The 61,487-nt window shown below is 41.0% G+C and overlaps 1 protein-coding gene across 1 annotated transcript; it reads right to left on the bottom strand.

Moving 5' to 3' along the window:
- Positions 1–9,619: 9,619 nt before the first annotated feature.
- On the bottom strand, positions 9,620–47,722 carry SPATA6 (spermatogenesis associated 6). The gene is made up of 13 exons (XM_056844311.1): positions 47,647–47,722; positions 43,924–44,061; positions 41,294–41,342; positions 39,645–39,686; positions 36,915–37,039; positions 35,577–35,657; positions 34,624–34,899; positions 33,775–33,862; positions 31,187–31,227; positions 29,696–29,868; positions 16,616–16,715; positions 12,665–12,789; positions 9,620–9,907 (listed from the first exon to the last, which is right to left on the bottom strand). Exons 1-13 carry the CDS (start codon positions 47,695–47,697, stop codon positions 9,736–9,738), a joined length of 1,461 nt encoding a protein of 486 aa, XP_056700289.1. The 5' UTR covers positions 47,698–47,722; the 3' UTR covers positions 9,620–9,735.
- Positions 47,723–61,487: the final 13,765 nt, after the last annotated feature.

The following is a 61,487-nucleotide window of genomic DNA, read 5'->3' as shown; positions in this document are numbered from 1 at the left end:
CTTGCCCCAGAAGGTCAAACCAGAACCAACAGGTTGAAATTAAATCAAAAGAGTTCACAGCTAAACATTAAGAAGGACTTTCTGAGAGTTAAAGTGGTTCCTCAGTGGAACAGGCTTCCTCGGAAGGTGGTTGCCTCTCCTTCTTTGGAGGCTTTTAAGCAGAGGTTGGATAACCACGTGTCAGCAATGATGATTCTGTGAACTTAGGCAGTTTATGAGAGGGAGGGCATGAAGGGTTGCCTCAGAGTGTTTGGCTCTTATTGTCCTTTCTTACATGCCCAGAGATATGCCAATTGCCACTTTGGTGTCAGGAAGCAATTTTCCTCCAGGCCAGATTGGCCAGGGATCCTGGAGGGATGTTTTGGGCATCTTCTGGGCATGGAGTGGGGGGCCAGGTAGTTGTGGGGGGAAGGTAGTTGTGAATTTCCTGCATTGTGCAATGTGCAGGGGGTTGAACTAGATGAACCTGGTGGCCCCTTCCAACTCTATGATTCTAAGATCTGAAAAGAGAAGCTGGATTGCTGATGCTGCTACCTGGCAGAAAAGAATCTGGACGGGCAGAAAGGCCATGGCAGTGGCCACAACAAGGAAGAGGCAATGCAGCTTTCTCCTTCCTCTCACAGGGAGAGAAGGCAGGCAAACAACGGCAGCTGGAAGAAGACAGGAAGGAAGTGGTATTGCTGCTTTTTATTTGCCCAATGCAAGTGCCTGGGCAGGAGAAGAGGGTGGTTGGGAGGGGAAGAGGAGTTGCAGCTCACCCCCACTGCTGGACAGAGAGGGGAGGAGCAGAAGTTGTGGCTCCCCACCCCCATGATGACGAGGCAGCAACAAAAGCATCACTCACTCCAAATCCTCTGGCTGTAGCAGTGAGGGAGGCATACTTCAAAACACTCCTCCCCTCACATAAACAAAGTGACTATGATCCCACCCTGACTTGTGCTCAAGAGAAACAAGCAAGCCTTAATAAATGAGAAAATGCAAAGACTGGCTCCAAGCTTTACTGCCTTTGCTTGTCCTCCTGCTAAAATCAACAGCCCACTGCTAAAATCAAGAACCCACTGCTATTTGCAAAAAATGTATATATAGAAATTGTATTAAAAATAGGTATCCATATACAGTATGATGGGTACCATTTTATGTTGTTTATCCTTGATCTGTCTGGCACCCATATTACTCATTCTTTATATTTTTGCTTGCCTTTCTGTCATAGGGCTCTCGCAGGACTGCCTCTTTCCTCCAGCCACAGCAGCTGGGAACAGTTTAAAGAAAAGAATCTATGTCTCCCCTCCTCCCCTCCGATCTGATTGGATTAGCAGCAAAAATAAAAACTAAACACAGCAATAACCCTTGATAAACTGGTATACACTCCTGTCAGGACTGTAAAACGTGATGCCTAAAGAAGCACTGAAAAGAGCCCAAGACCCCCCCCCATTATAGTACTAATGAAAACTCACCACAACAGAATCCACTATATTTTGTTGCAGATCCCCATTTGTCTCTATGCTATTCTTGGAAGTATCCAAAATGTATCCAATAATGCACTCAAATTAATAAATTTCATATCTCCTGTACTGAGCCTGGGCAGGTTAGATACAGCAATCAGTTCCAGCAATAGTATTCCTATGCATAGTTGGATATACTGATACTTTCTGGGAAGTCTAGTTGCTGACCACTAGCTTATGAAGCTTCTGCATGAAAAATGAATATCTCAATGAATACAGATGACTACTCAAGTAGAAACTTATAAATTAACATGGCCAATGACAAGAATTTTACCATTCCTTTGCTTCTCTGGATGCTGACATGCAATAAAAGTCTTATCATCTGGATGCACACCATGGGGATTTTTATTTGATCAATGGTCATCTCTTTTAACCCTGTACTGCAATTATACCAAAACGTCAACCAAGTGGTCAACTTGTTCAGCACAGAAACCCATCTAGGATTGGAAACCCACATTGCATTTGGGCTTCTTTTGCACGTCTTTTGATTTCTGAGCTCATTGGGCACACTGTCAGCATTTCTCAGTTGCATACAGCTCACAAGTTGTTGTTTTTTGGCTCAACTGCCTTAATGCTGATTACATTTTTTGTTTGTTTGCATAAGAAAATATGTCCATCTGACATTCTCATAGGCTGCCAAGGAATTTATTTTAGGACACTAAATTTAAATTCTCACTTCATTTATCCATTTATTTTCCCTTCACTGGGCTAGGCAAAATTATGCTGATGGAATTATGCCATCCCCCGCCACTGACACACCACTTTGTGGATAGAAAAGATAAGGAACATGCACAGAAAATGCTATTTAAAGCTCTACTTGGGAACTTAGGAATTTACATTTGATAGAAGGGATTTAAATTGTATTAGAAGGCAAGGTGCACTAAACAATTACCATTTGTTACAGTGTTGGTTCGTTGCCTGAAATGTTACTTATCACACAGAGGAGATGCAGTCTGGCCTATGCACAAGCTGTTTGCCAACCAACAGAAGGTTAGCCAACCACACCAAAGAATAGTGACTTGGGGATTATACACGGGCTAAGGCAAGGCATTTCTACCTGCACTTCACACCTAAAATAGTCATTAGCATACATAAAACTTGGAAGAAAGCTTTAAAAATATAATCAACAAGACTAGACAAGATTCCTAAAAAACAAGTGAGGTCTTAAAGGCTTGATCCTTTGAATTTAAGAGATGGTCAGGAAACTTCAAATGGCTGATGCAACCTCAACTCTGAATTGGCACCAGCTGTTGGTAGTATTACCAGGACAGCATAGGAAGAAGCAGGATGATCATCAGCCTCACAGCTGAGGAGCTGTTAGTCTGCAACAATTTTGAGCTGTTGCTTAAGCATGTAAAAATAGGTCATGCAGCTTCTTTTCTGTGTTGACTGCAACAAGCACCAAAGCACTTGTAGTGACTCTTTGTGGCCTTTGGCCACTAAAACCATGACTCTTCCCTAAAAATGTCCTGTGCTTCCACATGAGTCTGTTCCCTTTACTCCTTTTCAAGTGCTTTGCTTGTATGCCTGTGTGACGAACAAAGAGAGAAGCTCAGAGAAAGGGAGTGGGCAGAGCTAAGGAGCTCACTCTCTCTGTTCTGAAGAAAGGAACTGATTGATTGTGGTAACCTGCATGTTCAGAAGCTGTGTTTGACTCTGGGAACCTGAGGTTTGCCTGAACTGGTATAAAACAAATCCTGTTGAGTGACAGGCAGAGCTTGGGAGGAAAGGGGCCCTTTCTCAGGTCACTGGAAAGGAATAGGCTCTGGGAAGGAGATATTCCAAATACAGGGTGGTGTTTAGGGATTACTGCCACAAAAGTGGGGTATATCTATAGTGATAACTGGAAGAGATTTGAGGAGAAATTGCCATACTTCTGTGTTTCTCTGGGGAAGAGAGAGTGTATGGTCTCCAACTTCCCTGATAGCTGGGCAGCAGAGTCTGAACAGAAACATCTATAAGATGTTCTGGGAACGAAAAAGGTTAAATTGAAGCAGAAAAAGAAAAGGCTAAGATTGAAGCAGAAAAAGAAAGGGAAAAATGGCACAACAAGGAAGACAAAGGGAGAAAGAAGCAGACAGGGAACATGAGAAAGAAATGTTGATTTTAAAATGAGGAAAATACAGCTGAGAGAAGTTACCAGTTCCACATGTGTGTGTAAAGTGCCGTCAAGTCGCAGCCGACTTATGGCGACCCCTTTTGGGGTTTTCATGGCAAGAGACTAACAGAGGTGGTTTGCCAATGCCTTCCTCTGCACAGCAACCCTGGTATTCCCTGGAGGTCTCCCATCCAAATACTAACCAGGGCTGACCCTGCTTAGCTTCTGAGATCTGACGAGATCAGGCTAGCCTGGGCCATCCAGGTCAGGGCACCAGTTCCACATAGAGGAGGGGAAATCACTTCAGGGGAACAAAAGAAATTTCCACGATATCAGAAAGGAGATGATATGGAAGCTTTTCTGTTTAGGTTTGAGAGAACTTCCAGTAGAGGATTTATGATCCAAAAACACATGGCATGGAAAAAACAACAGTTACAATCAACTAACAGTATACTTTGGGATTTACAAAAATTAGAACAAGTCCATCTTATTGAATCTCAAGAAATCCAAAGAAATACTATTTTACAGAAAATAAATGTCCTTAAACACGAGCTAAATATGGTAGTTTCAGAAGATATGAACAAGTCATTGAAATGTGCAAAGCAAAAATATTTTGAGCATGAAACCGTCCAGGTAAATTTTTGGCAACCCAGCTAAGAGACTCGTTTCAAAAAAATATCATAGCCAAAATCCAAACACAAAAAGGACCAATTTATACTACGACAGATATTCAGAAAAAAATTGTATTTTTCTATTCTAAACTATATCATAAGGATGAGATCTCGAATAAGATGATGGAAAACTTCCTTCAATCTATTAATCTTAAGAAGTTATCATCAGCTCAAAAGGATTCCTTGGAAGCACCAATCTCTTTGGAAGAGTTAGAAGACGTTCTGGTTAAGCAAAAAACAGATAAAACCCCTGGTCCAGATGGAATAACAGCCTTGTTTTACCGAACATTTAAATTACATCTGTTGAATCCATTGTTGATGGTTTGCAATACAATACTGGATACTGGCTTGATTCCTGAAACATGGACACATGCTTTTATCTCATTGATTCATAAAGTTGGAAGAGATCCTGAGAAGGTTACAAATTACAGACCTCTCTTTTAAATGTGGATTACAAGATATATACCTGTTTTGTCAACTAGAATTAAACAACTGATTAAAGACTTGATTCATGAAGACCAAGCAGGCTTTGTTCCGGGAAGACAAATTAAAGATAACCTTAAAGTACTTTTAGATGCTTTAGAGTACTATGAACATAATATTGAGCATAAAGCTGCTTTTATCTTTTTGGATGCAGAAAAGGCTTTTGATATGGTCTCTTGGGACTTTATGAAAAAGGTTTTGGACAATATGAATTTTGGTGAAAAATTTAAAAGAGGTATAAATGCAATATATACAAAACAACAAGCGAAAATATTAGTAAATGAATCAATGTCAGAAAATTGCAATATACCAAAAGGGACAAGACAAGGATGCCCACTTTCATCTTTGCTTTTTATTCTGGTCTTGGAAACATTATGCTGTAAAATAAGAGAATCAGAAGACATCCATGGTCTAAAGATAAAGAAACATGAGTTTAAACTGAGAGCATTTGCGGATGATCTTCTATTGATTTTGGATGATCCTACTCACTCTGCTAATACTTTGAAAGATATATTGGACTCTTACAGTGAGGTTTCAGGATTTAAAATTAATCAAGAGAAAACGCAAACAATCTTTAAAAATCTTATTATAGCAGAACAACATGATTTTATTGACAAGACAGGATGGGAAAAAGCAAAAAAAATAAAATACTTGGGAATTTGGATTTCTATCAAAAATAAGGATTTGTTTACAAACAATTATGTCAAGTTATGGGAAACAATAAAAAAGATATGCTGATATGGTCAAATAAAAAACGTTCTTTGCTTGGACGTATTTCGACCATACAAATGAACATTTTACCGAGATTATTGTTTGTGTTTCAAAATCTACCTATAATATCCCAAGTAAAACACTTCGATGCTTGGAAAAAAGATTGAATAAACTTCATCTGGCAAGGGAAAAAACCAATTGCCTACAAGTACTTGGTAGACTCCAAAGAGAGGGGTGGTTTTGCACTTCCTAATTTTAAACTATATGCTGAAGCAGCTGCCTTGGTATGGCTTAAAGATTGGATGGAATTGTCCAATACACGTTTATTAGACTTAGAGGGTTTTGACAATAGAAGTGGATGGCATGGATATTTATGGTATGGTAAAATTAAGACTCACGCATCATTTCAGCAACACATGGTTAAATCATCTTTATTTAAAACATGGTCCAGATATAAACATTTGCTGGAAACAAAAACCCCATTATGGTTTTCTTCACAGGAAATGTTGACGTTGAAACCATTAAGACCAGCCCAATTTATTACTTATCAAGATCTTTTAAAGTTGGAAGGAGTACACTGCTCAGTTAAAGAACATGAAGAAGTTAAAGACAATCTAACTTGGTTCCAATATTATCAAATAAAATCGGTTTTCTTCAAGATCAAAAAGTGGGATTTTCAAAAAATAAATCGACCTTTCAAAAACTTATATTGGATACAAATAAACACTTAGTATCGAAAATCTACAAGTTATTGTTGGAACTTTATTGTGAGCAAGAAAGAATTAAACCCACTATGATTAATTGGGCACAAATGTTGGGTCACGATATACAACTTCATAAATGGGAAAGACTTTGGTCTCGAGATATGAAATCCTCAATCATGAAGAGAAAATATTTACAAAATGATGTACTGTTGGTATCTGACACCGAAAAAACTGGCAAAGACTTACAAAACAATGTCCCCACAATGTTGGAAGTATAAAAAAGAAATTGGTTCATTTCATCACATGTGGTGGACTTGTGAAAAAGCTAAAAAATTCTGGGACATGATATATAATGAAATGAGGCTGATTTTACTGAATAATATCCCAAAGATACCTGAAATGATGCTATTAAGTATGATACCAGACACTATAATTACCCAAAGATCATTTTTGATGTATGCCACAACTGCAGCAAGATTGACATATGCAGCTAAATGGAAACTGACTGAAATACCAGATAAAAAAGACTGGATACAGAAAATGATGGACCTGATGGAAATGGCAAAACTTACAGCTCTAATGAATCAAAAAGATAATACACAATTTTCGGAAGAATGGGGGGCATGGAAAACTTATTGTGAAACTGAATTTCAAATGGGGTAGTTTAGAGGGTATTCATTAAACTAATCTTTTTATACATATAAATAAAAATAGCTTTTCATCATGTTATAATTTATAATAAGGGTAAAATGTTATGTTATAATTGGTTTATTAAGTAATCAAGATATTAGTGACTGTAATGATATGTAAGATTAGTAACCATTTACAAAAGATAAATAATTTTATTTCTAGATGGAAGGAGGTAGAGGGAGGTCAAACGCAATTTAAATTTAATGTTATTATATATCAACAAAGTTTTGTCTTTCTCAGTGGGTAGCCGTGTTAGTCTGTTTGCAGTAGTCAAAAAGGGCAAGAGTCCAGTAGCACCTTAAAGACTAACAAAAATATTTTCTGGTAGGGTATGAGCTTTTGTGAGCCACAGCTTTTGTCTTTCTGTTATTGTAATTTTGATGACAATGGACTTTTAAACTTGTTGAACAGTCGAGTTAAGATTTTGGAGAAAATAATTAAAAAAATTTTTTTTTAAAAAAGAGAGAACTTGTAAAGATTTAGATGTTCCAGATGAAGCCAGAAAGTTGTATTTGTGCCCACAGATTTGTGGAAGTCTCAGTGAGGTCTATGCCTACATGAGAGGGGAGGAAACCTCAGATTATTTGCTCTTTAAGGAAAGAGTGAGAGTGTGCTTTGGGCTGACTGCTAAAAAGAGCAGGAAAACTTTTATCAACAACAACAAAAAAAACGCCTAGTGAAACTTATGCCCAATTGGGATGCTGTTTAGATAAAGCCTTGAATAAGTGCATTGAGGGAAGTAAAGTTCAGACATATGAAGATTTTATAAACCTAGTCGGCTTGGAACAGTTTTATGAGCACATTCCCTCACAGTTCAATTGGTTCCTGAGGGACAAAAAGCTGAAAACACACCTCACCCTCACCTCAGGTCCATCTGCACCCAAAGATTGCCAAGCTTTGCAGGCCTGGAAGAAGTAACATGGTCATACAAAAATGAGCAACCATCAGTTCAGCTCTCAATACACTTTTCCCTCCACTTGGCATGCATATTTCTAGCCTACTGATAATCTGTCACTGAGATTTTTCTATGTACCGCTATGTCTGGAATCCACTACAACATTCAAACCTAGATGGCATGTATTGTGTAGCATGAGTGGAACACGATGAGAGAGACTAAGTCAGAACCATAAAGAAGAAACGGGCAGTAATGGAATCTACTTTTCTATAACTTCAAACACCAGAATTATGACTGTTTCACCATCTGATCAAATGCAGAACTAATCCTTACAGTTTTTATGGAGATAGGGGGTTCCTTCACTGTTCTCTTGGTTAGATAAAACAGTATAAAATGGCAGTAATATCACAAATATTACATATCCCCCAGGGCAGATCCCAGGTCCCTGGGTAATAGATACACATGAAATCACCCAAGTGAACCTATTAATTCTGTGCTCTTAGAAAGCAAATGTTCCAAGAGCAGTATGTTTGTTTCTTCCACCCTGAAAGAAAGCAGGAGACAGACACTTCTGCCTTTATACAATTCTTAATGCTTGAAGAGAGTGGGCAGCCTGCTTTGATTTGTTAACGAAAGAGATGTTCAGTGGAAGGCTGAAAAGGTTTCTTCTCAGGGGAAGTTTCAAAACTGCTAGTGAACATTTGGTGGCCTTTAGTAAAAAGATGCCAGCTCTGCCAACGCAGTTCTGCCAATACTTCTCTTGGGCATGTAAAGAAAGACTCCAAATATGATCAGATTGCAGAACAAAAAACTCATAATGCTGGTATTTGGGTTGATATTCTCCAGTTGATATTCTCCAGTTTTGGGTATTCTATAATTACCAATGCACTGATACATCACTGATGCAATATGAAAAGAACACTGGAAACTATTTAGATCGGCAAGTTGAACAGTAAAAATGGGGATAGTTAAAAGGGGGATTACAAATAGTGGAATCATTATTAGAAAGAATAGAATAGAATAGAATAGAATAGAATAGAATAGAATAGAATAGAATAGAATCTCTAAGGCACAGCAGACTTCAAACTGGTCAAATTTCTACACGTTACCTTATGCCTAGCAAAATCAGAAAAAAGCAGACAGACACCCCAAACCAAACTCATAATTCTTTGTGTACAACAGAACATAAACAAATGGCAACATTTCAAATATTCCAGAACAATTCTACACATTGATACAATATTAGAAGCCTCAAGCTGTCTCTCATGACACTTTGGAACCCGAACATGGCCTCAATATCCAAGGCAATTTCCATTTTCCTACAGTAGGTTTATTTATTACAACATGTGACATTTGTTTTGATAATGGAAGAGAGTTCTGCTCCGGATAACCACTTCATTGTTATTCATAAAGATTGAATCCACACATCCATATGAATTCCCATAGTGGTGGTGGTTGTTTTGTTTGTTGATTTTGCAACATGGCTCCTTCCATCACACCACCTACATGCACATATGTATAAATCATGATTTTTGAACAACACACGTACTAATGTACCACCACTGTAAGTACTCCTTATAAGAAAACCTGTTTCTGGAAGTTCCAGAAAATGAAATATTCCCAATTGTGTTTGCATTGGTACTAGAAATGCACAATGCATATGGAAAACTATGGACTGGCGTGTATTGGGTAAGTGTGAAAATCCACCCTAATTTAAAGCTGTATAGTGGAGAACAGCAGAAACCAAATGTTGACAAATCTATAAATCCCCAAAGCAAAAAAACACACAACCTTATGTAAAATTCCCCCAATTTTATTTATTTCCCTGGTAGGGGGAATCCCAGCCTCAGAATATCATAAAAACCACGTAAAAACATTTCAGGTAAAAAAAATACAAAAAATTGTTAGACAAACAAAATTTTCATTAAAAATATACTGATCTTGTATACTGTTCAGTTTCACCTGTGTCATTATTAGGAATTTATTTATTCTTTGAATTTGTGGCAGAAGCTTTTCTGTACATGTTTCTATAGATTTTCTCCAGACTGTCTTCAAAGATTGCTCTGTGGGGTTTGTTTTTGTACTCAGCAGCTCTACTGGTCCAATATTCACCATTATCTAGATGAACCATGATGCTCTGCCGTATAGACGAGCTAGAAACAGAACCCACAAAAAATCACATTAAAATGTGGTATTTGTAAACCCAGAGAAGTACATTTATATTACAATTGCCTGAACATTTTTACTTTTAAAAAAACTGTTTGTAAAATGATAGACAATTATGCACATACACAAAATTGCTATGCCTGCAACTTCTGAATATTGTGTACAGTCACAGTTATCATTTCAGAAATCAATAGTATCCTTTTATAGATTGCTAAACTATATGCACATTAATTTGAACACATTACAGCTTCTGATCAAATTATTGTACTTATCTTTTCAGTACACAAATCTGTATCTGCAGGGTTTGGCATATACCCTTAGCTATCTGTCAGTGCACGCGTGTAAAAGACAGAGAGGAAAAAAGACAACCTGAATCACAGGATGATACTGATAGTACTCTGAGTAAAGAAAAGAAGGTGCAGAGTTCAAATTACACTTTATTGAGCAGAACTCAAACACTCTCCTAACACCTGTTCTCACAGAGGGAGATGATGAGGAATCAGCATTTCCTGGGTAGCTTTCACCAGTCAAGATAGGCATAAATACAGCTTGCAGCTCATACCATAAGTACTTCTCAAAATTTGATGGCATTGACAAATGAAGGGTTCAAATAAATGCATAAGGACTGAATCTCCCATGCCTTTGTCCCTGGCCCCACATTAGGTTTGCCAACTCCAGGATGGGAAATGACTGAAGGTTTTAGGGATGGACCATAGGGAAGGTGGGGTATGGGGAGGGGATGGACCTCAGCAGGACATAATTTCCTAGAAGCCATCCTCCAAAGCAGCCATCTCCTCCAAGGCAACTAATCTCTGTCGTTTGGAGATCAGTTGCAATTCTGGGAGATCTCCAGGCCCCACCTGGAGGCTGGCAACCCTACCTCACATCCAAACAAACATTTTGAAGTCAATCGAGCTGCCTGAACAGGATAAAACCTCTAAATAATATCGTAAGATTTGCAAGCATCACTGAAAAGAACTTAACTGGCTAAGCCCTTTAAGAAAGTGCCACAGCATATAAACTTTCTTAAAATGATGTGAACCAAATTTGTTGCCTTTGGCTTTCTCGATAGAGGGCAGCATAGCTGAGTATATATGACCTCTTTAACTGTCCTACTGAACAGAACGGGGGCTGAACAGGTGCACTGGGTGGAGAATAGCACCCACAAGTCTGTTTCCAAGAAACCTTAGCTCTTTTCACTTTAAGCACAACTTCCATGACAAGCTGAGATACAAGTGGCAGCATTTCCTGACAATTTCACATCACTGGCCACAGTGCTCCAGGGAATTGATTATTTTTGGTGTGCCAACATTGGTCATCCCTTCCTCATAAGAAATTCGCATACTAGATTAGACACAGCTCCATCCATGTTCAAATCACATCTACCTGCGATCTTAACCAGAAACCAACCTGACAAGCTGAGATGAGGTGATCTGAAGATTATGTGCACAGATCATATTAAGAGCAGGATAAGCTGCACTCAGCACCACTTTCAGATGTGCCTGTCACAAACCTGTCACATGCTTTTGTTCCATCTCCTTTGGAGTCCCATAAGTTCTTTTCAAAGTCACTCACGCACTAAATATTTCATCATCATGGACCTTCTGTGCAGTCCCAATGGTTTTCAATCATTTACTTTAGTGTTAACATTTTGGTCAGCAAAATGACATTCTCCTCTGAACTCTGCCTTGGTACTCTATTTCTGAGAAGACTGTCAGACTTTGAGCTGTCAGGATGACATTGAGTCTCTCTGTCTTCCTCCCACAATTCTCAGTACCGCTACAGAATGTGCTGAGCCCCAGAGCCCAACCCCTACTGAGTATGACATTTCAAAGCCAATCATTTTCAATGATGCTGTAGCTATTACATTTTTTAAAAAAAATCATGGCCTGCAGGTCCCCAAATGATCCCTGTGGGCCAGACTGTCTCAGAACACATCCACATGGCTTTCATTGAAGAAGAGTTGGTTTTTATATGCTGATTTTCTCTACCTTTTAAGGAGAATCAAACCAGCTTACAATCTCCTTCACTTCCTCTCCCCACAGGTAGGTAAGGCTGAGAGAGTTCAGAGAGAACTGTGACTAGCCCAAGGTCACCCAGCAGGCTTCATGTGTAGGAGTGGGGGAACCAACCCAGTTCACCAGATTAGAGTCCGCTGCTCCTAACCACTACACCATGCTGGCTCTCAGCTGCCACAATGTGGGCTAGAACAGGATAAACATGCTCAGAATATAGGAGTAGATGACAATAACAGGATTTTGGATTAGACCTCCTTCCTAAGCTTTATTGGTATGATGGGAACTGTTACAGGGTGCCTCTATCCCTCACTGCTGAGATGTGTGAGGAACACACAAGACAAACTCATACTGCAGCTCTTCCTCACAGCATCATTATTGCTGTTTCTAGGAGTAGTGCTGTGATGTGTGAAGATGAGTTTTGGTGTGGGTGCCTTCTATAGGCTTCTTATGTTACCCTGATGACAATGGAAGGAGCTGAGCTGCTGCAGCTTCCAAGCCACCAGTATAATGTAAAAAGGGGACCAAAGTTAGCTGTACTGATGCCCACTGCAATCGCTAGGCTTATCAGCACCATCCTAAATTGAGTTACACCCTTCTAAATTGTAGAAGCATGATACTCCAAGCTACAAGCAATATTCTGGATCATATTATTAAAGAAATAATAACAACAATAATCTCAAACTCATCAAGGAATCCATCACACACACACAAATCTGCATTATTTACCTGCTCTGAAGATCACTGCTGCTTGAAGTGTCTGTATGCATAATATCTTCTTTCTTGTTGGAATTCACTGTCTTACTGGAGTCTCTTGTCTTAGCAGAATCTTCTTTTGACAAATAACTCTCATCCTAAGAAATCAAGATCAAAATTTCATCCGTCCAAGAATAACGATTCCTTTTTTAAAAAATGGTAGAACTTTTAAAATGCTAGGATAGCTTAAGAAGGAAATGTATTGATCATATTGAACCAGATAGGTAAAGCAGATTGCAAGACCTGAACAAGGCTGTTAACGATAGGGTGTTTCGGAGGTTATTATTTCATAAGGTCACCACCATAAATCAGAAGCAACTTGATGGTACTTAACAGATGCACAGGCACAATACAGTATGACATTTGTCTTATGGCGCATGTGTAAAGTGCTGTCAAGCCACAGCCAAATTATGGTGACCCCAGCAAGGGGCTTTCAAGGCAAGTGAGAAGCTGAGGTACTTGGCCTTCCTCCGCATAGTCTTCCGTGGTGGTCTCCCATATAAGTACCACCCCTGCTTAGCTTCCAAGATCTGATGAGATCAGCCCCTCCCTCTCTCTCAGCTGAGCTGCCGGCCGCAGCTCAGCTGTTTGTTGGGGCCCCGACTGTCTTCAGTTTGGACAGGGAGGCTGTGGCCGAGCACCTTGCCACGCCCCCCTCCTCTCAACTGAGCTGCAGCTCAGCTGTTTGTTGGCCCCCGTCTTCCATTTGGGGCCCCCGCCTGTCTTTACTCTGGACCGGGGAGGCTGTGGAGCACCTTGCCATGTACCCCCTCAGCTGAGCCGCGGGGCCCCGCCCATCTTCAGTTTGGAGGCCCCACCTGTCTTCAGTTTCTTCCATTCTGCTTTCCTAGGTAGGTATTACCACATTGATTGCTCTGCCTTTTTTCTTTTTATTCCTGCTTACTCTGTCAGCTTCTCATCATCCCTTACCATCCAACTGACTCTCTTCACCCCATTCCAACTGCCTTTTCAAACATCAACATTGTTCCCCCCCCCTTACAGAATGTTAAGCGCTGTGCTGACTCACCTATATATCTAATTCTGAACTTGGTCCCAGGGTGCAGCTGTTTTAAAAAGGCCCTTTACAGAGACAACAAGGTACTAACTTCTCAGCTGAACCCTCCCCTCCACACCAGGTACAATTATCTCCTAGCAAGGAAAGAAGACAGAAAAAGATTTGTCTACCAGGAACAATAGCCACCCAGTTGGGGAGGACATTTTTAATTGGGAAAATGAAGAAAGTTAATATCCTCCCAGCCCAGTGTGGTCTGTCTCTATGGCTGCATTTTAGGGTGAAAAAACCATGTGGAGATCTAGTAATGGATCTTCAACCTAATGTGTGGTTTGGCCTTTAGTCCTCTTGGTTTCAGTCTGAGAACTAAACAGAAGAAAATACTTTTCTCCCCTTGAAATCTATGGAATTCAGAAGTACTTGAGGAGCTGGGGGTGGGGGACATGGTTCAATGGTAGAACACCTGCTTTGCAGTGAGTAGACAGTACTGACCTTGATAGACAAAGGTCCATGAAGCTTCAGGTGTCCCATGTGGCTGGTACTACAGTGGCTTTGTTCTCAGACGTGGGCCATATCTTTGACCCTCCTGTCATGCCAGGATGTATCTCTGTCTGTCTACCTAGCTTCCCCTAAGCCTCATTTCTAAAAGAAATTTCCAACTCTTTCTAGCACAAATCATCTGACAGCTGCCAGTTTTCAAATTTCACTGTGCATAGCAAAACATGGTAAGCCTCTCTCTGATGGGGAGATTATCAAAACAGCCATGTTGTCTGGGAGTAATTCCCTTTTTCATGATTTCCCAAACAAGGATAAAATTATTCAACGCATCTCTGAGATGCACTTAGCAAAAATACTGTTAAAGATCGAGTCCAGCGCAGGGCAAGTGATGTTAGTCAGCAGTTCACCACTGACTTACAAAAGGCAGCCTGTTTCTCCATGTGCTTGGATAAAAGCACAGATATAAATAATCATGCAAGGCTAGCAGTAATTTTGTGTTATGCTGTTGGTGACATCATGAGAGAAGAGCTGGTGAAACTGGTGTCTTTGCCTAAAAGAACACAAGGGATAGATATCTACAATGCTGTGATGGAGGCTTTTTTGTCACAAGACATAAGATCAGAAAAAGTGGTTTCAATTACTAGTGATGGGGCACCTTCTATGGTGGGGGCAACATCTGGTTTCATAGAATTCTTTGTTAAAGAAACAAAACATCAAGTCATTCAATTCCATTGCATTATACATCAAGAAGCTCTTTGTGCCAGGGACAGCAGCAAAAAATTTGATGATGTCCTCAAAGATGTCACAAAAATGGTGAATTACATCATGGCTCGTGCTCTGAATTGTCGACAGTTTCAAGCACTTCTTGAGGAGGTTCAGGCACAGTATAATTGTCTACTTATGTACAATAATGTCCGGTGGCTGAGCAGAAGGCGAGTCCTGAAGAGATTTGTAGCCTGCTTGGACGAAATTAGGCTGTTTATGAATGAAAAAGGGCAGGAATATCCACAGCTCACTGATATGGCCTGGCTTACCAACCTCATGTTTTTTACAGATTTTACACAACACTTCAATGTACTGAACAAACAACTACAAGGCATAGGGAAAACAGCAGAAAGGATGTTTTGTGATGTCAAAATATGTGAGAGAAAACTGCAGGTTTTTGAAAGAGGGCAGCTGAAGTATTTTCCAAAACTAAAAATGCATTTAGAAAATTCTACAACATTTGCAGACAATCCTACAAGCCATCAGGAAATCAACAAGGAATTTTCTAGTATTGTAGCAGCTGCACAGGTGAATTTTAGCAACAGATTTTTACAGTTCCGTACGATGGAGACAACCCTGTATTTTCTTACTTCTCCAGATAAAGCCACATTTGAAGAACTTGATCTTTCCTGCCTACACTGGTTAGATTTAGAAAATCTGGAAATGGAGGTAATAGAATTTCAAGAAAGCTCTATCTGGAAAAATAAATTCATGACCTGCGTGAAACACTTGAGAAGATAGAAGGGATGACAAAGGATAGCACAGTTAGTTCTGAAAATGAAATCCTTAAAAGTGTGGAATTCTCTGCCAAATAATTTTAAGTCAATGAAAGCACTTGGGATTGCTTTCCTTACTTTGTTTGGATCATCTTATGTTTGTGAGCAGCGTTTTTCAGCTTTGAATTATATCAAATCTGACACCAGAAACAGACTAACAGATGACCTGAGTGCTGCATGTGTTGCTCTCAAACTTACAAAGTATGAGCCAAGGGTAGACAAATTATCAGCATGCACACAACAGCAAAAATCACATTAATTGTTCAAAAGCTTGCCAAATGCAAACTTTTACCTTTTAATAAAAAGTTGTTTGTATCATTGAAAGCTCTGTTATTGTGTTTTTCTTTTAAGGCAAAAGATGTTAACGTATGAGTTGTTTTTTCTAAACCAAAACCTCAGTATTCAGGTTAAATTGCCGCATTGGCACTCGGGGATAAATAAGTGGGTTTTGGGTTGCAGTTTGGGCACTCGGTCTCTAAAAGGTTCACCCTAGTATTATCATAAGTTAGGTTAAAAGTTAGTTAGCCAGAAAAACAAGGCATATTCAACTGACACTGATTTCTGAATAAAGACACTATAGTTTGCTCTGCACTTTGTTATTGTTTCTCAAGCAAAACATATGTAGTGTAGTGGCTCCAAGAATGCGCCAGGCACAAGACACCAACCCTGCACTGTAGGAAATTTAGTGGAGGGATGAAAGAATTTATGCCTAACATTGGAGAAACTCTGAAGTTGCAAGAGAATCACACGCTTCTGGCTCTTTACAAAGTAACACTCCAAACTCTCTGTATGCTAACCACCCCCATCAAATATAATCTAGTCATTTTTCTGGAATTTATTTTGGGGGGGAACACATATGAATATTCAACTTACAAATGTTAGCTTTTGCCGTGCACTATGCGTTCTTAAAATATTTTTCACTCGCTTATGGATTTCTTCGCCATTAATTGGTGTGAGCCAGTCAGAATGAAACCTAGAATAGAAAGAAGTTTTAAAAGGCATCACTTGGTGTGAATATATATATATATATATATTTAATTATGAATACTATCTAGTATCTGGAAAGGGACACAAAGTTATCTTCTTCTGTCTTTCATATATGCTTACATAGTAACTCATTATACAACTCATAGGACACATTTCTCATTGAAGTAGAGCAGTTATATCTGTTACCATAACTGGAGTTAGCCAAATTTCCCAACCCATTCTATCCTCCCCTCTCCCTGCAATTGGTACCATCATCATTAGGAAATTAAAATCCATTTAGGCATTTCAGCCCAAGCAATAATACAATAGCTCTTTGTTATGAATACAGATTTAGTAATGTTTTGTTGATAAAAACTGCTACATATATTTTTTAGCACTTTTGGTATAATTGTGATGTCATTGGCATTCATTTGGATGACTGTACAGTAAATTTTTACAGGATAAATTATTGTGGCTTCACGAATAATGTGCATGTCAAAATGGGGGGGGATGAGTGGCACCCTACAGGAAGAGTACAGTATTCATATATATGGAGTACAGGACCTTTTCTTAGTTTTAAAAATTGTAAAAATAAGTAAAGAGAATTACTGGATAATGACAAAATGTGATGAGCAGCACATTTGTATGCATCTTTGCTTAGTACTAAGTTCCATAAGTTCCATATTAGTTTTTGAATTATACAAGTGGGGAACCCACAAGGACTTGCATTAGGTATCTCATTTCCCCTTCCCCATTGTTTTATCTTTTCCTTCCATGAAAGTCCCCATAGCCTTGCCTTTTCCTGCTTCCTTCTCTCTTCCCACCCACCAGCCAATCTACCTTAAAATGCCTGCCTTGTCTTCAGCTCTCCCCTGCAGCAGCCTCTACCTAAGTAAACTATGGCCCAGGGATGCGGCCCAGTTGTATGGTACAGAACTTAGAGGGGGGACCTCACTTTCCTCTGAATCCTGCTCCGCGCTCTTATTTCTGCCCACCTAGCAACCTCCATATCCTCATCCTTTCCTTCCTCCTTCTTGTCCACTAATCATTTTAAGTGCCTCCATCTTCAGCTATTATTTATTTACTTCTTTTATACTCTGCCTTATTCTGCAATGGGGACCCAAAGCAGCTTACATCATTCTCCTCTCCTCCATTTTATCCTCACAACAATCTAGTGAGTTAAGAATGTGTGACTGGCCCAAGTTCACCAAGTGAACTTCCACGGCAGAGTAAGGATTCAAAATGGGGTCTCCCAGACTCTAACCTCTGCACAACACTGGCTTTTGTGGGGTGGTTGCTGTGAACAGTAGCATGCAGCAGGGCCAGGTTAAGTTGTGTGGTAGCAAGTAGCCCAGTGGTTGCTAGTGGACCTGGCCTCAATGAGTCCTCCTTCAAAGGCCAAACCAGCCATGGAAAGGGCCCTGCACACACACACACACGTACGCACAGACACAGCCTTTTACTGACAGAAACGAAGCCTTGAAGACTAGTAATACTGTTTTGATTGACTAGCAATGCCCTCTGAGGGCACTGGTTTCTTAAAGCCTCAGGAACTCTTTTATCATTTATCATTTGGGGGATTTTAACCCCCCCCTCTATTTCCCCCCCCCTAATTTTTTCTCCAAACTTGAGGTGTTTTTCAGGTTTGTAGAAAGATCCTTCTTGTCTGTCTATGGAACCAGTCTCTGGATTTAAAAATCCACAGAAAGGGCACATTGAGAATTAGCTACATTGAGAATACATTTTGCATTTTTTACAAGCCAGTTTCCTGTACTGTTCTGTATCCCAACATTTATCACAGTGTTGTACAAAACTAGGATCAAAATCCTAATATACAACCTCTTCCCTGCAAACTATGTGCATTCCTTTAACGAAATAACTGAGTGTTCCACTAGTGTGCGCTGTGGCATTAGAAATGCTTACGGATCATATGGCCCTTAACTTAAATTCAAAAACATATTAATAAAAACTGTATCGGCTCCTTTTTAATCGTCTAATTTTAGTCATAACTATGAAACCTAATCTTCACTTTAAGTCATTATGTTAATATTTACAGCACTCAAAAGTCACCACACAACAAAGCGAAACCTGAAATTTAACACTGGTAATTTAAATTGAAACCATTTTATGATGTGCTAACTGACTGGAGACATTCTGTGAAGCTCATTTTCAAAAAAGTAATTTCTTAAAACTATAAATAAAATTTCAGTAGTGAAAATACTCAACAACTGCCTATATAAAACCACTAGCTCCTTAGATGTGGGATTAAGGTGTCAGTAGTTTACTGCAATGTTGCTCATATTATTTTACTTGACTATATTCTGACAAAACAGAATAAACCTCTACTGTGGTATTCTTTGTCATATTTCCAATTTTCCTTAGGACTAGCAAACGTTCTGAAGTTACATCAGTTTAAATTGTTTATTGATTACAATAGATTGTATAAGCACTTTGGATATATAGCTTGGTGACCTAGAATAAGCCAGATCAATAGAGAACTACACATAATTCATTTCAAAGATGTTCTGTCGAGAGCAATCAACACTACAAACTATTTTCTCTTGCAATGTAGCTAAAAGCATTTATTTTTCCTTTTATGAGATACGGATTTTTTCCCCAAAAAGTCATACAGGCTGCCGCTTTTATTTTCCACCAAAAGAATCAAGAAATATGGCTAAATATAACTTTTGCATATTCACTAGGATAAAACAGGCGATTAGATTGACAAAGATAAGATTTGTCTGCATAGGCTATTTAAATAGGAGCTTATAACTATGTTTTCATGGAGATGACATTTAGATCACTCACTTGCATATAGCAAGAAATGTTAGCATTGCCTATCAGCAGTAAATGCTAATGCATCTCCTATCAGCAGAGTTATTACAAACACATTCTGCAAAAACACATTTGTGGCTTTTCATGTATCCCTTCCCCAGCCATAGTGCCTTACAACAACATGTGCACCTGTACTTCTGTGGCTTCCATGAAGAACTAATCAGATTTAAAGGCAGAAGAGTTATGCAGGACAAAAATCAATAAAGCACTATAGGAACAAATGCACACTGAAAGACCAGGCAGCTACTATAGAACACATCGCAGGAAAAGCTAAAATGAATCTGAGAGCTTTCTAGCACAACAATGCTCATTAATAAATCTAGGTTTAATTTCTAAACAAGCCAGCAAGAGTAGATAATAGTAACTGCCATGTGAAATCAGTAACAGTGGAACAAAACGCTAATGATATTGCTTACTGATTCAATAAACTGAGGTAGCTCATGATTTTTTCCAGTTCAGATACGCCCATTTAATGAAGGAACACAGGTAACAAAAACACCCTGTGCCAGCTCAATGGAAATACAGGTGCCTTCCATCCCTCCCCATGTTCCTATTCCCAGCAAGGGGAGAGTCCCATCTGCCACCCCTCACCCATCCTCGCAGAAGCAACTAGCTCTTCCTTGTCAAAAGAAAGAAGGAAATCACTGCAGTGGCTGTTTTTCTTTCAACAGGGCTGCTTTTGTCTGCTGTTAGAAGTGGGAAGAGCAGCCACTAAACAGAAAATTAAGAGGAAATGAGAGTTTTCTCTCCCCCCACAACAGAATTCTATAGCCCTCCAAGCAAGTACAAAAGACTTATCAGCCTCAACACCTGAATCTGTGAGGCACAGGGGGTTTAAACAGTGGGTTTCAGCAGCTGCTCGCTCTCAAGGAAATGCCACTCACTCTGGGTGGATGCCTAATGTCAAGCGAATCTTTTTTATAGCAAATCCACTGATAAAATTAAAGCACATGCACATGTAGCTAACCCTGGCACCCTCACGTATTTGGGACCAAGAAAGAAAACAACTAGGTTTTGGCTTAACTGTTTTACTCTTTTCAATCCCTTTTTAGATGCAACAGACAGACTCACTAAGGAAGACCATACATCCCTTAACTTCCCAAGTAATTTTGCTCTGCTCTAAATATCAAAACAGTTTCTCCAAAAAAGTTTTAACTCAGTCTTCTCTAAAGAAACATTTGGAAACAACTGATCATCAACCAGTGGCTGATATATGCAGAAATTTAAAAAAAACCAAACACTGGTTGGTTCTTAAGAAAATTAGGTATAACCCTTTATTGTATTTTTTTAACATTAATATCCTGGCTTTCCTTGTGGTTCAAGGTGGCTTATAATAGTAGTTAAAAGCAAACCCCATCTACCTCAGAAATTCTACTAACTAGGTGAGAAGCTATGTTAGACTTTCAAACAGACAGAATTCTGAGGACATTTTTTTCATAAGTTATTAGTCTCAGTCATAGCTCAATGAGATCTTTCAAGTCTTAGACATGGAGAATGGATTTAGCAGGTTGCAGTGACACAGATGTAAGGCTCCATAACAGAGGCAGAACTGGGAGCCATAAAGTTTCCATACTCCCTCCCGAAGCACCAGAACAGGACAAAGAAAAAAAATTAGCATGGTTTTGCATGTGATAATTGTGAAAGGATAATTATCTAACATATTAGATGCAATGTCCACTAAGCTTCCTTTGTTATTTTGTTTGTCCCGTTTTTAGTATAGTGAAACCATACCTCCTCAAATCATACCTGCTTGCATCTCTGAGTATCAAATAACTTCAGAAGTTAAACAAAGAAGCCTTTTTGAAATGTAATTTTTCTGATCAAAACACCTCTGGTAAGCCTGTTTCTTGCCTAATCATCCAATGTTCCCCTGTATTTCTATGACTTGTTTATGCAAACCTGTACTATCTGCGCTGGCATTCTTCTTCAATACATTCTGGAAATTCACATTTGCTTTAATTGCTTACAGCCCAGCAAAATTTCTAATTAACTTACTGTAGTCAAATATAATTGGGCAGGAGAGAACTTTAAAGGACTAGAAAGTCTGGGCTAAACAATGAACAAAGATCAGTTCCTCCTCAAAATACAGATTTCTTCTGGTTTCACATTATCAGGAATTATTACCTGCTAGATTAAAAAGTAAGTGGGCGTGTGATGCCAGTGTTTTAACATTTGATTTGGGTCCAGTACTAACACTAGGCAGCCAGAGTTTTACAATCTTCTGGAGCAAAAGCAATAGATTGTTTTTGAGAATATATATGTTTATAAGTATGTTAATCTGATGCTACCCAAATTTCCAGGGTAGGAGGGGGATGCTTTGGGAAGGCTGGCTGGTAGTATGGCAGACTAACCAAGAACAGGAGATGGAGAAGCTAAGATGCGGGAGCAGCTAGAAAGATGTAGTTAAGTCTGAGAACGGAAGCAGAACAGGAGAAGGGAAAACATATACTGCCTATCTTGATGTGTCCGGTTGCAGATGATTGAGTCAAATGGGAGGAGGCATGACCCAGACTTGTTGGTTGGTGTATGTGTTAAGGGGCCTTACTGGATCCTTGATTAGGTTTCACCCAAGAGCTCTACAATGTGAGGGAGACTCTGAGAATCTTAGTTGTTATCCAGCAAAAGTGGTCCATTATTCATGGCTACAGGTGGGAGAAGCTTTGGAAAATCACACACAAACACCCCCCACTTGATTAATGTGGCCCTGATGCTCTCAGATGGCTGGGTTACTCCTTCTTGAAAGCACCTGGAGAAACACATGCCTTAATCAAGGGACCCTGGCTTGATATCAATGGGTCTCATTGGGCAGGCCACGGGGTAGCAGTGATGGAAAGAGCTCTCTTTACAATAGGACTGAGCTTTGAATCAATCCTGACTGTGCTACCCTTGACACATAGCTGCCTATTATACTCATCAGATGGCAAAACTTGATCACATGGACCCTTGCACAACAGCATAATTAGCCCATATGGAACTTTGGTTTTGATGTGGAACTTGCTACACAATCAACCTCCATCCCATATGAATGTCATCACAGGGAAGTGGCCACTATGGTGTGTAACTTATGACTCATTCCTCAGTAATGGGTACAATTTGGGAATACCTAACAAATCCTGTTGCAGAGTATACATTTGTCAAACAAGTAAGCATTACGGACTATACTAAGGACATTTAAAGATTTATCTCATAAGGTGACATGCAAGGACAGAATATGTGCTAAGATCATCTTTCCCTGCTCTCACCCCTGAGGAAAGTGATAGTGAAGTACGAACTCATTCCCACTGCTAGGGGAAAATAGCTGTATTTACCTTATTGGCATTTTTGTCTAAGTGAAATGCCAGACAGAGGACTGTCACAGATATGGCTAGGAATATAGGGGAACAGTTGCTGATCTTGGCCAAAAAGATCATGGATGATATTTCTGCAGATCAAGAACAGAGCTGGCCTAGTCTCTCAGCTAAATATGGTAAATAGGAAGTCTACAGACCGAGAATAGAACAGCTTTGGAGAGGGTTAAGAAACAAAAGAGTAATACAGCAATATGGTCTTTTGGAAGTGATAAACAGTCTAATCCATATCAAGAGATAATATGTTTTGGGATTCAAGTGCAAGGAAAGTGTGAGAATGGCAAGAAAGTCCAGCTTCACAGAAGTTAAAATACAGTTAAAAGATGGGGTGCATTGGCTGAGGGCCAACAAATAGTCACATGTATGAGAAACCTGTAATCACTATTGTTAAATAAACATAATAAAAAGCAGCAAAAATGAATGGACGTATTTTTAAAAAATATTCTAGTAAGAAATTTAAGTACAGATAACTTTTGTATGGTGTTGCAAGTTATTATATAACCAGTTAGGCAAGAATGGGCGCCTTTATCAAATGAGACAGCTAGATATTGTTGAAAGTTGATTTAAAAATCCTTTAAATATGGGAGTCTGAGTTGATTAGGAGCTTCTTCTTGGAAGGGGTTCCTTGATTATGATCTGCTTATCTTTGGATAAGATATTTTAATGGACTCATGTAATTGCTCTCCTTTAGTTATCTATGTAGCAGTAATGGATGGTATAATTTTCTGCTGAGTCAGTCAGTGTTAGAGATGCAAATAGCTCTGTTGGACTGAAACGTTAAAATAGAAGCAAAGATTCTCTTATAGTATCACTTCTGTACTATACCCATAACAAACCAAACACATTGCTGGAGTGCATCACTTGCTAGGAATTAAATCACTTGCTAGGATCTGTTGTAGGAAAGCTAACCAGACACCTATGGTTTCTTAAGACCAAGTCTATATTTGAATCAGGCCTGACTAGAGTCATCCACAGCTATGCATTATAACTACAGGCAAGTTTCTTAAATTTGACAGTGCTCATAGAGGGCCAGCTCCACCCCATCAATTCACATGTTTATTATTGTTGTTTATTTTATTTAAAATACTTATTAGCTGCCTTTCTTCCTTATGGAGCTCAAGGCGGCTTGTGTGTGTGTTAAGTACTGTCAAGTCACTTCTGGCTTATGACAACCCTATGAATTAATGACCACCAAAATGTCCTATCATTAACAGCCTTGCTCAGGTATTGTAAACTCAGAGCTGTTGCTTCCTTCATTGAGTCAATCCATCTAATGTTGGGTCTTCCTCTTTACCTGCTGCCTTCAACTTTTCCAAGCATTATGGTCTTTTCCAAAGACTCTTGTCTTCTCATAATGTGACCTAAAGTACAATAACCTCAGTTTAGTCATATTAGCTTGTAGAGAGTGTTCAGGCTTGATTTGATCTAGAGGCCATTTATTTGTCTTTTTGGCAGTCCATGGTATCCATAAAACTCTCCTTCAACACCACATTTCAAATGAATCAACTTTCTTCCTGACAGCTTTATTGTCCAACTGTTATACCCATACAAAGTAATGGGGAATACTATCAAATGAATTAACTTGATCTTGGTCACCAGCAAAACATCCTTACACTTAAAAATCTTTCCTAGCTCCTTCATGGCTGCCTTTCCCCGTCTCATTCTCCTGACTTCTTGGTTGCAGTCTCTCTTTTGGTTGATGATTGAGACAAAGAATAGAAAATATTTAACAATTTCAATCTCTTCATCATCAACCTTAAAGCTATGACATTCCCCAGTACTCATTACTTCTGTCTTCTTGATGTTCAGCTTTAGCACTTTCTGCATTAACCTTTGTCAGTAGACATTTCAAATCTTCAGGTTTTTGCCAGTAATGTGGTGTCATCTGTATATCTCAAATTGTTATGTTTCTTCCACCAATTTTCACTTCACTTTCATCTAAATCGAATCCAGCATTCTGAAGCCAGGCGAGACTTCCCATACCACGGCAGAGGGCAGGGAGCTTGGGCAGGCAAAGAGGGTATTATCCCATGAACAGGGATCTCGCATCAGCTATTAATACATAGCTTTGATCACTTCATTGATGCCCCAGAAGTTATCCATCCTGGTTTTTTATTTCTTAAAGTTGGCCTCTGCGAAAGTTGGAAATAATAAACTAGAGTGTATACTGTGATCTGGGGGCCCGAAGAGGAAAACCCGCACAGCACTTCCCCATTCTTGGGGAAAAGACAAATGTGAGTTCAACCCACACCCATTCAGAATCTGCCTTATCTTAGATCAAGTACATCAACTCTGAAATCTCTGAGTTTGATACATTTATTTCCCTCATGGTGTCTCCTCCAGAATTAAGACCCAAACAAATGGACACATATAACTAAGCTTGTATTTCCAAGTGGCCCACAAAATTTGTCAAAGGAGTAATCAGTACTCCAACTTCCTCCCCTTCTTGTTATCTTACTGATCAACCAATTAGCTCTTGAAATTTTTACTGCAACCCAATCTGCTTTGAGAAGAATCTTATTTCTCCTTCTATCTTTATACTTTTGGTGGTATAAAGTTAGCCCCAAGAATCTCAGTTTTGTTCCAGCTGTTGGGTCACCAACTCTGCAAAGGACTCCCACTACTGGCTTTCTTTCATCCAGGAGTAATGTCTTGGGGAGTGTGTGTATGTCTTTGCATCAGCTCTGCCATCCCAACACAGGCAGCTTTGTAAAGATTGTACTCAGCTCTTCCATCCCACTTTTCACCAATCTGGCTTCCGCCTCCCCCATTTTCATTGACGGAAATCTCACTGAACTTCAACCTCACTGGATCAGACTTGTATGCTTCTCTTACATGTTCTCTTCATCCCCCCCTTCTTTTATGTTAATACCGTGTGCTTAGGTTAGGACTTAGCAGAATTTAGGATCTGTAGTACATTTTTTTAGTGTTGTGTGTGTGTGTGTGTGCTTTCAAACTCTGTATTCAATTTGCTAATTCCCTCTGACATTATTATTTTATTTCCTTAATAAACCTTTAACTGTAAACCATTGCTTTGTTTATTCTAAGAATCTGCACACCCTTATGAGACATCAAAAGCCTGGACCTTGGTATACATCAGACGAAACAATCCCAATAATTGCCCTAAGCACAGGTGTGTATAGGCTTCTGACCTCTTACAGGGAGGACACTCCTATGGTCAAGGTACATGCACATCTGGGCCATTTGGGTAACAGGGTGCCTCACACAATCAGATCTTGTGGCACACTCATTTCTTTTAAAATCAACTATAGCTTTTCATTATCCACACATTATCCCAACTAGAAGCCTAGCCGCAGTGTCTTGCATACTCTTCAAGGGTAGCCACAAGTAGAGTGGATTACAATAGTACAGTCCAGATGTAACTAAGGCATGGATCACTGTGGCTGGATCTGACTGAACCAGGAATGGATGCAGTTACTACACCAGTTGAAGCTGGGCAAAAACACTCTGTACCACAGCAGCTACCTGACTTTCTAAGGTGATCTGTGTGTCAATTAGTACTCCTGGGGTATGAATCTGGATTTTCAAGGGGATTATAACCCCATCCAAGATAGGAGAGATCTCAAGTCTCAGGTCTGCCTTTCAACTAACCCAGAGAACCTCCGTCTTGTCAGGATCAAGTTTCAGTTTGTTCATCCTAATCCAGCCCATTACTGACTCCAAGCACTGGTTCTGAACATTAATAGCATCTGTGGAATTATTGTCTTTCAGCTCTTACCCTGAGGGTCAGAGTCTAGAAGTGGACAGAAGATCAGCTAGTAAAGAGAAGAGACATGCTTGGTAATTGGAAGCCTCCCTGTCTTTCTTGTTTGTTCTGTTGTACTTTTTTTCTCTGTATTATATACCACATTGTGTCCTTATTCATACTAAATAAATAACTATATAAATAAATATTATGATATCATAATTTGAAGTGGGGTGATACTCTCTCGCGCTACTCACAGATTAAAGAGGCATCATCATGGCCAGACAGGCAGCACAACCCTACCAAGGTATTTATTCATTTTGTTTGTTTTATACCCTGCCCTACCCCGGCCGGAGCCGGGCTCAGGGCGGCTCACAGCATCATTTCAAAAAATAGGTACAATAAAATCAACATCAATTAAAAACAATAAATTCCAGTCTCATAACACATCAATAAATAAAATCAACAGGTGGTGCTCATTTTCAGAATATAGGGCACTGTAAGGCCTGGGAGCAGCCAGGGTCCCCACAACACCATATTGAAAGTCGGTATGACATACAGGTGGGGAAAGATAGGGAGGCCAGAACAGATGGAAAAGTCGTGGTTGTCCTCAACCATAGGCCCAGTGGAACAATTAGCAACATGATGCTTTCCACATATGGAAAAAAATACAAGGCACTACACAGGAATAAGCCCTCAGAGAACAACTTTACAGATATCTATGCACAACAGACAGTGGCGGTAAGAACAGGAGATAAACGTTCAACTATTTGCTGAGCGGATGGCTGATTTTTTTCCAGATCTTATCAAAAACATTTTACAGTTCACCCTGAATAAACTAGCATCTGTCAGGTACAGAGATTAGAGGTATCCCTTTCCCGGAAGGTTGTAAGAAAGAATACCTCTAAACGGCACTAAATATTGAAATGGGGACTACCATGGTCACAGTGATTTTAAGTAAGAAGATTCCCTCTGTTTAGACACATTTGATGGTACTCTTGAATATAAAACCAAGTAGGGTAGAGCATTTGGCATACAAAGGATGTTGTGATAAACATTACAATAAGCAAGAAATATTTTGAAAATGTATTGTTTTGACCTATAGTAGACAAGATCAAGTCCTGATGAACCATATCAGACAAGTAACAGAGGTCAAAAGGAACTGTTCGTGATGAGCAGCACCTTTGTTATTCTACAGGCCAGCTAGGCATTTTTCATACCTGTCAACTTCTGAACAGACAAGGGCACGTCATGCAGAGTGAATCAAACCCCCAAGTATGCTGTCGCCTATCATAACAGAAAAAGTAAGCATCTCTCTAGGGCAATGTAGCCTCTTAGAATAATTGGCATCCTTTAAAAAAAGTTTGCAGCTCAATCTAAATGGGCTCAAGATCTCAGAGTTCAATTTATATTTCCTTGTATATTGCCTGTGTAAGATGGATACCTGTAACAGCCTGGCTTTTCGAATCAGACTTGGTAGTTGTTTGCCTTTTAAGGAATATCTACACCCGATATGCTGCATTCAAAAGCATGAAAAGGGAAGAAAATCATCATTCCTCACAGTGCAACAGCTCACCACAGCAAAATCCTGAGGTGACATTTCAGGTACAAATGGGACAAAGTTCTGCTTCAACTGAAATTCCAGGTAGACTACCAAATGCAGAGGAAGTTTCTGCAGGATATGCCCAGCTCTTTGCAGTGGGTTCCAAGCCTTTTTTGAAATGGCATATGAGGCAGACCTCACATAGCCATGCCATACTACATTCCTTTGTTAACCATGGTACTGACCTCTTGGACTTAATACCACATTTCCTGACCGGCAGTATACAATCTAGCTGAGCCTCTAGTACAGTCATTAACCTGCTGAAAGTAGCAAACCATTGTAAACCTTGATAGTGAAGTGTACTATACGTAATAGCAGTGAAATCTGTTTTTGTAATTCAGGTGATATGAAATTCTTCAACTAGATATTACTAATGTGTATGTTAGAATATGGCCATGTGGAGATCCAGGGGGTCAGCATCCACCTTGCCACCATGGTTTAGAGGTTAAGAGCAGTGGTTAAGAGTGGTGGATTCTAATCTGGAGAACTGGGTTCGATTCCCCACTCCTCCACATGAATGGCAGACTCTAATCCGGTGAACCAGGTTGGTTTCCCCACTCCTACATGTGAAGCCAGCTGGGTGACCTTGGGCTCGTCAAACTCTCTCAGCCCTACCTACCTCACAAGGTATCTGTTGTGGCGAGAGGAGGGAAAGGTGAATGTAAGCCGTTATGTGGTAGAGAAAGTCAGCATATAAAAACCAACTCTTCTTCTTCTTGCATTCCACCTCCGTGGTCCCAGTTGGGGCCCCCAGAGCCTGCAAAAGGACTCAGCTACTAGAAGGGAAGGAGGTTGACTCCACCTTGTTCTTCTTCCTCTCTTCCCAAGCCTCACCCTCCACAGCCTGGAGAGAACCTGAAGCCTGTTCCCTGGCTTGCCATGTGGTCCCTTATATGGCCCCTATTTAATTGCACACAAGCCCAATAGCCCCACCTCACGTTCCTGCATCTGTCCCTCTTTGCATGATGGCCTGGCCCAGCCTCAATTAAAGGGACTGCTCAGCAATGAGACGGTGCCATACTTCAACCAGTCGATTGGCAGCGGCTATGAGTGTCACTGTCAAAGATAGGACGTTTTGGAGGACTTTCATTCATAGGGTCGCCATGAGTCGGAAGTGACTTGTCGGCACTTAACACACACATATGAGTGCGATTGTCAACCCAAATGTTGGAGCCAGGGGCATGTTTCCCCATGACAACCTGGGCAAGCCTAGGGGCGCGGAGAAGGTCTCTATAGTATCTGCCTTTAATGCCAGAGTAACAACTGTTCAAATGTAGCATCATGGCTTTCATCAATGCTCAAAATATGGTGCTAAGCACATTCCATCCTAAGCATTTATTGTTCACCATAACAGATTTTATGCTCTAACAACCCTTTGGCTGCTGCTCGCCCGAAGTGGGCAATGTAGCTACTCACCTGAAATACTGAAAATAATATCAATACTGAAAAGATTTAACTGCTGCACACTGTGTAATCTGAAACAGATGAGACATTACCTTTCTCTGAGTGATGAACGATTTAATACAGGAGTTGAAGAATACTTTTGCAATGATGGCGGTGCTGAATGCCAAGTTGAACAGAGATGCCTACCGGCTATGTATGAGACCAAATGTTCATCAGCACTGTCACAAAAACCATCAAAGTCTTTCCCATGATGTGCCCTGATAATCTGTCAGAAACACACAGATGATAGCATGACATTTAAAGAAGATATACATCATGTTCAGTTCCCTGCTTATGCCTGAATATTAACTACAGGACAGTGGAAATTAATACTAATACAGACCACATTTTGCTTATCACATCACTGGCAGAAATAACAAAACTACTAATCCAGAGATGTCCACTTTCTCTTCCCACTTCAAGCTGAATAACTTCGCAGTGGACCTGTCCACATTCAATGTTGTCCCAAGCAGTGAAAAGAGGGGCTTTCCAAACAACACCAGCACATGCTGTGGGAGAGAATGGTGGAAGTAAAAAGCTTCTCTGAGAAGGTGATGATTCAGGGTGATGTACCGTTTGTGGCCAATGGGATATTAAGTTGCCTATCACAGCCACAGTTTTAATTTACAAAGCAACCACCAATTTCTGTCTGGTATAACTGATGAACTATAACTGACAAACATGGAGTGTATTCTATCAGGAAAAGAGTCTCTGCTAAGAAGCATTCAAGAATATTATTCAAATACCACATGATGATCCCTGGAATCAAACCAATTTCGCCATCAATTTACCCAGGTCTACCAAAGCAGAAAAACAGAGAGAAGCTTGCATCAAATTCTGAAAATAAAATTGATGCTTGAAACATGCATATGTAGCTAAACACTGTTTATGTTACCATCACTCTGAGATATGGCACAAACATTTCCGACAACACTGGCTTCCGGGGATGTGGTATAAACAGCCCATTCCTGAAGGGGAAGTGAAGGTCCTTACAAGTCGGCGTGACCACGTGCTGACATAGGTGCCACTTTATAATGGAATAAGGTGGCACCCACGCTGGTGCGGGGGCAAACACTCCAGCGTTTGGGAGCTGGTGGCCACTGCCACCAGCACAGCCACGCTGGCAGGGATTTCCCAGAAGGGAAAGCTTTTGCCAGTGTGTGTGTGTGTGTGGGGGGGGGTTTCTAGGGGCAGAGCTGCCTTTGGGCAGCTTCTTTTCCCTCTTAGCCCTGGGAATGCCCCCTCGAGCAGCCTCACTTTGCACAATAGGGTATTTTTTCCGTTTTTCAATTTTTAATTTTTTAAAAGTCTTTTTTGTTTGTCTCCAGAGCGGCCGGGAACAGTGCAGCTGTGTTTCCTCTGCAGATCTACCCCCTCTTTAAGAATGGGCTTAAAATATCCCCATCTCTTTAGGTGGTACAACAATGCAAAATATATCAGAAAGCAGACTATGGTAAGCAATGAAAGTACACAATATGAAGCTCCATGTCCAGATTTACTCAGTTTCACCTACTTAATCATGCAGTTTCCTTTTCAGCACTTACTTTAGCATTCTTAGGTCTGTAACTGCCAAGAAGGGTAGGATCTGTAAAAAAAATTAAAAATTAACAAAAAGGATTTTTATTGCAAGTTCTGGCCAGGAAGAATTATTTCTGTTATATTTATTATACTCACTCATAAAACCTTCTTTCATATAAATCCCAAAGCAGTTTACAAAGGAGTGCCATTATCATTAGCGGCAACCACCGAGAACGGTGACATCTTTGATTAAAATCTAATGTTAATAGGTGAGAACGTAAACTGATATTTAAGTAGTCAGCTAAGCTATAAATTATGATACAATTATTCAGAAAATGCAGCCCTCTTTGGATATGCAAACAGTTCTGCTAAGCAAGAGGCTTTGGGATAAAATAGGATTTTTCCATTGAAATACCACTCATCTTGTTTGTTGGTTGCCTTCCATGCTTGAAAGACAGCTCTGCTTTTAAACTTTTATTAAATGCTGTCCTGCAAGGGAGCATCATATAGGAAATGACCAGTATAATTTCTAAGAAACCTAGAGAGAGAGATCACTGTCATAATGCTAAAATCTAGACAGCCAACATGGTATAGTGGTTAAGAGCAATGGACTCTAATCTGGAGAACAGGGTTCAATTCCCCACTTCTCCACATGAAGCCTGCTGGGTGACCTTGGGCTAGTGACAGTTCTCTCAGAACTCTCTCAGTCCCATCTACCTCACAAAGTGCCTGTTGTGGGGGTAAGGGAGGAAGGGAAGGTGACTGTAAGCTGCTTTGAGACGCCTTTCAGCAGAGAAAAGCGGGGTATAAAAACTAACTCTTCTTCTTTTAGAATTTGGGCAGAAGTAACCCAGAGCTGATTCTAATTACCAATGAATAAAGCTATGCTTAACTTGTATTATAATTGTTTACTCATATTCCTATCCCACTTCCTGGCCAAAGCAACATCTTCAGAAGCAGCTTGCAAAATAAAAACAGATATAAAAACATAAAACCAACATGAGCATTTAAAAACAAACATCAATTTTTAATTATCATTCCACACAGTCTTGCACAGAGCTAAAGCCCTCAGTTCACAACAGACAGCATTCTACAAAGTCGGTTTACCAAAAACTGTAATAGATATACTGGAACACACAGACAATAATCAGAGTTCTGAAGAATCCAATTAGAGGCTCTGTTTCATGTTAATTATAGCAGTGTAGGGGCCAAACAACACATTACATGTACGGTAACACACGTAATGATCACCTCGGGGAACATGCAGCCATCACAGCAGCTGTTTGCGAGAACTCCCAGCTGCAAATTCCTATGGTGATCACATTATACATAACATGTAGTCTGAGCCTTGGAACCACAGCAGCATGGCTTTGTCCCCTGCTACTAAGTAACATCATGTGAACAGGTGAGAGAAGTCCATGCCCCAGCTCTTTCCTACATCAATGTGGTCCAGAGCAGAGCTGCCACAGGAAAGAGCAAAGACTCCTCCCATCTATCTTCAGGCTTGCACTGTTACCAATCAGCATGGTAAGGAGCCACAGTCCCCATGCTACTGAAGATCACAAGGAAAGTGTCTGTAGGAGCTAAAAAGGAGAATGGTTCAGAGTGCCCCAAATGATAAAACACTAAAATTGTGATATGGACAATTTGTTTTTTTACGCAGAAAGGTTCCCTCAATCAGAGCAATTCACTGAGTGAAACTGACTCTCCCACAGATGGTCTGCAGAAAAGTGTTATGTTATCTGATGCTCTACCCTAAGATCATTGTAGTAGAAAAATAACTGAGACCTCATTCTTGATCAATCCATAGGGACTATGATTTTAAAAATCATATTAAATTATGCATAAATGCCAAAGATTTCCAAATGTTACAGAGCCTTCATTATACAAGAATGAAATATTCACTGCAAGAGAACACTGAATAGAAGTGTAACTGCTTTCAACACAGCTTTCCACTAACAGGGTCTAGCTTTAATCCATGGATTACTGGAAGCAACAGAGCAGATAATCCAAGGGGTGTAAATGGGAAATAAGAGATCATAAGCTCAGTAAGAGTTCCTGAAAGCACAGCCAGCAGTACAAACTGATTTCATAGAGGAATGGAGTTGCATTTTTATGTCAAGTAAAAGACATGAGAGACAGATTTCTATATTGTTAAGGAACAGGACAAAATATTCCTCCTCCAAGTTATTCTAGTCTTATGTATTAAAAAGTGTGTTGTGTTGCATCTGAGACTGCCATAAATTAGTCCATAGCCTGATTTTGTCAGATCTCAGAAGCTAAGCAGGGTCAGCCCTGGTTAGTATTTGGATGGGAAACCACCAAGGAATACCAGGGTTGCTGTGCAGAGGAAGGCATTGGCAAACCACCTCTGTTAGTCTCTTGCCAAAAAAACCCCAAATCGGCTGCGATTTGATGGCACTTTACACACACACTTGGCATCCTGACCCCAAAGCATTTTCTCTACAGTATCTGCCTTTAATGCCAGAGTTTCTAAATAAAAGGCATTTCATAAACTAAATGAAGCAGAAACATAATTCTGAACCTGTGGGGGATAAATATTATAAAGCATACCAACACATACATGTATTTTACATACTAAGAAATTACTTGCCATAGAGTGTCCCAGACCAAGCTTCTTTAATATTCTCCTGAGGACGACACCAAACATGAACGTCAGGCGAGGGAGTCAGAGCCTCAATCTAGAAATGAAATTATTTCTTAAGAACTCGACTTATTAAGTGTATCTAATAACTGAAAGTACATAGGCAGTATTTTATACAATGACACAACTTTAGAAAGTGGGTAGAAGAACTCTGGATGCACATGCAACTGTGAAAAATATGTGCCCTCTGCATGTTCCTGCATTTCATACTACACTTGTCACACAAGTACTGTGCTGTTATGGATTACCCCAGGAAATACTATTTAGTTTAGAGTCTTGCCTTGTTTTATACTGATTTCATAAAGCTGAACTCTGCTTAAACTAGGGGCATCAAACATATGGCCCACGGGCCAGATCCAGCCCCTTGAGGACTCTTATCCACCCCGTGAGCCAGCCACCTCCCCAAGTCCCGATCTGGGCTGGCGAGGCCCAGCCTGGCGTGACCTAGTGACATTTATGTCATATCTGGCCCTTGTAACAAATGAGTTCAACACCCCTGGCTTAAACTCTATTTATTCCATTTAATAATATTCAGTTACTTCCAAAGGGAAGTACAGCTATTATGCTGGCCACTGAAATAAAAGAAGCACATAGATAATTTAAACAAAGCATTAATGAAATAACTTTTTTGGTCAGTTGCAAATATCAACAAAGAATTCAACTTAATTTTACATTTAAATCTATGCTTGGAAGAAAAGAAGTAGCCACAAAGAGGAAGAGTTGAATGAAAGGCTCTTTAAAATGGAAAAGCAAGGCTTGATCTAGGATTAAATAGGAACTGCTGCAGAGAACACATACTCGTCGAAGTACAAATGGAGGTCTGTCTGTCTCTTTTCTGAATTCAAATGGGCCTAGGTTTAAATGAGCAAGGCGTTGTCTGATTTGCTCAAGTTCACACATTCGCCTTTTTGAATATGGAGATGGTGACCGAGAGAGAGAGGCTATTGTGGGCTGCTCATAACTCCTGGTTGCTAAGCACTGCTTGTTTCTCTCAGGTGAAGGAGTCTTCTTTTTGAGTGACCTTGTCTTAAGTGCTCCATGTTGAGGGGTATGATGCTGCCAATCCAAGTAATCCTGAATTGAAGAGAAAATGATAAGGTTTGAGATGATAAATCTATCATGCTTTTAACATACTCATTTATTCTTTTTGACAATGTCTCCAGAGCTCAGTACCAGACCACACACACTTCCATTCTCTCAGCTCACACATTCTTCCCCTTCAACTCTTCTCTTCGACCCAACCCTCTGGTTCATCTGCACTGCAGTGTCTGTCATTCACCACTTGAAAGAAGGAAGTGTGCTGCGGTTTCTCTTCCTCAAACAGCAGATGAATACGGAGACCCTCTGCATCCGCTATTACAACGACCCAAGACTACATACAATGCAGGGGGAAATGGTCCAAGTAAACATATTTTATCTTAATTGCTTCATTTTATTCTTGTTTATTCTTTATTTACATGTGTAGTAAACACTTGTAACATCTTTTATCATTCATTATTATACTTGTAAAATATTACCTACAAATATTAAGTCCTCAGGTGATCACAGATCTTGTGATTGCCACTAATTTTAGATTCACATCACCTGTTTTCTCATACTACTGTTTATTGAAGATTTTTAAATATGTAAACCAGGTTTTCAATAAACTTTAAAAGAGTTTAAAACCAAAAGCAACAGTTTAACAGCAGTATAAATTTAGCTATCAATAATGAATCTGGACATTAAATCCCAAATTATTAAATTGCACTAACCTGCTTTTGAGTTTTTTCTGAATTTAACAGGCTTTCAGAAATGAGATAACTTGTGTAAAACTTCAATCTTGGAGCAATTCCCTAGAACAGATACAATAATTGAACATCAAGCTCCAACTGGAAAGATAAAGGGTATCAAAGAAGTAAATGTCACCTCCTGCAACAAACTATTCCTAAATTTAACAGTTTCTTTTGTTAATTTCAGCCTTTAATAAAGATAATTAGAAAAGACACAGCAGCAATGGTAAATGTCAAGAAGATAACATTTGCATTTCTGACAATTCAATTACTGATGGTTATATTGCTTTTGTACAACAATTAAGGTCTGGTGTTTATTTCAAGACATTGTCAAAAGCATTTAAAATATTTTTCATGGCATGTTACATACTACTTATTAAAAGTCAAATCAGGCTATATAACCTTCACTCATATCAGATTCAAATACCTTTATAGCATATTTTGTTTCCAAAGAAAGTATTTTTTTCTACTGTATTTGTACTTCATCTGTTTGTGCTAGACAAAAGAAGATACTTAAACTACATCCACTTCACCTACCACTGTAAAACAAACAATCTGCTCTCACAGCATTAAAAGTTACATCATATCTATAAAAGAAAATTGTAAACAATGTCCATCAGTAGCTCTTAGGAAGAATGTCAATAAATTCAAAGTTTTCATCAATGGGCACTGTAATCTGCAAGCCTGTAATCTGTAATTCTGTAATCTGAAGGGAACATGTTCAATGGCTGATACATATGTTGTGAGGGTTGGAAAGAGAATATAAGAGTTGTCATTTGCTGGGGCATTTTTCTCCCCTTCTATTTTTGGTCTGTGGGAAAGATAAGTTACTTGTCAGATACTCTCTCATTCTACCTTACATTTACCTATACATATTTCTGGCACACTGATACCATATGAAACAAATTGCAATAAGAAAGATGAATCAATAGAAGAAACTTAGAATCAATAGAAGAAACTTGTGCTGTTAAAGTATTTAAAATCTCCACCAACTGATCATTCACCTGGAAATATCAGTTTATCTAATCCCCAACATGGACCAATCTGTGTATACTGAAATCCAGAGACTGGAGCCATGAACAAAAGAGAGAGTTGTTCCTACAAACCCCCCAAAGCCCCAGGTTTTCAGAAAAATCTGAAACCTGAAAATAAAAATGTAACCCCTCCCCCAATAAACCTATTGTCTTCAGTGGACATTCAAGGACCTGTGTCTGCTGAGGGTTGCACTGTAAGCGCTGAATCATCTTTCAAAAATCACTTTGACTTAATGTAGCACTACAGCTATTCTTAGATGATATACTATAACCACTGGGCACTTACTGTAAAATCAAAGGTCCTTTTCATTAAAACATCACGAACCGAACCATGTGGTCCACGAGTAACCTTAGGGTCAGGGAAAATGAAATCTCTTGTATTTTCTTCATATATGGCTAAAATTTCTCCCACTGGAAGTAACAGTGACAGATTTTATTAGAAAAATTAATCTGTTTTTTACTATATGTAGGAAAGCGAGAGTACTATCTAGCCAAAGTTAACCACTTTTCCATTCCATTTTCAATAAGAGTTAAATACATCCTTAAATCTTTCCCACTGAAATCAATGTGGCCAGTTAAGCAATTCTGCTGCATACGAATCATAAGAAGCTGCTTTAAACTGAGTATTGATCCAACTTCCCAATGTTGCCTGCTCAAACTGGAAGTGGTTCTGCAGGGTTTCAGGTTTGGAAGGATCTTTTTCAGCCCTATTAGCCAGCATCCTTTAATTGGAAGTACCAGGGACTGAATCCGGGACATTCTGCATGTAAAACTTGGTATCTTCCACACTAGGAATAGCATTCATTTAGAGAGACTAACAGCAGTGCACATCATGGCTAAGAAAAAGTACTGTGCCACTCATTTCTTTATCTCCTATACACATTTTGGAGAAAAAAGCATTCCCCTGAAATCTTTGTCTGATAGTAGTTTTTGGCTGGGGGGTTATGATATTTGCAGTATATAAAGTGTTGAATATTTAAATCATAAAGCAAAATTGGGGTCTTTAATCACATGATTTGCAAGATTATATATAAACACATATTTACATAGAGAAGGCATCTTTTTAAAAAAATTGTGACAGCACTAAAAAGCAAAATAAAATTATCTAGGAAGAACAAAAAATAATCAGAAGCTCAACTGGTGGGTTCTCTTCCCCCCACCCAAGCATTGAAACAAAGTTTCCTACTTTACAATTACATCTGTCAACAGAACAGCAGCAACTAAGGGATTGGGGGTATTTTAAAAAACAAAGCAAAAATACATCCACAAATGTGGAAATATGAGAGAAGTTTGCATCCTGAAATTAATATAATTGATTATTAGTAATGCCTGTGTGAAGCATGGAGTTTGCAGGCAGAAACGGACAACTTAATTTCCTGATTACACCTGAGTAATAAGGACTGGCAGTCTTGTTATCTCTCTCTCTATATATATATTTAAATCTATATTTTAAAGCCACCATTAAGTCATAGTAGTAAACATTATGATTCTAGAAAAACTTTATTTACAGCCCATTCCTGAGCTGTCGGTAGCCGGGGACCGTTGGGGAGGAGGCACTGCTGTGGCTTTTTTTGAGATTTTGCAGCTTTACGTCTCATTGAAAACAGCAAGGCTGTGCCTCCTAAAAAGCAGGAGCAGCAACGCTGTTCGTCCTGCTGGCGTAACGGGGTGAAAGGGGACGGGAGGCTGCCTACAGGCAGCCCCCCCCCCCGGAACACCCTAGGAACGCCCCCCGGGATGCTGGAACATCCCCCAGAATGCCAGCGTAGGCCTTTACGCCAGTGGGACGCCAGCGTTGGGGCCTCCACCCCGGCATTGGGGCCACTCACAATGGCATAAGTAGCCTGGGCACTAGCACGGGGAGCCCCAATGCCAGTGCGGCCCCTTCTGGGCCTCCTGAGGATTTCATCCTCAGAAGTCAGGAATGCGCTGTTAGTATGCTAAGAGAAAAGATAGGATAAATAGTATAATCTATACTAAACAACAAGTACCGTAGGCTAAAATATATAGATGTAATCTGTGATAAATAATATTAAGAGTTTAATACAGACATTTAAGAATTTTAGATATGGTACAGGAAGAAGCTTCTTTTATTTCAATGCAGAATTAAATTCAAGCTTAATGGTTAATTTTAAATGCTCATCTTGGAGAAAACAAGAAATAATGAAGAATAGATGGTAGAAATATAAACTACTTGAACTGAAGGTTAATTTGGATGAAGTAAGGCACATTAGGTAATATGTAATGTTTTTCTATTTGTTATGTAGGTAAGATGTATGTTATGTATGTCATATATTTGTAATTGTAAGTTTAAAAATTTATTTTTTTAAAAGCCACCATTTAGCAGCAACATAAACTCACAAAACAGCTCATGTTTAAAATACATTTCAAAATCCTACAATTACTCAAATTAAAAATCAATCACTAAGTAGAGTCAACAAAAATATCCAATTGCAACAGCACGATATAAACAAGGTACCATCATAGAAGTATAAAAAAGGTATCAATCAAAAGGTCTTCGGAAAGCCTACAAAATTTGGGCCACTTGGCCTTCAGGAAGGATGCAACAACAGGAACTGAATAGCCTACTCTTAACCAACAGGCTAACCTCAGATTGCCAAAGCATCCAGACAGTCTAAGAGAAATGAAAAGATACATGCAGGAGAAAATGTTCTCAAAATTATTCTGGGCCTAGCCTTTTAAATGTACTTTCTGTTTAAAATGATAAAGGACAATAACTTTTACAGCATCTCCATATCATTGTCCTGTGTGGAAGTCAAGTTGGTATTTTCATCTTCCTAATTAATAAACTGAACCAATTAACCCTGTGTGCCATGATTTTATACAATTGGGAAAGATCCATGGCTGTGAATGCTCTATTAACACACTGATACTGATAGTTGCTGAAAAGCTATGCTGTTTGTATGTGAAGAACAAAAAAGAAATTCCTCTGTAATAAGCAAATGTGCTATTTACCTATGGAATTGCACAATGTAGGAAGACAGCAATACAATACCTGGAGGAGCAGTCTGTATTAATTCAAGCACTACTGTTTCAACTAGAAAGAGGGGGAAACTATTATCAAAACTTATTATGATATGCAGATGAAAAACATTTCACAAATGTAACTTTCTCTACCTTAAACAGAAATGGTTTAAACAGTTCCGACGAGTCAGTTAGAAGCACAAATTGTTGTTTTTACTTTGTACCAGTCAACTTGGACAGTAGATGCTCTGACACATAATAGAGTTGTAGAGGGATACACCATAAATCAGCCAAATCATTTTTAAATATCTGTGAACATATGAAGATACCTTATCTCAAGTTAGATCATTGGCCCATCTACTCAACACCGCCAAATCTGACTGGCAGAAGGTCTCCATGGTCTTGGACATAGAAAGGTCCTTCCATCTCTTAATAACTTAGATTATTTTAAGTGGAGATGACAAGGACTGAAGCCAGGACCCTGTGCATGTGCCATTCGGCCATGACCACTCTAGGTTTCCCCTTGGGAGGGCTGACAGAATAATTTCTCCTTGTCCTATTTATGCTCCCTGCCATCACACCCAAGAAGAATAAAGAAATACACTGCCAGCATATGCCAAGATATCAGACAAAAGAGTCAAATCTGAACACGAAAAGATAGTGTTTGTGCCACAGAGGAGGAGATTCCCTTTACTGCAGAGCACATTCCAGGCTCCCAAGGAGTAAGCTTGAGAGATGGGAAGTATAATGCCTTTGAAATTTGAGGGTCAGTTTGTCATTCATTTTTTGTATTATATGTTGAAGCTTAATGCATGAGAACTTAGACTACTGGACTGCTATATAGGGTTTGCAATTTTGCACAAAGTTTTCTTTTGAAAACCGTTTTTTAGACAGAGGACAGATGCATCAAATGCAGTGCATCATAAGCCTGTAGCACATACATTTCCATATTTATTGGCACATATAAATCACAGACCTACAAGATGTTGAAGTGTAGCTACTGGATGCATTACACTATCTGTGCAAAAGTCTGATTTTGCTATTGCTACCTTCAAGTCAATTTTGATTCTGCCAAATCTTAGCAATCATGATGGCGATGGGTGAAAAACAAGGAACCTGAGATATATTTGCCATCTTGTTTGCTATCACCTAACCTTTTTGTTCTAATCTTTTCAAACATTATTTCTCTTGTTCAGCAACCACTATGGCTAGAAACATGTAGCAAATTGGAATTATCAAGCTTCAGACAAATAATAATCTGGATGACCAAATTGATGCCACACTCCATTTTCCCTATAGAATACATGGCACTCCATGATCAGGATAATTCTACATGTTCTTACAAAAAGCCTTAGTTGTTTGTTATTATGAAAAGAAACACAAACTTGATTTACAGTGCAATCTAATGCATGTGTATTCAGAAGTTAGCCCCACTGAGTTCAATGGGACTAACTCCCAAATAATGTATAGGATTGCAACCTTAGATCTTTTTTGAAACAACTGAGAAAGTCAGAGTGACTTTTTGCATATTGGGTAATCACCCTTTAATCACATTCTTGTTCTTAAAAATAGTCTTTCTCACCTTCTTCCCTAATCTCCCATTTGCTTTTCATACTATACATTTTAAAATAATTTGGTGCATTGAATAAAATACAGATAAAAAACAGGGGAGAAACCTACGTTCAAATAGTTCAACAAGGTCTCCAGGGTCAATTACATCAGTGTATACCTAAAATGAAAAGGAACCACTTAGCCAGAATTATGTCAAGGACACAAGAACATATTTTCATTGCAATAAGTAAAATAAAAAAGGAAACTATTCAACTAATAAGAGCAAAGCTGAGGACAGAAATATATAAGCAGGCAATGAAAGAGAACTTTTCGCAGCAGATTTTCTCCCCTAATTTAATTATATTTCTAAGTTTTGTTCCCTCAGCTTAAACTAAGTGTAAATAAATAACATATACATGTGCAGCTTGGTGTTAAACTCAATGGCATGAAAAACCCTCGCTCATTACGAAACAGTACCTGGTGCTCTTCATCAGTCATTTGATGGGTTTCTCACTGAATGAAATGAGGGAGAGACTATCAACTTGCTTTTAAAATGACTGAGAAGACACTCGGGTCGTACAGGGAGCGATGATAAGTTATGCAGGGGTAATCCAGAGTAAATGAATGAATGAAAGGAGCTATAATATTTCAGGTTAAAAGTATATTTTGTAGCACATTCAGTTAGATTATCAATATTTGACACTTGTATGTTATTAATTTGTATCTTTTTAGGTGTATTGTGTTTCCCATTCTTTATTTTCTATGGTTTTTGTTCTGTTTCTATTAGTTAAAAATTACACTCAAAAAGACACTCGGGCAAACCATTCCTGAAGGGGGGGCGGAGCTGCATAGGAACTGGCATGGATACTATGCCAGCAGCCATGGCACTTGCACAGTGCAAACTGGCACGGACTCCAGTGCAGGACAACTTTCACTGACCCTGGAGCGCCACGCAGAAGAATGAGACTTCTGTGCCCATCCCACCTTCCCAGTGGCGTATGTCCAGCGCAAGTGCTTGCCTGGCCTGCTGGGAGGCATTCCCGGGGCATTCCTGGAGGAGGAGCTGCCTTTAGGCAGCTTTCTAACCCCTTTCAGCCCCAAAACGCGCCATGTTGCAGGCGGCGTGATACACCTGCATAATCATGGTGCAGCCCTGTAGAACTTTATGGGGAGTTTCATGGTTTTTTTTTTTTTGCTAAAAATAATTTTAATGTCACTTTTCAGCTTGCTGTGTTGGCAGCAAGCCGCTATGGAGGCGGTGTGGTTGTGCTGCCTCCGGGCACCATCTAATCTCCCCCCGCCCTTAGGAATGGACTCTTAAGGCCTGATCCTGTGCAGCATTATCACAACACATTGCTGACACCACTATAGCATAATAACTCAGATCTACTGCACGGGGAACTGTTTCCATCACCATTGCACGGATGTAGGGAACACTTTGGGAAATTACTCATAATGCAGTGTAGGAAAGGGGTCACCCATGCATTGCCCTAAAGTCTTCTCCAGCCATCCTTGAACCATTTACATCTTTATAAAATACACATACAGACTCTGATCCAAAGATCGACACACTTAGATTCAGACACTGAGTTCCCATGTAGGTGGGCTTCCTCTGCTCATTTGATGGTGAAGTTACTTTGATTGTAAGCATGCACACACACTGCTGACCATAACATTTGAGTCAGTGGAGAAGGCCTGGCTTATTATTTGTGTGCACTTTGTGGCAAAGTATTACAGTGATACGTTGTAACTCCAAGAGCAGGACATAAGATGTCACTAGAGCTGTCAATAATACCACAATGAGTGCCTCTACAGTGGGTTCACAGTGGGATTTTTTTTAGTATTTTTTTCGACATTTCATGCAATATAAGTCATCTATGATGCTCAAGCCCTGACCTGGATAGCCCTTGCTAGCCTGATCTCATCAGATTTCAGAAGCTAAGCAGGGTCGACCCTGGTAAGTATTTGGATGGGAGACCACCAAGGAATTCCAGAGTTGTGATGCCTAGCCAAGGAATGGCAAACCACCTCTGAACATCTCTTGCCTTGAAAAACCTCAGCAAAAGTCGCCATAAGTCAGGTATGACTTGACGGAAAAAAATAATTATAATTGCTGCTCATGGTCTACTGAGGAACCTAGTGAAATCTACTCAATGGGGTTTACTCTGAAGAAAGGACTGCACTGTAAACTGCCCAAGAAAAGAGAATATTAGTGTGAAGATATTCTGCACATGTACTCTGTACATATCTACACACTCCCCTAATTAGGATCTGGGAGAACCAGGTTCAAATTCCTACTCTATCCTGGAAGCTTACTGGCTGACCTTGGGCCAGTCACTCCCTCCATGCCTAATCTACTTCACAGGGTTATTGTATGGATAAAATGGAGAAGGGAAGAATATTGTGAGCCAATTTGGATCCCCATTGGGGAGATAAGTGGAATGTAAATAAAGTAAATAAATAAAGCAAATAAATTCACACAGGCAGCAATTCTGAAGTATACAATATCCTGAGAGACTCAAGACATGAAGTTATCAGAAAAAGGACATAAATCAACAAAACATTACATAATGTTCTTACATAAACATTAATGCTCGATCACTCAAAAAAGGAAAAGAAAGAAACACTTCAAGGTATGTTGAAGTTAGCTTAAAATTATACCTTTTCATTGTGGCTGTATGAGGAGGACGGGGTTAAAGAAGGATTGATGGATTAATTATATTTTGTGTGTTTTAAAAAGTCACCTACTGGAAGTTTACCTTTTCAAATATTAGTTTCTCATCAAATATAAGGGGAAATACTGCAGGAACACGTGAAGTCTTTTTATATTGTCCAAACACACTGGCACTGATGTAGAGGTCATCTTTGAGTTTCAGGATAACTCCTGGGCATGTGATCTGGAAAATCAATGTTAATCAGGTTTCAAGATCAGCTTAGCTGTTTGAATGTAGACCTTCAAGTTATGTTAAACAGAATGCTACTGCCTAGATTAGAACATCATCTCCATCTTCAATTCTCCTCTGCCTTTGATCCACATCATTGGCTGCTGCTAACACAGGAAGAGAAGCACACAGCACCATGATGCTAGGATACAAAGTAGGTTTTCCTACACTTCACCAAAGGAGAGGAATAACTTGACTCACAGGTGCCTTTTCAGCAGCTGACACATACCTGGTGTGCAGCATGTACTGCTATGCTTAATTTTTAGTCCAAGCTGAAGAAAAATTAAAACTGAGGTGAAAACAATGGATGCAAATTAAGTAGTAAGCAGATTAAAATGGAACGGCCTCCTTTTTGTGACTCGGTGTTTGGGCCATTTGCAAAGACAGCCAATTTCCCCCAGTGATTTAAAGTTAAATTACTGCAACATGATCTAGGACAGTGATACTCAGTGGCTCACAAGCCACATGCGCTTTAACAGGTCACTTGTGGCTCTTCTGGCACCATTCCCCAATTTGGCACCCACTCCATGCTCCAAATGGGCAAGGCCATTGCCCAGTAGGGCTTGTGGTAGTCAGATGGTTCTTACCTTGAAACAGCCACCATTGGAGGGGCTGGAGGATGGGTAATCTGTGCACCTCCCTAGGCTGCAGGCCTTGTGCCACAGGTGGATGTACAGGGCCCAGCCTCTTCAATGAGCCCCCTACCCTTCTTTGCAGCCTCTGCTCTCAGCACCCAGGCTTATTTATATGTTTGGTAGGGTGGCGCACAGGGCATACAGAAGTCCCGTGGCTCTTTTGGTTAATGGTGATTGCAACTCCATAAGCCACAGAGTAAGTACCACTGCATTAAAATAGATAACACTGTAACATTTGAATTTTGTTTTTAGAAACCAAAGAATTTTTCAAGGGCTGGGGTGGCAGAAGGCAAGAAAGAAAACAAAATGCCTACTGGGGGGACAAACTAGGGCAAACTAGGGCTACATAAGAGTATTTTGGAGTTAAACTCTTGAAACTCCAAGTTAGGAAATCTTGCCCCAAAATAGAGCACCCAATAATGTAATTTTAATGTTTTCACGTTGTTCTTTGACCAGGATCCAAAGAGCACACTGAGCAAGCAAAATAAGGTTTCACTTGAATAGAGAGGGCTTGCCAGTTTCCTTTCCAATGTTTTCCCGCCTTTCCTGTGATGTTTACTCCTGGATCTTCCAACATTCAAAAGCAAATTTTCAGGCTGCAAGTCCTACAAGTTAGAATGGCAGAGGGGATGGAAAGGTCTTGTTGAACACATGGAACTCCATGTATATTATTCTGATCCCAGCCCTTACAACTATGTGTCAAGACTATTGTATAACAACATTTAAACTAAGATTACGATATGCAATTTCTATAGCACTCTTCAGTGTACACAGTGCTTTATGAATTTTATCACATTTATGCTTCCAAGAAGAGACAAAACCTAGAGAATTCCAGTCCCAAAAAGTAGAATTGACCTTCTTCTCCTAGGCTGAGACCAAGTACTGCGCTCCAAGACCTTGACTTGGCTTTTTGGATGCCTTCCTCAACCCCCTGCACTGCTTCTTGCACATTTCCCCCAAAAAATCATTCTTCCATATCTTTCTGCAATTATTTCAACCCATAACAAGAATTGCTATGTTGGATCAGATCAAAGTTTAATGTAGTTCAGCATACTGCCTTAAGCAATGGCTATCTACATGTCTCTGAGAAGCTCAAAAACAAGGCAAAATCAAAACATTATTCATTGCTAACATAAAACACTGTTTATCAAACAGAGGTTTCAGCTTTAGCTACCATGGCTAACACTTATTGATAAACTGATCTTTCAAGAAAATGTTTATTCAAACTATATTCTGAACTGGGCTTCTTATGCAGATAAGCAAAGGACAGTGTTAACATGGGTATCAGGAAGGGGGACTTGGGGCACATAAAGGCAGGAATTGTAAGAAACCACATTTCCAGTAGCAAACTCATTTAGCCATTATACGCAAGTTCAGACTACATGCTATTGCTATTCTAAAGCTCAATCATACTGTTTGGAGAGATCATTTTAGAAAACTTCAGTCTGTTTGGGATTTCATCACACTGGATAAGGTGGTGTCATCTGTGAACACAACACCTATGACTCCAAACTGTCTTTCTGCTGGGGCTTTTGGAGAAAAGTGGAAAATAACGTAATGCAATGCAAGAACAGGTCAATAATACAAATGCCTAAGTGCAAATGCAGTATGTATTTTTAACAGGGCTACTAATAATTGGTCTCATTCTAGTAAAGACAAGGAAAAGCTTAAGTAAAAATCTGTGGATGTATCGTGAGATGAACCTATCCAGTTTCTAAAGATTATGAACTGGGACAGGCTACTACTAAATGCTTAAAAAAAATCCTACCTTAAACTAAAATTAGTGAACATATATTAAAAACAAAACAAAAACTTCATTCTGCGTGAAAGGGTTTTAGTGGTAAAAATCATAACAGTTTAGACTGAAAGCTAAAAGAAAGAATCCCTGCTAATGTTTATGTAACTTTTAAAAAAAAGTTTTAACAGAAGATAAAGTATTTTAGCTAGCATTGAAACACATAAAAGAACAACAGCATAGATTTTTTCAAATGCAGGAGTGGCCCGTTCTCTGCCAAGAATGTTAACAGCTGATGTCGCTTTCAGCACTGAGACTCTCAACCCACTTTCTGCAAAGGGATTGGTTCAGAGAGAAACTCTCCTGCCTAATTGGTCAGAAGTCAGTAAAGCGGAGGAGATTTAATGTAACGGTTACTCAAGCTCTACAGGAAACGGAAAGAAAACGCAACAAGCCTACTAAAGTTTCTACATATCTTTAGGATGGGCATACAGATTGTAGAAAAGTGCCCAACGCACTGGGTTTTTTTGTTTTTGCAGTTGTAGGGAAAGGAGAGAGGGAATAACTGGCGCGCAATTTTTACTTGAAAGATCAAGCCTGTAATCCTGTCCACTAATTTGGGCGTAACTAGGCGGGCCTGACTCGCGAGTAGACACGCCGAGGCTGCCGCCGCACGTCACAAACTCGCACCCCGGCAGAGTGAGCTCACAGCATCCCAACAAGCAGGAAAGCAGCCGCTGCATCGGCCTCTCTCAACTTTCCAGAGATATAGTGGGGAGCTGAAAGCCTGTCTGAACCAAAAAGCCTGTGCATTCGTGCATCCACGAGAGACACTCAATGCCCCGCTTAGGATCCAGACTCACTTGCAGGGTGGGGCACCAACCCTACACCATCCTCATTCACGGGGGGGGGGGGAGGCTGCAGACGAGGAAAGGGCCGTAAGCAAAAAGAGGCTAAGATGAATGAGGCCTGAAGTCAGAAACTGAAAGCCAGGAGGCTGCCCTACCCAAGCCTCCTCGTCAGAAGCCCCACGGGGAACGGAGATTCTCCCCCCCCCCCAAAAAAATCTCCTCCCTCAGAGCCCTCTGCTTAGCACTTCCCTCTCGGCCACCGTAGTTAAAACAGCAGCGCCCGTTAGCCCTTTCCCCGCCCCCTAATCCTTCTCCTCACCGTGCGGATGTGGAGCTCCAGAATGCACAGGAGCCCCTTGCGCGGGGGCATCGAGGCGCCCGGCTCTCCCACCCTCAACGGGAACTGCGAGAGACGGGGAGGACGGCCCCCTCGCAGGCTGCGCCGCGCGGCCCGCCCCCGCCTGACCCCGTTGCCATGGCAGCAAGAACGCCAACGGAGCCCCTGACAACCTGGGGGCGTGGCTAACGGAACCGCACCGTCTTGGGTGGGCAAAGGGAACAAGAGCGCGACGGTCTTCACTTCCGGTTCAGGAGGGCAGGCGTTGCGGCCCCCGTCCTCCACGCACGGGTCAGGAGCGTCGAAGAACGATGGGAACGAATGTGAAAATTCAAAGGAAAACGGGTTAGATATGAAAGGAGGGTCGTACGAAGATCAGAAAAACGTTTAAAATACGTGGCTTGGTCGGTTCCAGTTGAATGGCTTTCCCTAAAATAATGACTGTTTTTGTTGGGTTTTCATTGGCTGCTCCTAAGCATCCTGATATTCCCCCCAAGTGGGATGTGCTAAAATGCATGACAAGGCAACCCGTTAGGAGCAATGGGAGAGGATGCCCAGCCCATTGAAGATAATGGGAGCCTGGAGTGTCCGTTGACTTGCATTGGCTCCATTGAAATGCATTACAGCACAAAAAGAGTTGCAAAGAAAATGTGGAATGGATTTCCCAGTAAGGTCTCGAAGCCCAGATACGCTACTCTGGGGACTGATTCACAGCCCCCCCCCCCCCCGCAAGTGGATTGAGAGCCCCTGAGTAGATCTGCTTCACATTTCTTCCAGACATGTCCATGCACAGTATTTGGCCCATGCTTGGTGCTGTTGGGAAGTTTTTTTTCCCCACTGCATTTTTGTGCATTTGTGCATCTACTGAAATCTGAAACCTCATCCAGTGCTCAATCTGGAGCCAGTGTAGCTGGTGAAGCCCAGGTTGGATGTGTGCCTTCCAAGGAGTCCCAAGGGGTCTGTGCACCGCTGCATGCTACACCAGTTGAAGTTCCTGGAGTAGCCTTAAGGGAAGCCCTGTGTAGAGTGAGTTACTGTAGTCTATCCTGGATGTGACAGTTGCGTGGATCACCATGGCTAGGTCAGGGCGAGAGAGATAGGATATCAGTAGCCTGATTTGGTGAAGATGGTATTCTATTTGAGATCTGATTGGCGGTGCAGAATTTTAAACACATTACTTTGGCAGCAGCTGCCACCACATTACAAGGATCTTCACTGTGTGACTGAAGGTTCACTATGGCCATCCTTTCCTCGCTGGCTCTGCCTACTGCAGCAGTCATTTTGTGTCTGTCCCCACCATGGTGTGTCAGAATTACAAAACTGCCCACAGGTGCAAAAAGGTTGGGGGCCCCTGAACTAGAGTATGGGATGGGATTTTTCAGAGACAGACTATGGAGGGGATGCTCTGGGTCAGTGGTCAACAGCATGGGCAAAATTGTGCAAGGAACTAAGGCGCGGTGTGGCACAATTTGGAACATGGAGGTCAGGAAGGAAGAAGAAATGGAAACGAACTAGAAGGGGGGAAAGGTCAAGATTTATACTTGACAACCGAGGAAATGGCTCACATCATCATATGAATGTCTAGGAAAACAGGTTCTCATAGGCATGTTAATGATAGTGGAATCATTTTGGCAAAAATTACATACTTTCCCGAAGTATTAATTAAAATGTAAAGTATTTCATGCCACTCTACAGTGTATTATTCAAGGTGGAGAGCACTGACTACTTCCAGCAGCCATAGTTCCACCCCTGGGGCAGTCTTTCCAGCCCCAGAACACCTGTGTGAGTCCCAGGGGCTGTCAATCCCCTTGTGGGGATGTCATCCCCACACCAGAACACTTGTGCTAGTCCCAGGGGCTGACAATCCCTTTGTGGGGCTGTCATCCCCCCCAGAACACTTGTGCTAGTCCCATGGGCTGTCAATCCCTTTGGGGGGCTGTAATCCCCCCCAGAACACTTGTGCTAGTCCCAGGGGCTGGCAATCCCTTTGGGGGGGGGCTGTCATACCCGCCCAGAACACTTGTGCTATCCCCAGGGGCTGGCAATCCCCTTGGGGGACTGTCATCCCCACACCAGAACACTTGTGCTGGTCCCAGGGGTTGTCAATCCCCTTGGGGAGCTGTCATCCCCACACCAGAACACTTGTGGTTGTTCCAGGGGCTGTCAATCCTTTTGGGGGGCTGTCAATCCTGCCCCAGAGTAGCGTATCTGGACTTAGAGACCTTACTGGAAAATCCATTCCACATTTTCTTTGCAACTCTTTTTGTGCTGTAATGTATTGCAGTGGAGCCAATGCAAGTCAATGGACACTCCAGGCTCCCATTATCTTCAATGGGCTGGGCATCCTCTCCCATTGCTTCTAATGGGCTGGCTTGACATGCGTTTTAGTACATCCCCTTCCAAGTGTCCATAGGCGCTGTTCTTCCGAATCTCCAGAGTTGGCAATCCTCTTCTAAACTCACTGACAATGGATGGACAGTGAGCACTATAACTGATTTCAGAAAATGCATTTTATTAAAGTTTGAGTTGAAATAAAAGTGCCTTTTTAACGCACTGAAGGAAATGTAAGGTAATTTGGTAAAAATATGATGAAAATAAAACTGGCCCTAATGTAGGGTTGCCAGCTCTGGGTTGGGAAATACCTGGAGATTTTAGAGGTGGAGCCTGAGGAAGGCGAGGTTTAGGGAGGGACTTCAATAGGGTATAATGCCATAGTCCACCTTCCAGAGCAGCCATTTTCTCCAGATAGGGTTGCCAACTGCCAGGTAGTAGCAGGAGATCTCCTGCTAATTCAACTGATCTCCAGCCGATAGAGATCAGATCACCTGGAGAAAAATGGCCGCTTTGGCAATTGGATCCTATGGAATTGAAGTCCCTCCCCTCCCCAAACCCCACTCTCCTCAGGCTCCACCCCCAAAATATCCCGCCAGTGGCAAAGAGGGACCTAGCAAACCTATCTTCAGATGAACTGATCTCTGCCTCCTGGAGATACCTTGTAATAGCAGGAGATCTCCAGCCACCACCTGGAGGTTGCAAAGACTCCTTTACAAGCTGCTTGGAGTTCACCTACACAGCTGCAAGGACTCATTTACAAGTTGCAAGGACCTTTAATTACATGGGCTGTTGTAATTTCTTCTTTGAAATTATTTGTGTATATCACTGTTTTGCATTTTGCGGTTTGTATGCACAATATAACGATTGCCTTATCAGCATATTTTTGTCTGTTTTGCCATAAGTGCTTGAGAATTCCAGTAGTCACATTTGGGGCACTAGCTCTTGTTTCGGTTGCACCACCTGGAGGTTGGCAACTCTACCCTAATGTATATAATGTGTTTTGAACTTTTAACAGTGCAGTTGGGGAAGGGGGAGTGTACATAAGCAGTTTAAGCTGCCTTGTATTGGACCATTGGTCCATCAATAGGGGTGCCAGTTCCCTCTTTGCAACTGGTGGGAGGTTTTTGGGGTGGAGCCTGAGGAGCGGGGGGACAAATGCCATGGTGTCCAATTGTCAAAGTGGCCATTTTCTCCAGGTGAACTGATCTCTATCAGCTGGAGATAAATTGTAATAGCAAGAAATCTCCAGCCGGTACCTGGAAGTTGGCAACCCTATCCATCAACCAAGGTAAGCACTGTCAGAGGGTGGACTCTGGCATTGTCACCCACTGAGGTCCCTGTCCTCCCCAGGCTCCACCCCCAAATCTCCAGGAGTTTCCCAATGTGGAGCTGGCAACACTACCACCCCCATCCCCAGCCAGTGGCCAAAGAGGACCTAGTGACCCTATGAGTCAGGGGCAGATAAACCATTTACTGTGGAAATCTAAGAGGGCTGCTTGCCTAGAAGGCCACCTGTTCCAGAGTAGTGGCGCTGGCAAGGAGGAACACAGTGGCACATGGCTTCATTTTGCCAGCCCTGGTGTGGTAGGGCCAGTGAGAAAAGCACAGCAGTACCTTGCTTCATCCTGCCAGTCTGGGTGCAGTGGGGCCAGTGAAGAAGATCAGGAGCACAGCAGTGCCCAGTTTCACACTGGGCCAGTACAGTTCAGTTGGTGAGTAGCACAGAGATTCCTTCTCCCCCCCCCCATCCAGTTTGACCCTCCATCCTTAGGAGGGGGCATCGTGGTGGGAAGGGACCTTTTCCACGGCTTTGACCTCACAGTCTGTTCCTTTCCTTACTAAGGATAAAGATAAGGTCCTTACCTGAAGAAATACAGATTCTTGTACTGAGAAAGATTTTGTGTATCACCTTGACTCCATCAGTCTGAAGCTGAACTCACACAGGAACTTTGCTGCTTTGTCCTTTTTCACAAAGCTTTGTTTCTAAGGTTCTCTCTTACTCCCCTTCAGACCTCCTTGCGCACAAAACTCCCTGTTTGCACACCCAGTTTTTACACACTGGTCACACTGTGAATTCTACAGAGTGGAAACCTGATTAATCAAATGTTTTACTGTAACATGTTCACAGTTGCAAAGTGTAATGTGGCCTTATACATTTATACATTTCTTAGTATTTGTTAGGCATTATTTATGGGGTTGTGAACTCATGAGACCTCATTTTTATTTAACTTTCAGGTTTCTTAAAAACCCCTGCCACTTTCTTCCCAGGTTTTTCTGCTTCCTCCAAGTTTGCAGAAAAATCCTGTTTATCTGTACATGACCCCATTATGTGGATTTTTTGATCTATACTCTGGGGCAGAATTAGATAACAACAATTTATATAAAAATTGACTGAAGTGTTTGTCCATTTCCCTGCAGGTTACTAGTTTGTTCAGAGGTTTTTGTTTGTTTGCTTTGGTAAATTCTGGTACCTACTACTGAGAGCAAAAATGTATGAGACTTGATGGACCATTTATCTTATCGAGTATGGCATCTCATATGTTCAACCCAGATTAATTAATTACTGGATTAATAATACATTTCACAGTAAGAAAACCGCAATTTGTACAAATCTGTTTAGTGAAGGGAAGATGCCAAAAATATTAAAGTGATATAATCCAACAAAGACAGACAGAATATGTATAAAAATTATAATAACTGGATCTAGTGGGAGCAAAGTGAATCACATTATCAAACGTAATGAAACAGGGGAAGTAGAATGATCGATTATAGATTAGATTAAGGGATGGAGATCACCTAAGGGTGTTAGAACTGTATTTTTACATAATCTTTTTGCTTTAGCACAAAAGGAAAATGTTCCTCGTGCCTTAGTGTTCATAGATATTATTTACTCATGTATAGGCCATATTCCCTCTGCCTTCCACGTTGCTGTTGTACATTGTGCATTCATCACACACTTGCCTTAGCTGAAGGGATATTACACTCCATATTAGATTTTGTATATCTTAAAACTGTTGTGAGCAGCAGCCCATGCAAATCTTTTCATTTCCTGAAACTCATTGTGTTCAGTAGAGTCAAACCATTATTTGGGACAATGTGGCTGATTGATACTGAAAGCCATCAAAGCAGTAAACACAGGGCATAGGAAAGAACAGATGTTGGGTATGTGATTGCTTATACTGGGCTGAATTCAAGAACAAACAGTGATTCAGCCATCATCATTAATTTTCCTGTTGTACTGGGTATACTGCTTTTACATAATGATATAGTACAGTGCGGGGTAGGGAAAGAGAAGTAAGCATATACAGTTTTTTCACCAGTACACATCTGAATGAATGTGAGTGCTCTATACATTCATATGGTGGTACTTGGAGGACAATGGATTGAGATTCATCACACTTTTCCTTGTCATTCTTTGGTAGTTACTCTTAAAAGCCAAACCACATGTGACACTGGGAATTTATATTTCGATGATAGATCCGCAGATATGTATTTGAGCCATTAAAATCAATATAGGACAATAAATGGCAATAAATACAGGGGCCACAATGCTTCGGAAACAGGGACTCCCCCTGCTCCATATCCTTTACTTTTTGGTAATTGCTGACCCCATTTTAAGAAGTGGAAGAGAAAAAGGTAAGTCCCAAAAGGTAACTTGGGTGGGGCTGTGGCTCAGTGATAAGAGCATCTGCTTGGCATGCAGAAGGTCTCAGATTCAGTCTCCAGCCTCTCCAGTTAAAAGTTGTGATATGAAAGATCTCTACCTAGACCCTAGACAGCTGCTGCCCGTCTAAGTAGACAATATTGGCAGCTTCAGTGTAAGGCAGCTTCATGTTTTCAATACACACTGCCTGTATTTTCTTCAGGTCCAGACATATAGTATGTGAATATGCAAAGTATGTGAATATGCACGCCAACTATTCAATCAACTCTACCAAGTTGTTCACATATTACATTGTACATGCATTCATGTTGTGGGCACATACAGTTGTTTATGTGAATGTCTAAATGATTTTGTATCTGGAGACTAGTATACTGAAAAATCCAGATTGTGCATACTGATAAATATGCATTTTATGAAATTGTATATACTTTGGTAATGACTCATGTTCACTCTACACATGTAGGAGGTACGTTGAGTAAATATAAAAAACCATAAATATAAAAATACATAAAAATGTTTTTAAAAATAAATATAAAAATAGGGGTCTTTGAAGGTGGCTTAGAAGTTACAAGCTCATAGCAAAGGGGATGATTGCAGCCATTAGCGCTTGACCCTATATGCAATTGATACAACTTGTGAATAAGAGCCTATGAGGATACTAATGTACAAGCATACATCCTGTACATATGATGAGCACTTCGCACTTGCATAGGTTACTGAATACATTGCAGCAGAAACCAGGGTTCGAAGGGGGAGAGAGAGAGACCCAAAACCGTTATCAAGAAAAACAGTTTTATTCGCAGCTGAGGCTCAGTTACTCTAGCAAGCAAAACACTGTGCCCCGATTCTACTGGGGCTCAGACATTTATCCAAAATCCACATTCAGTGCTTATCAGGTTGTTTTACACTGTCTGGAGCCTAAGAGCTCCAGCGGTTTTATCCAGTTCCAGTTCTTGTTATTTTTTTTATTTTTTTTAAGATTTCAGGTTTTTCTGCAAACCTGTGGTATTTTTCAGGTTTGTAGAAAGATCTGTCTTGTCTGTTCATGGATCCAGTTTCCAGACTGAAATATCCACAGATTTGGCTGACCTAGCTATTAGAAAATATAAATGGGGGGCCTGCAAGACTCCTGAGGGGAGAATCCCATCTCCCCCACTTGAATGCTGAGCTAGGGAGTTTTTTTTGGGGGGCGGAGCCTGAAGAGGGCAGGGTTTGCGGAGGGGGGGAGGGACTTCAATGCCATAGAATCCAATTGCCAAAGTGGCCGTTTTCTCCAGGTTAACTGATCTGTATTGGCTGGAGATCAGTTGTAATAGCAGGAGATTTCCAGCTACTACCTGGAGGTTGGAAACCCTAAGCTGAGCCCAGGTGTTGCTCTCTGCCACCGCTCTTGCTGCTGAGCCCAGCACTGCTACAGGCCTTCGCAGCGGCCTCCTGACCCAGTTTGTGCAACATTGGTGTCTGGAAGCTGTTCCCAGTCTGGAGCAGCTCCCTAAATTCCACCACTAACTGGTCGAGAGTGGCTCTCTGGACTCCACCACTGCCAAACTTGGAGCAGCTCCCCAGACTCTGCTGCTACCATGGATGAGCCCCCAGAGCAGCTCTCTGGAATCCACCACCAGTGGGCCTGGAGCAGATCCCCAGACTCTGCCATGGCTGGGCCTAGAATAGCTCCTGTACTCTGCCACAGCCAGGCCTGGAGCAGCTCCTCAAACTTTGCCACCTCCATGGCTGGTGCAGAGCAGCTCCCTGACAAAGATGATGTAGCTGGGTCCAGCACAGCTCCTGGACTCCTCCAGGACACAAGAGGTAAGTCCATTATCTGCTCCTGCACGGCCAATATAAGTGGGTTTTTCAGAGATTTCTACAAACTTGGGTGCCCCCCACAAGTTTGCAGAAGTATCTGTTTACAGTCAGTGTTCCCCCAAATCCACAGATTTGGATAATCCACACTTGGCTGTTAGAATATACGATGATTTAAATCTTAACACATAATTATAACTTAGGTGTTCCAATCAATTTATCCCAGGGACAGATTGAATGACGTCAGTAAAAAAAAACAGTTTCAGAACTGAGGTGAGCACCTTATTGAGTGACAGGAAGGCCCATGGCTCAGTCTGCTTTGCATGCGGTCTCCAGCATTTCCAGTTAAAAAATATCAGGTAGTAGGTAATGTGAAAGAACTCTGACTGAGATCCTGGAGAGCCCCTTGATATTGCCCTTGATAGACCAATATTGCCCTGATTCAATATAAGGCATGTACATTGTATTTTATTTATTTATTTCAAGTATTTATGCCTTGCCCCATATGTGTAGTGTAGCCAAGACAGCAATAGCAAAAAGTGTGTGTGTGTGTGTGGTATTAAGTTAAATTGTAATACAATTGCTTTTGTTTTAAAACACAATCTCTCTGTATATAAAGTTAATAATTATCCTCAATGGATATGCTGCCTAAGCAACGTTTCAGCTTGAAACAATTCGTTTACTTATATTATAAACCCATGAAAATGGAAGGCTTATAATGCAAAGGTAACTAGACCTTTAACAATAGCATCACGAACGACGCTGCTATAATTAATGATACTTCAGGAAGATTTATGGGCCTCAGACAGAGATAAAACAGAAATATCATTGCTTCTTTGCCCCCCATCATTTTATCCTCTATAAAATTTTATGTGAAATAAGTCAAATGAAAAATGTAAGCTCTTAATCTTTTTCCTCATGACCTGTCTATTACTTGATGAACACTTTTGCTGAATAAATTAGAGCTTTTTATTTTGTATGTATGCACCATTCCGTATTTGAAAAACCAGAAAAATAAACTGTCGGGCAGCGTAAGGCACCCACTAGGGTATTGTTAGTGAGGGAACCAAAAGTAACATCCTCTGTTGTTGCATAGAATTTCATTCCTATAAAAATGTGTCTGAAATAATCTTTATTCCATGCTGAAACCTTTGCTTGTGCAAGCTCTGTGCTAGCCAGTTGTGAGGTGAGCAGGTCCAGGAATCCCAGGGTGACTGTAACTCCTATGCAATCACCATAAAGGAGGCAAAAGTCAGGAGCAAAGGTGTGGGATAAATGGACAATATTGCTGAGATGATGGATGGGAAGCGCTTTAAATATTCCATAATGCTATATAAATTAGGGCTGTCGATTCGGTTCGTCCCGAACCGAAAAACAGCCGAATTTCCCCTGATTCAGCGGTTTTTAGTTCGGATGGAACCGAACTCAAAAAAGGCAGGAAAATGGGGAGCCGAATTCAGCGAGTTCGGGGTGTTCGGTGAATAAATTTGGCAAATTCGGGGTTCGGCACAGCAGCATAACCGCCAGTTAGTAAGCAGCATTCTACCCTGGCCAATCGGTGGCCAAGCTGGGTCGCCTTCTGGCCAATCAGTCACGATTGAATACATGAGCCCAGCTGCTGCGCGGCCCGGCAGGGGAGAGAAAGAGAGAGTATCTGTTTGTGTGAGAGAGAAATCCCCATGAGGGGTGTGTGCTTGTGCACATTCACTCCTTTCCGTGGCTGCAGGGAGAGCATTTTTGGGGGTACAGCCCCCAAACTTTCAGCGTAGCTTCAGAGGAGCCTTCTTGAAAGAATCCCCAAGTTTTGTAAAGATTGGATCAGAGGGGGCTGAGATATGGGCCCCGAAAGGGGTCCCCCCTTAATGTGCATTTTTATTCCATTTACAGCTCACATTTGCTCCTTTCCGTGGCTAGAGGGGGCGCATTTTTGGGGGTACAACCCCCAAACTTTCAGCGTAGCTTCAGAGGAGCCTTCTTAAAAGAATCCCCAAGTTTTGTAAAAATTGGATCAGCGGGGGCTGAGATATGGGGCCCCCTTTTCCCTATTGGGATGAATGGGATCATCCTATCCTAAGTGCATCTCGACAGCGGCAAATCCAAGCCAAAACCTCCCGTGCTTAAATGGAACCGTATTGGATTACCCAGTCCTCCAAGTCCCTCCTAATGGAACAGAAGACATCCACAGTAAGACCCCTTTTGGGGCTTTAATCTATATTTTTTCTCCTGTGTGTGTGTGGGGGGGAAAGCAGAGTCTGTGTGTGTGGGGAGGGAGCAGTTTCTGTGGGTGGGGGGGAAGCCAAAGGGGGCTTTCTCCTGTTCTGTCTGGGGGTGTGTGCCCCCTCGAGTCTCTCTCTCCCTGGTTTGAGGGGGGGCTTCAGTTGTGTGTCCTCAGGTTTTCCCTCATTCATAAGATCGGTTAGGTCTATTTTGATGCTTGCTCAAAAATTGTTTTCAAATTGTGACTTAAAGAATGCATTTGCCTGGTCCCGAGTCCGATGCAAAAGGGGAAATTCCACCCCCTCCTGTTCCTGATGCTTAGCTAGCATGCCTCTGTCCCTTTCCATGGTTTGCAAACTCCCAGGCGTCAGGTGTTGCTTTGCATGTTGCTTTGCATGGTTGTGTTGCTTTGCAATGTTTGCAAACTTCTTCTGTCCCTTTGCATGGTTTGCAAACTCCCAGGCGTCAGGAGTTGCTTTGCATGGTTGCAAACGTGATGGTTTGCAAACTTCTTCGCACCTGCCCCACCCTTGCTCCCCGCAGCTCAGCTGTTTGTCGGGGCTGGGAGCTTCGAGTGGGCGGCAAGCTCTGCTAATTGCAAATGCACATTAAGGAGGGGGGACCCCTTTTGGGGCCCATATCTCAGCCCCTGCTGATCCAATCTTTACAAAACTTGGGGGTTATTGCAAGAAGGGTCCTTTGAAGCTACGCTGAAAGTTTGGGACCTCTACCCCCAAAAATGCCCCCCGGAGCCGCAGAAAGGTGCGGTTGTGATTTTAATGGCTTTATTTGGCCAAATTTTTCCCCGAACTCCAGACCTCATGCCGAATTGCATGGACCCGAAGCGGGGGAGTTCGGACGTCGGCATTTCCCGAATAAAAACAGGCCGGATTTTGCCGAATCCGAATTTTACCGATTTTTTTTTTCAACAGCCCTAATATAAATGCTAAATGTTTGTTTTTATTATTTCTTTCTTTAGAAACAAAAAAAGAACAAGGGGAAAAACTCAAAATCCAGCAACTAAATAAGATTTCAGAAAGAAAAGGTATACATAAATTAGAGACAAAAAATATAACAACATTGGTGGTAGATGTACACATAAGTTTCTATAAAAGGTTTCCAAAGACCTAAAAATAAGCCCGTATACAATTGTTGTCTATATGCCATGCATTCAAATATTGGTAGAGTTCTAAGGTTCTCAATCCATTGATTTATGGAGGTGAGTTTTATTTATTAATCAATATCAAATATTTCCAATATAATGGAAGGAAGACTGCCCATGTTCAATCAGTAGCTGACCCTGGCCAAAGAGTGCTGTAAGCCATACTTAGATTCTATTGAACTTAAGGGGGAGGGTTCACACCTGCATCTATCAAATTATATATAGCCAGAACCCTATCACATCTTACTGAAGACATGGCTGGCTCCTCGACTGCCTGATCTCAAGGCAGGAGCTGACTGCAGTTCCCTTTTGACCCTGATACAGCTAACAGCCAAGAGAAGTGATGGCTGAGCTAGAGAGATAGGTGGGAGGAGCCAAAGGCATGGAGACTTGCAGAAGCTGGGAAACAGTGGCAGGTAGCTGGGGTGAGTGACAGGTTATGTGTGTGGAGGCTGCTTCACAGCAGGGGAGGGGGAAAGCTGGGGATTGGTAGGAGTGGGACTGGATGGAGGAAGTGTAGGATAAAAAGGAGGTTCCAGGAGCATATCAGAGAGGAAACTGTTATTGTCCATCCCAGGTTGCGGAGTCTAGCCAGGAGGAGGAGGAACCAGTCAGTGCAACCCCCTCCCCTCACATTCTGCAGCCTGTGAAGACCTTCCTCCAAAGAACACTCAAGATGGCGGAGTGTAAGGTAGTGGTGCCGGAGCAGGCGGAGCCTCACACATACCATAGTATTCTCTATTACTATTTATGGGTGTGAAAGCTGGATAATGAAAAAAGCTGACAGGAAGAACGTTGATTCATTTGAAATGTGGTGTTGGAAGAGAGTTTTGCTGATAACATGCGCCATCAAAAAGACAAATAAGTGGGTTCTAGATCAAATCAAGCCTGAACTCTCTCTAGAAGCTAAAATGACTAAAGGCTATTGTACGTTGGTCACGTTACAAGACAAGATTCACTGGAAAAGACAATAATGCTAGGAAAAGTTGAAGGCAGCAAGGAAAGAAGACCCAATATGAGATGGATTGACTCAGTCAAGGAAGTCACAGCTGTCAGTTTGCAAGACCTGAGCAAGGTTGTTAACAATAGGACATTTTGGAGGTCATTAAGTCATAGGGTCACCATAAGTCGGAAGTGATTTGATGGCACTTACACACACACTTTTCTAAATATTGTCGAAGGCTTTCATGGTCAGAGTTCATTGGTTCTTGTAGGTTATCCGGGCTGTGTGACCGTGGTCTTGGTATTTTCTTTCCTGACGTTTTGCCAGCAGCTGTGGCAGGCATCTTCAGAGAAGTAACACTGAAGGACATTGACTCCTCTGAAGATGCCTGCCACAGCTGCTGGCGAAACGTCAGGAAAGAAAATACCAAGACCACGGTCACACAGCCCGGATAACCTACAAGAACCAACACTTTTCTAACCTTGTTAAAAAATGCCCTCTTGAACATTATGGTTTTATATTTTGCACGAGGTAGAAACTACCTCTGAAAATGCACGTGAACATGCAGCTGTGTGTCAGGGAAGCTGAGAGCAATACCGTAAGGGGTCTAGACTCTATCAAGCGACTAAACTCCTAGCAGAGTCACTCAAGACAGAATGGTCACAGCTGAGACACCAGACGAAGATGCATCCACCCCCTTAAGGGATCAATGGCCACATCCGCAGAAGAGAACAGGCAGTTCCAGTGGGGATGAGGGCAGAGGAATCCCTGAAGCTTAGCTACTGGGCAGCAGCAGTAGTGGAAGGTGACACTGGCGGAGGATCGTTCATAGACAACGGCAGTGCCACTATGGCTAACCCTGATTAGTACTGCGCAGAAGAAGGCACTGGTAAACCACTTCTGACCAACCTTTACCTTGAAAACTCTATGATGAGACAATCCAATATGACATTTTGGAGGACTTTCATTCATAGGGTCGCCATGAGTCAAAAGCGACTTGACGGCACTTAACACACACACACACACACACACACACACACACACACACAGGGTGGAACCTTTAGAAGGCTTTGCTCAGATGAGTGAATTTGTCCTAGTGGAGCACACAGAGAGACAGTCCTGTAGGTGAGTCCAAGGCCATTCACAGATTTGTAGGTGATAACTAGATCCTTGAATTGTACTTGATCACTGATTGGTAACCAGATGAGTCCCTTAGAATGCCATTTTTGCAGCTGCATTAACATGCTTCTCCTGTAATAGTACTGGATCCAGTATAAACCCTAGACTCTTAGCTGAGTCAGAGAGTATCAGCTGGACACTGTCAATGGTGGGGAGCACAATGTCTCAAGACTTTAGCCTTCCCAACCAGCATTACCTCCATTTTGTCAGGATTCAGGTTCAGCTTGTTCATCCTTAACCATTTAATTAAAGCACCAAAGCACAGGTTCAGGATCTCTACAGCAGCATCAGGCAATTAGGATAAAGAAATATACAGAGTTGGGTGTCATTGGCATATTGATAACAGCCTTCTTCAAGTACAGGATTTCTCCTGAGGGCTTTACATAACAGATTGAATAGTATGGAGAATAAGGCTGAGCCCTGAGGAACTTCATGATAGGTCCCACACTGATGACAGTTGGTCTCCAGAGCAAACCTCTGAGTCCTACCCATAAGGAAAGATTTAAACCAATCTAAGGCTT

The sequence above is a fragment of the Euleptes europaea genome, chromosome 2 (genome assembly GCF_029931775.1).
Source record: "Euleptes europaea isolate rEulEur1 chromosome 2, rEulEur1.hap1, whole genome shotgun sequence".
NCBI classification, from domain to species: Eukaryota; Metazoa; Chordata; class Lepidosauria; order Squamata; family Sphaerodactylidae; genus Euleptes; species Euleptes europaea.
This window is presented reverse-complemented; position numbering and strand designations above follow the sequence as displayed.

Coding starts and splice junctions, on each gene's coding strand:
- SPATA6 (XM_056844311.1), bottom strand. CDS start 47,697: ATGCCCCCGCGCAAGGGGCTCCTGTGCATTCTGGAGCTCCACATCCGC. Junction 41,343..43,923: donor AGAAACTAATATTTGAAAAG/GTAAACTTCCAG, acceptor TTTTCATTTTAG/GTATACACTGATGTAATTGA. Junction 33,863..34,623: donor CTCCATTTGTACTTCGACGA/GTATGTGTTCTC, acceptor TTTCATTTCTAG/ATTGAGGCTCTGACTCCCTC.